The sequence below is a fragment of the Ranitomeya variabilis genome, chromosome 2 (assembly GCF_051348905.1).
Source record: "Ranitomeya variabilis isolate aRanVar5 chromosome 2, aRanVar5.hap1, whole genome shotgun sequence".
Lineage (NCBI taxonomy): Eukaryota > Metazoa > Chordata > Amphibia > Anura > Dendrobatidae > Ranitomeya > Ranitomeya variabilis.
The window spans coordinates 1021917481-1021989569 of record NC_135233.1 but is presented as its reverse complement, the minus strand read 5'-3'; the positions used below and the strand labels follow the sequence as shown (position 1 = coordinate 1021989569).

Below are 72089 nucleotides of genomic sequence, written 5' to 3'. Positions count from 1 at the left end.
CGCAGGGGACCATTCTACGTGAGCTTTGCAAGGTGAGCTGTACTTTTGTTTGGTACTATGTTGGCATATATATAATTTTGATTGCTTGTTACTGGCTTTTTATGGAGAGAGGAGTGGTGGCTGAAAAAAATGCAAATTTTTTTTTCATTTTTGTCTACCGTATATACTCGAGTATAAGCCGACCCGAGTATAAGCCAACCCCCCTAATTTTGCAACAAAAAACTGGGAAAACTTATTGACTCGAGTATAAGCCTAGGGTGGAAAATGCAGCAGCTACTGGTTAATGTCAAAAATAAAAATAGATACCAATAAAAGTAAAATTAATTGAGACATCAGTATGTTAAGTGTTTTTGAATTTCCATATTGAATCAGGAGCCACATATAATGCTCCATACAGTTCATTATGGCCCCATAGATGCCCCATATAATGCTCCATGCAGTTATGGCCCCATAGATGCTCCATATAATGCTCCATGCAGTTATGGCTCCATAGATGCCCCATATAATACTCCATGCAGTTCATTATGGCCCCATAGATGCCCCATATAATGCTCCATGCAGTTCATTATGGCCCTATAGATGCCCCATATAATGCTCCATGCAGTTAAGGCCCCATAGATGCCCCATATAAATGCTCCATGCAGTTCTTTATGGCCCCATAGACGCTCCATATAGCATTGTGCCACATGTAATGCTGCTGCTGCAGTAGAAAAAAAAATCACATACTCACCTCTCGTCGCTGCTCCTCAGCGTCCCGTCTCTCCGAACTGACTGATCAGGCAGAGGGCGGCGCGCACTTTAATACGTCATCGCGCCCTCTGACCTGAACAGTCACAGCAAGAGGACGCGGAAGACGAGGTGGCGGTGGAATGCAGAAAGGTGAATATGAAATACTCACCTGCTCCCGGCGCTCCTGACGCGGTCCCTGCATGTTCCACGTCTCCGGGAGCGGCAGCTTCTTCCTGTAGTGAGTGGTCACATGGTACCGCTCATTACAGTAATGAATATGCGGCTCCACCCCTGAGGGAGTGGAGTCCATATTCATTACTTTAATGAGCGGTATCACGTGACCGCTGAAGAGGGGAAGAACTTGAAGCTGCCGCGCCGAATACCGTGGGACATGCAGGGACCGCGCCAGGAGCGCCGGGAGCAGGTGAGTATTTGACAGGCGTCGCTCCCATCACCCGCCGACCCCCCCGCCTTCCATGACTCAAGTATAAGCCGAGAGGGGCACTTTCAGCCCATTTTTTGGGGCTGAAAATCTCAGCTTATACCCGAGTATAGTATATACGGTACTTTGTTTAACCCCTTAAGGACCATGTGAAATCCCGTTTTTACATTTCCATTTTTTGCTCCTCTTCTTCCCACGGCCATAATTTTTTTATTTTTCCATCAATATGGCCATGCGAGGGCTTATTTTTTGCGGGACGAGTTGTACTTTTGATTGGCACCATTGATTTTACCATATTGTGTACTGGAAAATGGGAAAAAAAATCCAAATACAGTGAAATTGCAAAAAAAGTGCAATTCCACAATTGTTTTTTGGATTTTTTTTTACCATGTTCACTAAATGCTAATGCCAATATGATTTTCCAGGTCATTACGAGTTCACAGACAGCAAACATGTATAGGTTCCTTTTTATTTAATTGGTGAAAAAAAATTCCAAAGTTTGCAAAAAATAAAAAAGTTGTCATTTTCCGAGACCGGCAGCGTCTATTTTTCTCGCTATTTCATTTACCAATTGGATTCTTTATATATATTGATAGATCGGGCGATTCTGAATGCGGTGATACCAAATATATGTATATTTGATTTTTCTGTTTATTGTTTACTTTGAATGGGGCGAATGGGGGCGATTTGAACTTTTATATATTTTTTATATATATTTTTTTTTTTAAAAAAGAATTTGTCACTTGCTTCAATAGTCCCCATGGGAGACTAGAAGCTGCTTTTACATGTTAACAGCTGTTAGGGGCACATAACAGCTGATCAGATCAGCTGTCATGTGCCGGAAAAGGTGCGGGCTCTGGCGATGAGGGGGAAACATCCAATGTCAGATATATCGGTCATTGGACGTTAAGGGGTTAATGTACAGGTTAATTATTAAGATATTTTCATAGAATGGGACTTTTTTGGATGTGACAGTGCCAATTTTTTTTTTTCTTTTATTTTTGGATGAGTAAAATTGGATGATCTGAATATTTATGTTCTTTTCATTTTTTTTTATATTTTTTTAAACTTTTTTTATTATTATTTTCACTTTTTTTTCAGTCCCCAGGAAACTTAATCCTGTGATTGTTTGATCTCTTAGACTATATACAGGTCCTTCTCAAAAAATTAGCATATAGTGTTAAATTTCATTATTTACCATAATGTAATGATTACAATTAAACTTTCATATATTATAGATTCATTATCCACCAACTGAAATTTGTCAGGTCTTTTATTGTTTTAATACTGATGATTTTGGCCTACAACTCCTGATAACCCCAAAAACCTGTCTCAATAAATTAGCATATCAAGAAAAGGTTCTCTAAACGACCTATTACCCTAATCTTCTGAATCAACTAATTAACTCTAAACACATGCAAAAGATACCTGAGGCTTTTAAAAACTCCCTGCCTGGTTCATTACTCAAAACCCCCATCATGGGTAAGACTAGCGACCTGACAGATGTCAAGAAGGCCATCATTGACACCCTCAAGTGTTATGGTTCTCAATGGCAAGAGAACATAGCCGAGCAAACATAAGAACTAGCTCTTGGAAGGATGGAAACTAAACTGACCATGAACTAAACCTGCCGCACAACTAACAGTAGCCGGGTAGCGTAGCCTGCGTTTTATCCCTAGACGCCCAGCGCCGGCCGGAGGACTAACTAATCCTGGCAGAGGAAAATATAGTCCTGGCTCACCTCTAGAGAAATTTCCCCGAAAGGCAGACAGAGGCCCCCACAAATATTGGCGGTGATTTTAGATGAAATGACAAACGTAGTATGAAAATAGGTTTAGCAAAATTGAGGTCCGCTTACTAGATAGCAGGAAGACAGAAAGGGCACTTTCATGGTCAGCTGAAAACCCTATCAAAACACCATCCTGAAATTACTTTAAGACTCTAGTATTAACTCATAACATCAGAGTGGCAATTTCAGATCACAAGAGCTTTCCAGACACAGAAACGAAACTACAGCTGTGAACTGGAACAAAATGCAAAAACAAACAAGGACTAAAGTCCAACTTAGCTGGGAGTTGTCTAGCAGCAGGAACATGCACAGAAAGGCTTCTGATTACAATGTTGACCGGCATGGAAGTGACAGAGGAGCAAGGCTAAATAGCGACTCCCACATCCTGATGGAAACAGGTGAACAGAGAGGATGATGCACACCAGTTCAATTCCACCAGTGGCCACCGGGGGAGCCCAAAATCCAATTTCACAACAGTACCCCCCCCTCAAGGAGGGGGCACCGAACCCTCACCAGAACCACCAGGGCGATCAGGATGAGCCCTATGAAAGGCACGGACCAAATCGGAGGCATGAACATCAGAGGCAGTCACCCAAGAATTATCTTCCTGACCGTATCCCTTCCATTTGACCAGATACTGGAGTTTCCGTCTGGAAACACGGGAGTCCAAGATTTTTTCCACAACGTACTCCAACTCGCCCTCAACCAACACCGGAGCAGGAGGCTCAACGGAAGGCACAACCGGTACCTCATACCTGCGCAATAATGACCGATGAAAAACATTATGAATAGAAAAAGATGCAGGGAGGTCCAAACGGAAGGACACAGGGTTAAGAATCTCCAATATCTTGTACGGGCCGATGAACCGAGGCTTAAACTTGGGAGAAGAAACCCTCATAGGGACAAAACGAGAAGACAACCACACCAAGTCCCCAACACAAAGCCGAGGACCAACCCGACGCCGGCGGTTGGCAAAAAGCTGAGTCTTCTCCTGGGACAACTTCAAATTGTCCACTACCTGCCCCCAAATCTGATGCAACCTCTCCACCACAGCATCCACTCCAGGACAATCCGAAGATTCCACCTGACCAGAAGAAAATCGAGGATGAAACCCCGAATTACAGAAAAAGGGAGACACCAAGGTGGCAGAGCTGGCCCGATTATTGAGGGCAAACTCCGCTAAAGGCAAAAAAGCAACCCAATCATCCTGATCTGCAGACACAAAACACCTCAAATATGTCTCCAAGGTCTGATTCGTCCGCTCGGTCTGGCCATTAGTCTGAGGATGGAAAGCAGACGAGAAAGACAAATCTATGCCCATCCTAGCACAGAATGCTCGCCAAAATCTAGACACGAATTGGGTACCTCTGTCAGAAACGATATTCTCCGGAATACCATGCAAACGGACCACATTTTGAAAAAACAGAGGAACCAACTCGGAAGAAGAAGGCAACTTAGGCAGGGGAACCAAATGGACCATCTTAGAGAAACGATCACACACCACCCAGATGACGGACATCTTCTGAGAAACAGGAAGATCCGAAATAAAATCCATCGAGATGTGCGTCCAGGGCCTCTTCGGGATAGGCAAGGGCAACAACAATCCACTAGCCCGAGAACAACAAGGCTTGGCCCGAGCACAAACGTCACAAGACTGCACGAAGCCTCGCACATCTCGAGACAGGGAAGGCCACCAGAAGGACCTTGCCACCAAATCCCTGGTACCAAAGATTCCAGGATGACCTGCCAACGCAGAAGAATGAACCTCAGAAATGACTTTACTGGTCCAATCATCAGGAACAAACAGTCTACCAGGTGGGCAACGATCAGGTCTATCCGCCTGAAACTCCTGCAAGGCCCGCCGCAGGTCTGGAGAAACGGCAGACAATATCACTCCATCCTTAAGGATACCTGTAGGTTCAGAATTACCAGGGGAGTCAGGCTCAAAACTCCTAGAAAGGGCATCCGCCTTAACATTCTTAGAACCCGGCAGGTAGGACACCACAAAATTAAACCGAGAGAAAAACAACGACCAGCGCGCCTGTCTAGGATTCAGGCGTCTGGCGGACTCAAGATAAATTAGATTTTTGTGGTCAGTCAATACCACCACCTGATGTCTAGCCCCCTCAAGCCAATGACGCCACTCCTCAAAAGCCCACTTCATGGCCAAAAGCTCCCGATTCCCAACATCATAATTCCGCTCGGCGGGTGAAAATTTACGCGAGAAAAAAGCACAAGGTCTCATCACGGAGCAATCGGAACTTCTCTGCGACAAAACCGCCCCAGCTCCGATTTCAGAAGCGTCGACCTCAACCTGAAAAGGAAGAGCAACATCAGGCTGACGCAACACAGGGGCGGAAGAAAAGCGGCGCTTAAGCTCCCGAAAGGCCTCCACAGCAGCAGGGGACCAATCAGCAACATCAGCACCCTTCTTAGTCAAATCAGTCAATGGTTTAACAACATCAGAAAAACCAGCAATAAATCGACGATAAAAGTTAGCAAAGCCCAAAAATTTCTGAAGACTCTTAAGAGAAGAGGGTTGCGTCCAATCACAAATAGCCTGAACCTTGACAGGATCCATCTCGATGGAAGAGGGGGAAAAAATATATCCCAAAAAGGAAATCTTTTGAACCCCAAAAACGCACTTAGAACCCTTCACACACAAGGAATTAGACCGCAAAACCTGAAAAACCCTCCTGACCTGCTGGACATGAGAGTCCCAGTCATCCGAAAAAATCAAAATATCATCCAGATACACAATCATAAATTTATCCAAATAATCACGGAAAATGTCATGCATAAAGGACTGAAAGACTGAAGGGGCATTTGAAAGACCAAAAGGCATCACCAAATACTCAAAGTGGCCCTCGGGCGTATTAAATGCGGTTTTCCACTCATCCCCCTGCTTAATTCGCACCAAATTATACGCCCCACGGAGATCTATCTTAGAGAACCACTTGGCCCCCTTTATGCGAGCAAATAAATCAGTCAGCAGTGGCAACGGATATTGATATTTAACCGTGATTTTATTCAAAAGCCGATAATCAATACACGGTCTCAAAGAGCCATCTTTCTTAGCCACAAAGAAAAAACCGGCTCCTAAGGGAGATGACGAAGGACAAATATGTCCCTTTTCCAAGGACTCCTTTATATATTCTCGCATAGCAGCATGTTCAGGCACAGACAGATTAAATAAACGACCCTTAGGGTATTTACTACCCGGAATCAAATCTATGGCACAATCGCACTCCCGGTGCGGAGGTAATGAACCAAGCTTAGGTTCTTCAAAAACGTCACGATATTCAGTCAAAAATTCAGGAATCTCAGAGGGAATAGATGATGAAATGGAAACCACAGGTACGTCCCCATGCGTCCCCTTACATCCCCAGCTTAACACAGACATAGCTTTCCAGTCAAGGACTGGGTTATGAGATTGCAGCCATGGCAATCCAAGCACCAACACATCATGTAGGTTATACAGCACAAGAAAGCGAATAATCTCCTGGTGATCCGGATTAATCCGCATAGTTACTTGTGTCCAGTATTGTGGTTTATTGCTAGCCAATGGGGTGGAGTCAATCCCCTTCAGGGGTATAGGAGTTTCAAGAGGCTCCAAATCATACCCACAGCGTTTGGCAAAGGACCAATCCATAAGACTCAAAGCGGCGCCAGAGTCGACATAGGCATCCGCGGTAATAGATGATAAAGAACAAATCAGGGTCACAGATAGAATAAACTTAGACTGTAAAGTGCCAATTGAAACAGACTTATCAAGCTTCTTAGTACGCTTAGAGCATGCTGATATAACATGAGTTGAATCCCCGCAATAGAAGCACAACCCATTTTTTCGTCTAAAATTCTGCCGTTCACTTCTGGACAGAATTCTATCACATTGCATATTCTCTGGCGTCTTCTCAGTAGACACCGCCAAATGGTGCACAGGTTTGCGCTCCCGCAGACGCCTATCGATCTGGATAGCCATTGTCATGGACTCATTCAGACCCGCAGGCACAGGGAACCCCACCATAACATCCTTAATGGCATCAGAGAGACCCTCTCTGAAATTCGCCGCCAGGGCGCACTCATTCCACTGAGTAAGCACAGCCCATTTACGGAATTTCTGGCAGTATATTTCAGCTTCGTCTTGCCCCTGAGATAGGGACATCAAGGCCTTTTCCGCCTGAAGTTCTAACTGAGGTTCCTCATAAAGCAACCCCAAGGCCAGAAAAAACGCATCCACATTGAGCAACGCAGGATCCCCTGGAGCCAATGCAAAAGCCCAATCCTGAGGGTCACCCCGGAGCAAGGAAATCACAATCCTGACCTGCTGAGCAGGATCTCCAGCAGAGCGAGATTTCAGGGACAAAAACAACTTGCAATTATTTTTGAAATTTTGAAAGCAAGATCTATTCCCCGAGAAAAATTCAGGCAAAGGAATTCTAGGTTCAGATATAGGAACATGAACAACAAAATCTTGTAAATTTTGAACTTTCGTGGTGAGATTATTCAAACCTGCAGCTAAACTCTGAATATCCATTTTAAACAGGTGAACACAGAGCCATTCCAGGATTAGAAGGAGAGAGAGAGAGAAAGGCTGCAATATAGGCAGACTTGCAAGAGATTCAATTACAAGCACACACAGAACTGAAGGAAAAAAAAAAAAAAAAAAAATCTTCAGCAGACTTCTCTTTTCTCTCCTTTCTCTGTCAATTAATTTAACCCTTTATGGCCGGTCAAACTGTTATGGTTCTCAATGGCAAGAGAACATAGCCGAGCAAACATAAGAACTAGCTCTTGGAAGGATGGAAACTAAACTGACCATGAACTAAACCTGCCGCACAACTAACAGTAGCCGGGTAGCGTAGCCTGCGTTTTATCCCTAGACGCCCAGCGCCGGCCGGAGGACTAACTAATCCTGGCAGAGGAAAATATAGTCCTGGCTCACCTCTAGAGAAATTTCCCCGAAAGGCAGACAGAGGCCCCCACAAATATTGGCGGTGATTTTAGATGAAATGACAAACGTAGTATGAAAATAGGTTTAGCAAAATTGAGGTCCGCTTACTAGATAGCAGGAAGACAGAAAGGGCACTTTCATGGTCAGCTGAAAACCCTATCAAAACACCATCCTGAAATTACTTTAAGACTCTAGTATTAACTCATAACATCAGAGTGGCAATTTCAGATCACAAGAGCTTTCCAGACACAGAAACGAAACTACAGCTGTGAACTGGAACAAAATGCAAAAACAAACAAGGACTAAAGTCCAACTTAGCTGGGAGTTGTCTAGCAGCAGGAACATGCACAGAAAGGCTTCTGATTACAATGTTGACCGGCATGGAAGTGACAGAGGAGCAAGGCTAAATAGCGACTCCCACATCCTGATGGAAACAGGTGAACAGAGAGGATGATGCACACCAGTTCAATTCCACCAGTGGCCACCGGGGGAGCCCAAAATCCAATTTCACAACACTCAAGCAAGAGGGTAAGACCCAGAAAGAAATTTCTCAACAAATAGGCTGTTCCCAGAGTGCTGTATCAAGGCACCTCAATGGTAAGTCTGTTGGAAGGAAACAATGTGGCAGAAAACGCTGTACAACGAGAAGAGGTGACCGGACCCTGAGGAAGAAGTGGAGAAGGACCGATTCCAGACCTTGGGGAACCTGAGGAAGCAGTGGACTGAGTCTGGTGTGGAAACATCCAGAGCCACCGTGCACAGGCGTGTGCAGGAAATGGGCTACAGGTGCCGCATTCCCCAGGTAAAGCCACTTTTGAACCATAAACAGCGGCAGAAGCGCCTGACCTGGGCTACAGAGAAGCAGCACTGGACTGTTGCTAAGTGGTCCCAAGTACTTTTTTCTGATGAAAGCAAATTTTGCATGTCATTCGGAAATCAAGGTGCCAGAGTCTGGAGGAAGACTGGGGAGAAGGAAATGCCAAAATGCCTGAAGTCCAGTGTCAAGTACCCACAGTCAGTGATGGTGTGGGGTGCCATGTCAGCTGCTGGTGTTGGTCCACTGTGTTTCATCAAGGGCAGGGTCAATGCAGCTAGCTATCAGGAGATTTTGGAGCACTTCATGCTTCCATCGGCTGAAATGCTTTATGGAGATGAAGATTTCATTTTTCAGCACGACGTGGCACCTGCTCACAGTGCCAAAACCACTGGTAAATGGTTTACTGACCATGGTATTACTGTGCTCAATTGGCCTGCCAACTCTCCTGACCTGAACCCCATAGAGAATCTGTGGGATATTGTGAAGAGAAAGTTGAGAGACGCAAGACCCAACACTCTGGATGAGCTTAAGGCCGCTATTGAAGCATCCTGGGCCTCCATAACATCTCAGCAGTGTCACAGGCTGATTGCCTCCATGCCACGCCGCATTGAAGCAGTCATTTCTGCAAAAGGATTCCCGACCAAGTATTGAGTGCATAACTGAACATTATTATTTGATGGTTTTTTTGTTTGTTATTAAAAAACACTTTTATTTGATTGGCCGGGTGAAATATGCTAATTTATTGAGACAGGTTTTTTTGGGTTATCAGGAGTTGTAGGCCAAAATCATCAGTATTAAAACAATAAAAGACCTGACAAATTTCAGTTGGTGGATAATGAATCTATAATATATGAAAGTGTAATTGTAATCATTACATTATGGTAAATAATGAAATTTAACACTATATGCTAATTTTTTGAGAAGGACCTGTATTGCAGTAATTGTTCAGAATAACTCGGCACTCAAATGTTTGTGAAAACGAAAGATTCAATTTATTTTGCGTCCGCAGTGCCATTACACTCCAGATAATTTTGAACTGTTCTGAGGAAGGTCTATGTTTGACCGAAAACGTTTAACTGGTTCTATGTCTGGACGCAAAATAAATTGAATCTTTCGTTTTCACAAACATTTGAGTGCCGAGTTATTCTGAACAATTGCCATTAAGGGTGGGATACCCTACTCGAGCACCAATAACCACTTCTCCACAGAGTGCCGTGTTGCATCTATTTAATATATTGCAGTAAAGCTGCCGTCACACTATCAGTATTTGGTCAGTATTTTACATCAGTATTTGTAAGCCAAAACCAGGAGTGGAACAAAGAGAGGAAAAGTATACCACCTGATGAAGACAGTTTAACTGTTGAAACGCGTTGTGGTTCAACACTAAAATCATTGTTTTGGTCTCATTTCCAGCGCTCCCAGGACCGTTATTACTATTCTTTACTTCATTTTGTATCCTCCTAGAAGGTTAACGGCTGGAGCTGCGGTGCACCGTTTGCTTTTAATTTTAACTGTGACCCTCACAGCGCTCCCCAGTGACCGCTTTCTTTTCCCTTGTATTTCAATACATAAGGACAGGCAGTCCTCGGGCTAAGAAATAGAAAGGCTCTGTAGATTTGTTCCTAGGTTGAATTTGTATGTACCGTATTTTCTGGTGTATAAGACGACTGGGGGTATGAAACGACCCCCAACTTTTCCATATAAAATATGGAGTTTGGGATATACTCGCCGTATAAGACGGGGTCATCTTATACGCCCAGTCATCTTATACGGCGTGTGCGGTGCGAATGGCTCCCAGGACCTTCGCGTGACCGTGACGTCATCGAAGGTCCTTTGCTCAATGCATCCTTAGGAACGGAGGCCGCCCCTTGCACCGCTGAAAGCCGCGGGCCGTCGGAGGGTAAGTATATCCCATATTTTTTATTTTTATTCTTTGTTTTACATGAATATGGATCCCAGGGCCTGAAGGAGAGTCTCCTCTCCTCTCCTCCAGATCCTGGGAACCATACAGGACCGCTCCCTGCACAGGCCGTACCCGGCGTATAAGACGACCCCCGACTTTTGAGATGATTTTCAGGGGTTAAAAAGTCGTCTTATACGCCGAAAAATACGGTAAGTTGGAACTGGTACAAAGCTGGCAAATAGTGAATAAAAAAAAAAAAAAACTAAGACCGGCGTCACACTGGCGAGTTTTACGGACGTATGAGCGCAGAAAATACACCCGTAAAATACGCATAACACATGGCCCAATGATTCGCTATGGCCCAGCTCCAATCAGCCGTATTTTACGGATCCGTATTATATGGTCTTCTACGGCCGTACAAAATCGCAGCATGCTGCGTTTGTCACCGTATTGCGCAAAAAAATCACCAATGAAAGTCTATGGGGGAGAGAAAAATACGGATGACACACGGACCAGCAGTGTGACTTGCGGGAAATGCGCAGCAGTGTTCTATAGAAAAGCCGGTAATTCAATTGCCGGCTTTTTCTTTCTCCTTCACAAACCCGACATGATATGAGACATGGTTTACATACAGTAAACCATCTCATATCCCTTTTTTTTTTGCATATTCCACACTACTAATGTTAGTAGTGTGTATGTGCAAAATATGGGCACTCTAGCTTGTAAAATAAAGGGTTAAATCGCAGAAAAAATTGGCGTTGGCTCCCGCGCAATTTTCTCTGCCAGAGTGGTAAAGCCAGTGACTGAGGGCAGATATTAATAGCCTAGAGAGGGTCCATGGTTATTGGCCCCCCTGGCTACAAACATCTGCCCCCAGCCACCCCAGAAAAGGCACATCTGGAAGATGCGCCTATTCTGGCACTTGGCCACTCTCTTCCCACTCCCGTGTAGTGGTGGGATATGGGGTAATGAAGGGTTAATGTCACCTTGCTATTGTAAGGTGACATTAAGCCAGATTAATAATGGAGAGGCGTCAATTATGACACCTATCCATTATTAATCCAATAGTACGACATGGTTAATAAAACACACACACATTATTACAAAGTCCTTTAATTAAATAAAGACAAAGGGTGTTGTAATATTTTATTATTCTCTTAATCCAGCTGAAGACCCTCGTTCTGGAACAAAGTAAAAATAAAAAATCAAGAATACCTCATACTTTCCGATGATCAGTGACGTCCCATGAAGTAAATCCATCTGAAGGGGTTAAATCATTTTACAGCCAGGAGCTGTGCTAAAGCAGTGCTCGTGCCTGTAAACCCCCCAGGGAATTAATGGAAAGCGGGGTGACCTGTAGTTACCTTGAGTCGCGGTGATGCGCCCTCTGCTGGATGTCCTCATGAACTGGAGCCTTGGAAAAGTTCCCACGCTCGAGTTCATATGAGGACATCCAGCAGAGGGTGCCTCACCGCAATTCAAGGTAACTACAGGTCACCCCGCTTTCCATTCATTCCCCGGGGGTTTTACAGGCACGAGCACTGCTTTAGCACAGCTCCTTGCTGTAAAATGATTTAACCCCTTCAGATGGATTTACTTCGTGGAAGGTGACTGATCATCGGAAGGTATGAGATATTGTTGATTTTTTATTTTTACTATGCTCCAGAACGAGGGTCTTCAGCTGGATTAAGAGAATAATAAAATATTACAACACCCTGTGTCTTTATTTGATTAAAGGACTTTGTAATAATGTGTGTGTGTTTTATTAACCATTTACTTACAATAGCAAGGTGACATTAACCCTTCATTACCCCATATCCCACCGCTACATGGAAGTGGGAAGAGAGTGGCCAAGTGCCAGAATAGGCACATCTTCCAGATGTGCCTTTTCTGGGGTGGCTGGGGGCAGATGTTTGTAGCCAGGGGGGCCAATAACCATGGACCCTCTCTAGGCTATTAATATCTGCCCTCAGTCATTGGCTTTACCACTCTGGCGGAGAAAATTGCGCGGGAGCCTGTTATGGACCTGGTGGTTAGGAGCACCCGGAATGACCTGATGAGTAAACTAGGAAATGGAACAAGCTCTGGGAAAGTGGGAACTCTGCTGACTGCAAACTCTACTCCTATCACACACACTAGAAATAGCCGTGGAGCGTACCTAACTCTCCCTAGACGCCTCTTCACAGCCTAAGAGCTAACTACCCCTAAAGATAGAAATAGAAGCCTAACCTTGCCTCAGAGAAATTCCCCAAAGGTAAAGGCAGCCCCCCACATATATTGACTGTGAGTTAAGAGGAAAGTCACAAACACAGGAATGAAACAGGTTTTAGCAAAGGAGGCCAGACTTCACTAAATAGAGGATAGAAAAGGGAACTATGCGGTCAGCACAAAAAACTACAAAAACCACGCAGAGTAAGCAAAAAGACTCCCCACACCGACTCACGGTGTGGAGGTGCCACTCTGCACCCCAGAGCTTCCAGCTAGCAAGGGAATATCATGATAGCAAGCTGGACTAGAAATTAGCAGTACTAAGAAATATATTCAGGAAGCAGTAACAACAAATGAACTAGCAAAGACTTAGCTTCTGCTGGAGTAGACAGGTCCTCAGAGAAGTCCAAGAGAGATCTGAACCAATACTGGAACATTGACAGCTGGCATGAAGTAACAATCTGAGTGGAGTTAAATAGGGAAGCCAGCATAGCAATAAACGAGAGCAGCTGACAAAACCAACCTCAGTGACCAGCAGTTCCGCTCAAAGCCACCAGAGGGAGTCCAAGAGCAGAACTAACCAAAGTACCATTCATGACCACAGGAGGGAGTCTGAGAACGGAATTCACAACAGTACCCCCCCCTTGAGGAGGGGTCACCGAACCCTCACCAGGGCCCCCAGGCCGATCAGGACGAGCCAAATGAAAAGCACAAACTAAATCGGCAGTGTGGACATCGGAGGCAACAACCCAGGAATTATCCTCCTGACCATAGCCCTTCCACTTAACCAGGTACTGAAGCTTCCGTCTCGAAATACGAGAATCCAAAATTTTTTCCACCACATACTCCAACTCCCCCTCAACCAACACCGGGGCAGGAGGATCAACGGAGGGAACCATAGGCACCACGTACCTCCGCAACAACGACCTATGGAACACATTATGGATGGCAAAAGAAGCTGGAAGGACCAAACGAAATGAGACAGGGTTGAGAATTTCAGAAATCTTATAAGGACCAATGAAACGAGGCTTAAACTTAGGAGAAGAAACCTTCATAGGAACATAACGAGAAGACAACCAAACCAAATCCCCAACACGAAGTCGGGGACCAACACAACGACGGCGGTTAGCGAAACGTTGAGCCTTCTCCTGGGACAATGTCAGATTGTCCACTACGTGAGTCCAAATTTGCTGCAACCTGTCCACCACAGAATCCACACCAGGACAGTCAGAAGGCTCAACCTGCTCCGAAGAAAAACGAGGATGAAAACCAGAATTGCAAAAAAAAGGCGAAACCAAAGTAGCCGAACTAGCCCGATTATTATGGGCGAACTCAGCCAATGGCAAGAAGGTCACCCAATCATCCTGATCAGCAGAAACAAAGCATCTCAGATAGGTTTCCAAAGTCTAATTGGTTCGTTCGGTTTGGCCATTTGTTTGAGGATGGAAAGCCGAAGAAAAAGACAAATCAATGCCCATCTTAGCACAAAAGGACCGCCAAAACCTAGAGACAAACTGGGAACCTCTGTCCGACACAATGTTCTCCGGAATGCCATGCAAATGAACCACATGTTGAAAAAATAATGGCACCAAATCAGAGGAGGAAGGTAATTTAGGCAAGGGTACCAAATGGACCATCTTAGAAAAGCGATCACAAACCACCCAGATGACAGACATCCTTTGAGAGACAGGAAGATCTGAAATAAAATCCATGGAAACATGCGTCCAAGGCCTTTTCGGGACTGGCAAGGGCAAAAGCAACCCACTGGCACGAGAACAGCAGGGCCTAGCCCGAGCACAAGTCCCACAGGACTGCACAAAAGAACGCACATCCCGAGACAAGGAAGGCCACCAAAAGGACCTAGCCACCAAATCCCTGGTCCCAAAAATCCCAGGATGACCAGCCAACACTGAGCAATGAATCTCAGAAATAACTCTGCTAGTCCATCTATCAGGGACAAATAGTTTCTCCGCTGGACAACGGTCAGGTCTATCAGCCTGAAACTCCTGCAGCACCCGCCGCAAATCAGGGGAGATGGCAGACAGAATTACCCCCTCTTTGAGAATACCAGCCGGCTCAGGGACTCCCGGAGAATCAGGCACAAAACTCCTAGAAAGGGCATCCGCCTTCACATTCTTAGAACCTGGAAGGTATGAGACCACAAAATCGAAACGGGAGAAAAACAGCGAACATCGAGCCTGTCTAGGACTCAACCGCTTGGCAGACTCGAGATAAGTCAGATTTTTGTGATCCGTCAAGACCACCACGCGGTGCTTGGCTCCCTCAAGCCAATGTCGCCACTCCTCGAATGCCCACTTCATAGCTAGCAGCTCCCGATTGCCAACATCATAATTACGCTCAGCAAGCGAAAACTTTCTAGAAAAGAAGGCACATGGCTTCATCACAGAGCCATCAGAACTTCTTTGAGACAAAACAGCCCCTGCTCCAATCTCAGAAGCATCAACCTCGATCTGAAAAGGGAGCGAAACATCTGGCTGACGCAACACAGCGGCCGAAGAAAAACGACGTTTCAGCTCCTGAAAAGCCTTAACGGCCGCAGAGGACCAATTCACCACATCAGCACCTTTCTTTGTCAAATCAGTCAAAGGTTTAACCACACTAGAAAAATTAGCGATGAAGCGACGGTAAAAATTAGCAAAGCCCAGGAATTTCTGGAGGCTCTTCACAGATGTAGGTTGAGTCCAATCATAAATGGCCTGAACTTTAACAGGGTCCATCTCGATAGTAGAAGGGGAAAAAATGAAGCCCAAAAAGGAAACCTTCTGAACTCCGAAGAGACATTTAGACCCCTTCACAAACAAGGAATTAGCACGAAGGACCTGGAATACCATTCTGACCTGTTTCACATGAGACTCCCAATCATCCGAAAAGACCAAAATATCATCCAAATATACAATCATGAATCTATCCAGATACTTTCGGAAGATGTCATGCATAAAGGACTGAAACACAGATGGAGCATTTGAAAGCCCGAATGGCATTACCAGGTACTCAAAATGGCCCTCGGGCGTATTAAATGCTGTTTTCCATTCATCGCCCTGTTTAATACGCACAAGGTTATACGCCCCTCGAAGATGTATCTTGGTGAACCAACTAGCCCCCTTAATCCGAGCAAACAAATCAGACAGCAGAGGCAAAGGGTACTGAAATTTGACCGTGATCTTATTGAGAAGGCGGTAATCTATACAGGGTCTCAGAGAACCATCCTTCTTGGCCACAAAAAAGAACCCTGCTCCCAACGGTGATGAAGACGGGCGAATATGCCCTTTCTCCAAGGAATCCTTTATATAACTCCGCATAGCGGCATGCTCTGGCACAGATAAATTGAAAAGTCGGCCCTTAGGAAACTTACTACCAGGAATCAAATTTATAGCACAATCACAATCCCTATGAGGGGGTAGGACACTGGATTTGGGCTCATCAAATACATCCTGGTAATCCGACAGAAACTCAGGGACTTCAGAAGGAGTGGAAGCAGAAATTGACACCAACGGAACATCGCCATATACCCCTTGACAACCCCAACTAGACACAGACATTGATTTCCAATCCCATACTGGATTATGAACCTGTAGCCAAGGCAAACCCAACACGACCACATCATGCAAATTATGCAACACCAAAAAGCGAATATCTTCCTGATGTGCAGGAGCCATGCACATGGTCAACTGAGTCCAGTACTGAGGTTTATTCTTGGCCAACGGCGTGGCATCAATTCCCCTTAATGGAATAGGATACTGCAAAGGCTCCAAGAAAAAACCACAGCGCCTGGCAAACTCCAAGTCCATCAAATTCAGGGCAGCGCCTGAATCCACAAATGCCATAACCGAGTAGGATGACAAAGAGCAAATCAGAGTAACAGACAAAAGAAATTTAGGCTGTACAGTACCAATGGTGACAGACCTAGCGAACCGCTTAGTGCATTTAGGACAATCAGAGATAGCATGAGTGGGGTCAACACAGTAAAAACACAGCCTATTCTGACGTCTGTGTTCTTGCCGTTCAGTTCTGGACAAAGTTCTATCACATTGCATAAGCTCAGGCTTCTGCTCAGAGGACACCGCCAAATGGTGCACAATTTTGCGCTCACGCAAACGCTGATCAATTTGGATGGCCAAGGACATTGATTCATTCAGACCAGCAGGCGTGGGGAATCCCACCATAACATCCTTAAGGGCTTCAGAAAGACCCTTTCTAAAAATTGCTGCCAGGGCACACTCATTCCACTGAGTAAGCACAGACCACTTTCTAAACTTCTGACAATATATCTCTGCTTCATCCTGACCCTGACACAAAGCTAGCAAGATTTTCTCTGCCTGATCCACTGAATTCGGTTCGTCATAAAGCAATCCAAGCGCCAGAAAAAACGCATCTACATTAAGCAATGCAGGATCTCCTGGCTCAAGGGAGAATGCCCAGTCTTGAGGGTCGCCACGCAACAAAGAAATAATAATTTTTACTTGCTGAATGGGGTCACCAGAGGAGCGAGGTTTCAAAGCAAGAAACAGTTTACAATTATTTTTGAAATTCAGAAACTTAGATCTATCCCCAGAAAACAAATCAGGAATTGGAATTCTAGGCTCTAACATCGGATTCTGAACTACATAATCTTGAATGCTTTGTACTCTTGCAGTGAGATGATCCACACAAGAGGACAGACCTTGAATATCCATATCTACACCTGAGTCCTGAACCACCCAGAGATTAAGGGGAAAAGAGAGACAAAACACACTGCAAAGAAAAAAAAATGGGTTCAGAACTTCTCTTATCCCTCTTTTGAGATGCATTAACACTTTGTTGGCCAGCTGTACTGTTATGGACCTGGTGCTTAGGAGCACCCGGAATGACCTGATGAGTAAGCTAGTAAACGGAACAAGATCTGGGAAAGTGGGAACTCTGCTGACCGCAAACTCTACTCCTATCACACACACTAGAAATAGCCGTGGAGCATACCTAACTCTCCCTAGACGCCTCTTCACAGCCTAAGAGCTAACTACCCCTAAAGATAGAAATAGAAGCCTAACCTTGCCTCAGAGAAATTCCCCAAAGGTAAAGGCAGCCCCCCACATATATTGACTGTGAGTTAAGAGGAAAGTCACAAACACAGGAATGAAACAGGTTTTAGCAAAGGAGGCCAGACTTCACTAAATAGTCAGAGGATACAAAAGGGAACTATGCGGTCAGCACAAAAAACTACAAAAACCACGCAGAGTAAGCAAAAAGACTCCCCACACCGACTCACGGTGTGGAGGTGCCACTCTGCACCCCAGAGCTTCCAGCTAGCAAGGGAATATCATGATAGCAAGCTGGACTAGAAATTAGCAGTACTAAGAAATATATTCAGGAAGCAGTAACAACAAATGAACTAGCAAAGACTTAGCTTCTGCTGGAGTAGACAGGTCCTCAGAGAAGTCCAAGAGAGATCTGAACCAATACTGGAACATTGACAGCTGACATGAAGTAACGATCTGAGTGGAGTTAAATAGGGAAGCCAGCATAGCAATAAACGAGAGCAGCTGACAAAACCAACCTCAGTGACCAGCAGTTCCGCTCAAAGCCACCAGAGGGAGTCCAAGAGCAGAACTAACCAAAGTACCATTCATGACCACAGGAGGGAGTCCGAGAACGGAATTCACAACAGGAGCCCACGCCAATTTTTTCCGCGATTTAACCCTTTATTTTACAAGCTACAGCGCCCAAATTTTGCACATACACACTACTAACATTAGTAGTGTGGAATATGCAAAAAAAAAGGGATATGAGATGGTTTACTGTATGTAAACCATGTCTCATATCATGTCAGGTTTGTGAAGGAGAAATGAAAAGCCGGCAATTGAATTACCGGCTTTTCACATATCTCGCGCTGAATTAAATATAAATACAGTGCGAAACCGGCTAAATAAGATTAAAATAGATAAATCTCCGGGTCCGGATGGCATACACCCACGAGTACTAAGAGAACTAAGTAATGTAATAGATAAACCATTATTTCTTATTTTTAGGGACTCTATAGCGACGGGGTCTGTTCCGCAGGACTGGCGCATAGCAAATGTGGTGCCAATATTCAAAAAGGGCTCTAAAAGTGAACCTGGAAATTATAGGCCAGTAAGTCTAACCTCTACTGTTGGTAAAATATTTGAAGGGTTTCTGAAGGATGTTATTCTGGATTATCTCAATGAGAATAACTGTTTAACTCCATATCAGCATGGGTTTATGAGAAATCGCTCATGTCAAACCAATCTAATCAGTTTTTATGAAGAGGTAAGCTATAGGCTGGACCACGGTGAGTCATTGGACGTGGTATATCTCGATTTTTCCAAAGCATTTGATACTGTGCCGCACAAGAGGTTGGTACACAAAATGAGAATGCTTGGTCTGGGGGAAAATGTGTGTAAATGGGTTAGTAACTGGCTTAGTGATAGAAAGCAGAGGGTGGTTATAAATGGTATAGTCTCTAACTGGGTCACTGTGACCAGTGGGGTACCGCAGGGGTCGGTATTGGGACCTGTTCTCTTCAACATATTCATTAATGATCTGGTAGAAGGTTTACACAGTAAAATATTGATATTTGCAGATGATACAAAACTATGTAAAGCAGTTAATACAAGAGAAGATAGTATTCTGCTACAGATGGATCTGGATAAGTTGGAAACTTGGGCTGAAAGGTGGCAGATGAGGTTTAACAATGATAAATGTAAGGTTATACACATGGGAAGAAGGAATCAATATCACCATTACACACTGAACGGGAAACCACTGGGTAAATCTGACAAGGAGAAGGACTTGGGGATCCTAGTTAATGATAAACTTACCTGGAGCAGCCAGTGCCAGGCAGCAGCTGCCAAGGCAAACAGGATCATGGGGTGCATTAAAAGAGGTCTGGATATACATGATGAGAGCATTATACTGCCTCTGTACAAATCCCTAGTTAGACCGCACATGGAGTACTGTGTCCAGTTTTGGGCACCGGTGCTCAGGAAGGATATAATGGAACTAGAGAGAGTACAAAGGAGGGCAACAAAGTTAATAAAGGGGATGGGAGAACTACAATACCCAGATAGATTAGCGAAATTAGGATTATTTAGTCTAGAAAAAAGACGACTGAGGGGCGATCTAATAACCATGTATAAATATATAAGGGGACAATACAAATATCTCGCTGAGGATCTGTTTATACCAAGGAAGGTGACGGGCACAAGGGGGCATTCTTTGCGTCTGGAGGAGAGAAGGTTTTTCCACCAACATAGAAGAGGATTCTTTACTGTTAGGGCAGTGAGAATCTGGAATTGCTTGCCTGAGGAGGTGGTGATGGCGAACTCAGTCGAGGGGTTCAAGAGAGGCCTGGATGTCTTCCTGGAGCAGAACAATATTGTATCATACAATTATAAGGTTCTGTAGAAGGATGTAGATCTGGGGATTTATTATGATGGAATATAGGAATATAGGCTGAACTGGATGGACAAATGTCTTTTTTCGGCCTTACTAACTATGTTACTATGTTACTATGTTACAGTATATATATATGTGTGTCTCAATGACATATATGTATATACTGTATAAATGTTTTTACGAACATTTGAGCACATAAATCCATTAGATGTCGGTTTTGCAAGCCTGCGAGAAAATATCGCAGTACGGATGCCATACGGATTACATACGGAGGATGCCATGCGCAAAATACGCTGCCACACCCTGCCTACGGATGACATATGGATCACTATTTTGGGAACATTTCTGCGTATTACGGCCGTAAAAAACGGACCGTATTTACATACGCTGAGTGTGACGCCGGCCTAATTCCTCATCGCTCACTTACACAGCCAACCCGCTGCTCATCGGCCAGTCCTCTTCTTTCCACTGTCTCTTGCTGCATCTCCAGTCTCTTCACTTCCAGAGCTTCCGGCTGTATCCAGGCCTAGGAGGTCCTTGTGCGTGGTAAAGTCGCACTGCTTGTCTTGATGTCACAGTGTCTCGACCTTACAATATGCAATGACCTCTGAGGCCTGAACTTTTTGTAAAAAAAAATATTTAAAAAAGGGATTTTCTTATTCAAAAGGAGTAAACCATAAAAATTCTAAATTGTTTAACACTGTAATTTTAGATATATTGGGGGGGGGGTTGTGCCTACATCAAAAAATGTATAAAAGTGATCAAAAAGTCATATTTACACAAAATATCAGTGAAACATAAGCTTGTCCCACAAAAAAACAAGCCCTCTAACAACTTCACCTGCTGAAAAATAAAACAGTTATTGGTATCACAATATAGTGCAGCGCCCCAGAGTCCTGGTCGTTGCAGTACTGATGCTCCGCCACTAAGGGGAATGATGGTACGTCTGATGGCACTTAAGGAGTTCACCTGACCAGGTATCACAGTCACACTTTACACTTCACACTCTGGCCTCCAGGGGGAGTAAAGGGTTCTATGTATTAGGCCACTCCTCACAATCTGGTAAAACTGGGGGTTGGATAGGAAGTTAGGAAGAAAGCTGACTGGGTTTTGCCCAGGCAACACCTAGTGAGAGAAGGGGTTGCTTGGGAGGATACAGGGGGGTCCCTGTCAGGGGTGGGATCCTGACAGAGGCCTAGCGAAAAGGATAGATCGTTACGGAACCGCGCCTGCATCTGATTGCGGCGGTATCTTAAGAAAGGATAAGAAGCGAGGTTTATTGTGGAGAAGTGAGAAACGAGATCGCAGCACAAAGGAGAATAGAACCAGTAGGAGTCGTGCCTTAAGATCGTGGCAACATCCTACTGAGGCGTGTAGCCGGTGGCCGGAACGCCGAGGAAGTATTGGGCTCCAAGTATTACTTCAAACAGCGGCAGGGCAGTTGACTTTAGGTTGGCGGTCTCACCTAAATCACCTAAGCAGACATAGGAGGCAATTGTGGGAGAGGGGCGACTCTAGGGTCCCAGAAGAACTCCAGGCCTACCCGTCATACGGGTGCGTCCTAGCCAAATCATCTGGGGGACGGAGAAGAACATCAGAACAGAAACGAGAGTTGTGAGAAAGAACATCAGAAACAGACACAACAGTTGTGAGGACTATCCCGTGGTGCTCAGCAGGGAGGTACTACAACACACAGGCGCTAGAAGGTAGGCACTGATTTCCACCTGCAAAGGGAACTCTGGATGTGCCTTCGGACCGGCCGGTCTCAGCCAGCCCTGTTAGCAGTGCTCTGGATTGCGGATCCTGAAGCCTTCAGTAAAGAGGTAAAGAGACTGCAACCCTGTGTCCTCGTTATTCATCAGTTGTGAATTCCGTTCTCGAACTCCCTCCTGTGGTCATGAATGGTACTTCGGTGAGTTCTGTCCGTGGACTTCCTCTGGTGGCTGTGAGTGGAGCTGCTGGTTCTGAGATTCCTTCCCCACCTGCCCTCGTTTAGGGCTAGGCTGGATTCCCTATTTATCTCCACTCAGATCATTACTCCATGCCAGCTGTCAATGTTCTAGTACTGGTTCAGATCTCTCCTGGATCTTTCTGAGGACCTGTCTACTCCAGCGAAGCTAAGTTCCTGCTTGTTCATTTGTTACATATGGTTTTTCTTGCTAAGTCTAGTCCAGCTTGCTATCATGAAACTGCCTGGCTAGCTGGAAGCTCTGGGGGTGCAGAGTGGCACCACCGCACCGTGAGTCGGTGTGGGGGTATTTTTTTTGCACACTCTGCGTGGTTTTGTAGTTTTTTGTGTTGACCGCAAAGATCCCTTTTCTATCCTCAATCTGTTTAGTTAGACTGGCCTCCCTTTGCTAAAGCCTATTTCATCTTGTGTTTGTGATTTCCTCTTAACTCACAGTCAATACTTGTGGGGGGCTGCTTTTACCTTGGGGAAATTTCTCTGAGGCAAGTGAGGCTTTGTTTCCTTTCTTTAGGGGTAGTTGGCTCTTAGGCTGTGAGGAGGCGTCTAGGCAGAGTCAGGCACGCTCCACGGCTATTTCTAGTTGTGTTGATAGGAGTAGGGTTTGCGGTCAGCAGAGTTCCCATTTCCCCAGAGCTCGTCCCGATTCCGTGTTTAACTATCAGGTCATTCCTGGTGCACCTAACCACCAGGTCCATAACATTCATCGCACCTTGCACCACGCACCATCATCACACCTTTCATTGGACGCCCCTTAGCAGGGTCACAAACCGGGTCTAGCCACCGTGACAACCCCAGGACCGAGACAGAGAGGCCCGGCACCGAGTACCCCGCGGCCCTGCGTCTGGGGGAGCTCCAACTTGGCGTCATGAACAGGATTTGCTTAAGCCTGAACAATCAGGTCATGTGTGCCTTGGAACTGTGTCTGAATTGTGCTTGAACTGTTATTTATTGCAAAGACTGTGTATTGCCGATTCCTGCCAAAACTGCCGCCATTACAGCGCTAAGAGGAGCGCAGGAGAAGAAGGAGGGCGTGAAGTGGGAGTAAACAAGCGGAAGAACGCGAAGAACGATGGCCGCCCAGTCTAAGTATTGCTGTATCCTGAGGACGTGTCCGTCAGCAGCCGAGGTCCGCCTCCTCATTCTCTATAGAGGGTGGAGACCATGGAGACGGGGCCGCCCCCAAAAGAGAGTGCGGGAAGAAGAACCAGAGGAGGGGACAAAGATGGCGACTTCCAGGACACCGCATGGGGACGACCTGGCGCTGCGCAGGGCTGCATCACCCGCAGCAGTCCCGGATTCACCGCTGCTGCAGGGACTGGCCGCCGCAGAGCTGCCGATGGAGAGGCCCAGCAGACAGTCGCCTGATGACTGGGTAGCCGCAGCCGAAGCCCGGCAGCTGGTGCGCTGCCGAGAGGCCCACGCTCGTGTGAGTTCCCGGTTGGGTCATCCGACGGAGATCCGCCTGTCCCCTACGTCCCCCACTCTGTCCGATCCGACCGCGGCAGACCCGCAAACTCTGCCGGAGGGTCGTGAGCCGCGGGAGCCAGACCTGAGGATCTTGCCAGTGACGGAACACCAACGACACCTGGTGGCGGCGTGGAAGAAGCAGCCCCGACACGCGGCCCCGATCGACCTAACGGGTAATGTGGAAGTCCCACCGTCGAAGTGGGGTGTGGTGGTAATCTTTAACTCCCAGGAGGGAAGGGGAGCCACTAAAGGTCCACGTTACCAGGAGCGAGGTGGAGCCTTGCTATGGGGAGGTCGATGTGGATCGCGACCTGGAACCCGGGGATGCCGTGACCTACACCCGGTGGCAAAGAGGGACCGATTGGACGGCCCGGGGCATCCAGCGGTGTGTAACCCTTCAGGCCGCCACTGAGACTCAGGGGACCGTACCCGTTGCGGGAAAGATGACAGAAGCCCCTGCTACGGACCATCAGGCTGCCCAGGCCCATCGTGTGACTGTGGGTCCCACCCGTTCTCGGCTGAGAAGGGTGGTCGGTGAGGTGAAGCCACTGTCGCCAGAACCAGAGTAAGCCCCGATCCTCTGAAACTGTAAATAGTTAACTGTTTGTCTTCCTGATGTGTAGCTGCCTTAAACCCGACCAGGGTTGTCCTTTAGTGGGTTCAGCCTATACGCCCTTAAAGGAAAAGTTAAATTATTGTTCCAGAATTTGCACTTAGTAGATAGGATACCCGGCTGAGTAAAGATGGTTGTTTATAGTCAGTCATTTAATAAGTGTTATTTAAAAACTTTAAACATGTTTCTGTTTGTAACGTTCAAGTGTCCTCACCTCCCATAAAGGGAAGCACTGTTAAAATGTACTTGTTCATTGCAATTCAAAATTTTGTATGTCTTTTACTAACATGTACTGTTGTTCTTCTTCCCAGTCCGGGAGTACTGGATTTAACCGGGGGGAGTGCAGCGCTCCAGAGTATTGGTCGTTGCAGTACCGACGCTCCGCCACTAAGGGGAGTGATGGTACGTCTGATGGCACTTAAGGAGTTCACCTGACCAGGTATCACAGTCACACATTACACTTCACACTCTGGCCTCCAGGGGGAGCAAAGGGTTCTATGTATTAGGCCACTCCTCACAATCTGGTAAAACTTGGGGTTGGATAGGAAGTTAGGAAGAAAGCTGACTGGGTTTTGCCCAGGCAACACCTAGTGAGAGAAGGGGTTGCTTGGGAGGATTCAGGGGGGTCCCTGTCAAGGGTGGGATCCTGACAGAGGCCTAGTGAAAAGGACAGATCGTTACGGAACCGCGCCTGCACCTGATTGCGGCGGTATCTTAAGAAAGGATAAGAAGCGAGGTTTATTGTGGAGAAGTGAGAAACGAGATCGCAGCACAAAGGAGAATAGAACCAGTAGGAGTCGTGCCTTAAGATCGTGGCAACATCCTACTGAGGCGTGTAGCCGGTGGTCGGAACGCCGAGGAAGTATTGGGCTCCAAGCATTACTTCAAACAGCGGCAGGGCAGTTGACTTTAGGTTGACTGTCTCACCTAAATCACCTAAGCAGACATAGGAGGCAATTGTGGGAGAGGGGCGACTCTAGGGTCCCAGAAGAACTCCAGGCCTACCCGTCATACGGGTGCGTCCTAGCCAAATCATCTGGGGGACGGAGAAGAACATCAGAACAGAAACGAGAGTTGTGAGAAAGAACATCAGAAACAGACACAACAGTTGTGAGGACTATCCCGTGGTGCTCAGCAGGGAGGTACTACAACACACAGGCGCTAGAAGGTAGGCACTGATTTCCACCTGCAAAGGGAACTCTGGATGTGCCTTCGGACCGGCCGGTCTCAGCCAGCCCTGTTAGCAGTGCTCTGGATTGCGGATCCTGAAGCCTTCAGTAAAGAGGTAAAGAGACTGCAACCCTGTGTCCTCGTTATTCATCGCACCTTGCACCACGCACCATCATCACACCTTTCATTGAACGCCCCTTAGCAGGGTCACGGACCGGGTCTAGCCACCGTGACAACCCCAGGACCGAGACAGAGAGGCCCGGTACCGAGTACCCCGCGGCCCTGCGTCTGGGGGCGCTCCAATAGCATGCCAACATCTTCTTTTTTTTAATTCATTTTTTTGCATAAAGAGCAACCAAAAAAAAAGTGTTTGGGACTGTTGTGATGGTATTGCATCAGCAGAATAAAGAGAACATGAAAATTATAAATAACTGCAAGTGGAGTTTTAAAATAAATAATAAGAAAATAAAGTTTGTGACCTATACACTTCAAGTTGCTCTAAAATCACAACCAAGTTTGGAAGTGAAAATTTAATTTAAACAATCTAGTATTTTTTGACCTCTGGAGAATGTCGTAAAGGGGTTAAACAATGCGGTACATGGAGCAGATCCATTTTTTCCCCCTATTTTTCAGTGCATTTTATGGTAAAGTGAAAGTCACCCTACAAAGCAAGCAACATACAGCGATGCAGTCAGAAAAATAAAAAATAAAATGCTTAGAAGGGAGAGAAAAAATGCACAAAACCCAATATTGGCTTCAATGGGAAAGGGTGTAAAGCAAGCTCTCTACGTGGACATGAACCTACATGCCGCCTGTTAATAGTATCACTATGGAGGTGGAGGTGACAATATGATCAGGACAATTTACACTATCATACATTTCCCTTTTTACACTTCTGGTACACATTACAAGGGCACACTGTCAGAAGGCACAGACGGCTACAATTATAGCTGCAGAATACGCCTTCAATCACTAGGAAATTTACATTTCAAAGTAACACAACCACTTCTAAGAGTAACCTCATCCTCAACATTATGGACTATTTGCATTATAACTCTAGCACTGGATTTACTGTGAAAGAAGTAACAATCAAAGCTGGCATTCTTTTCTCTGTGACAGGGCAAATTCACACAAACGTATTTTCGTATTAAAGAAAACGGACCGCACATAGCACTCGGACCGCACATGATCAACACTCGGACCGCACATGGTCAGCACTCGGACCGCACATGGTTAGCACTCGGACCGCACATGGTCAGCACTCGGACCGCACATGGTCAGCACTCGGACCGCACATGGTCAGCACTCGGAACGCACATGGTCAGCACTCGGACCACACATGGTCAGTACTCGGACCACACATGGTCAACACTCGGACCGCGCATGCTCAGCACTCGGAACGCACATGGTCAGCACTCGGACCACACATGGTTAGCACTCAGACCGCACATGGTCAGCACTCGGAACGCACATGGTCAGCACTCGGACCACACATGGTTAGCACTCGGAACGCACATGGTCAGCACTCGGACCGCACATGGTCAGCACTCGGACCACACATGGTTAGCACTCGGACCGCACATGGTCAGCACTCGGACCACACATGGTCAGCACTCGGACCACACATGGTCAGCACTCGGACCACACATGGTTAGCACTCAGACTGCACATGGTCAGCGCTCGGAACGCACATGGTCAGCACTCGGAACGCACATGGTCAGCACTCGGAACGCACATGGTCAGCACTCGGACCGCACATGGTTAGCACTCACACCGCACATGGTCAGCACTTGGACCAATGGGGCAATGCAGATGAGCTGTTTTTATCACAGACCAAAAAAAATCGTAGCATGCACTAGTTTCTACCATGTGTTGGATGAGACTCACCCGCTCAAATCTATGGATATGTAAAAAAAAATGGATTTCACATGGAGCCCCCATATAATATCCATTCAAATACATCATAATTCTTTTACATAAGAATCTATTTGGTCTTCCTAATTTTCAATAACTGCTAATGTATAAAAACAGATTACAGATGGATGGCAAATAAGTTAAAAAAAATCGTCCGAGTTTTCTGGGTGAAATTTAGACGATTTGTTATATGGTCGTGTGTACTTACAGTGGCATGTAAAAGTTTGGGCACACCTGGTCAAAATTACTGTTATTGTTGAAGATGAAATGATCTCTAAAAAGCGTAAAGTTAATGCTTAACAGTTGGCCAGATGTTCTTTTCCTGAAATTATATGCACTTTTTTCTCCACAGGTACCTTTGATCATTGTGGCCAAAGAGCTCTATTTTAACCTCATCGGTCCACAGGACTTGTTTCCAAAATGCATCAGGCTTGTTTAGATGTTCTTTTGCATACTTCTGATGCTGAATTTTATGATGGTGAGGGCACAGGTGAGTTTTTTTTTATGACTCTTCCATGAAGGCCATAGGTCACATAGTGACAAGGGACTGGGGCACCTACCCAATCCAACAAACTAGAGGTACCATAGTCTAAAGGTACCGTCACACTAAGCGACTTTGCAGCGAGAACGACGACGATCCGTGACGTTGCAGCGTCCTGGATAGCGATCTCGTTGTGTTTGACACGCAGCAGCGATCTGGATCCCGCTGTGATATCGCTGGTCGGAGCTAGAAGTCCAGAACTTTATTTCGTCGCTGATCACCCGCTGTCATCGCTGGATCGGTGTGTGTGACACCGATCCAGCGATGTGTTCACTTGTAACCAGGGTAAATATCGGGTTACTAAGCGCAGGGCCACACTTAGTAACCCGATATTTACCCTGGTTACCATTGTAAAAGTAAAAAAAAAACAGTACATACTCACCTTCTGATGTCTGTCACGTCCCCCGCCGGCGGCTAACCTGCACTGAATGTGTCAGCGCCGGCCAGTCGTAAAGCAGAGCACAGCGGTGACGTCACCGCTGCTGCCGGCACTGACACATTCAGTCAGTGCAGGAAGCTCTGAGCAGCAGCGCGTAACCCTGTGGACGGCGGGGGACGTGACAGACATCAGAAGGTGAGTATGTAGTGTTTTTTTTTTACTTTTACAATGGTAACCAGGGTAAATATCGGGTTACTAAGCGCGGCCCTGCACTTAGTAACCCGATGTTTACCCTGGTTACCCGGGTGCTGCAGGGGGACTTCGGGATCGTTGAAGACAGTTTCAACGATGCCGAAGTCGTTCCCCTGATCGTTGGTCGCTGGAGAGAGCTGTCTGTGTGACAGCTCCCCAGCGACCACACAACGACTTACCAACGATCGCATCACTGGTCGTGATCGTTGGTAAGTCGTTTAGTGTAACGGTACCTTAACCCTGTCCTTCCGATTGTGGAGACGCCGGGATCTCGTACCTACGGTAGCTATGGTTCTACCCTAACCCTTATCTGATCCCTCCCAGGGAGGTGAGGGGATGAAGTGTATAGGAAAACATTTACCAGACAAGGGTAAACAGACAGGGATAAAAGAAAACTACTATCATACAAATACACTCACAATACAACAGAGGTATAGGAAGGAGGAACCAAATGTGAGAGGAAAAGGATAAACATGCATACAAACTCCAGAGAAACTCTCCAACCAGCTATTCCAAACATTGAACTTTCTCCTTCACCACCAACCCAGGAAGTAGAACTATTATTGGCAACTCCCATATACCAGTGAGGAGTATATATACCAGAAGGGAGTGGCTAACACAGAACAGCTGAGACAATTCAGGACGGAGAGATTCTAGAGATCAACTGAACTGCTTAACCCTTGCCATGACAGAGCAAGGAAAACCTGCACAGTTTATTAGTATGGTGAAGCAGTTCTAATAAGTGCAGGACTTTGTGTGACCAGTCGCTGCAATCTTCTGCCCCCTCTCTGTTGACCCGTGACACCAGTAGATTCATAGACTATACACATAAAATCACTGTTTATTAGTATCAATTAAAATACAAAAATAAATGAATAAAAAAACAAAAAAAAGAAGAAAATGCCCAGTCAAAGATACTATATCCAAAGCTATAACAAGGCTATTGATACAGGTGGAAGGGCAGTAAACCTGTAGTATACCCTAAGCTGGTCCTTACCTGTCAGCAGAGCTTGGCACCCTCTTGAACGCAAATGGCGCCCCTGCTCCACGACGGCTCTCTCTGAGGGTCCCTGTAAGGCCCTACTGGTGTGACATAATAATTATAAAGGTAAGAGAGCCAACCTAAACACCTCTGAGTGGATATTCAAGCCTTGTCCACTGGACAATAGTTCAAACTGAAAACTTGTCAGCACAGATATGATCAAGTAATATATATTTAATATAGAGATGACCTCAAAAATGCAAAGAACTGAAAAAAAATCAAAAATCATATGAAGTAAATGTGATTCCTCATGCGGAGAGTATCTATAAATGCCTGATCAAACCATGATCATCCTAAGGTGATGAATGACAACTAAGTAATGAAACAGGAAATAACAGGTAATATCATAAAATTGAAATATGCACCTACTATTGCCCCTGAGGGTGTAAGATCCATAGATTCATATATATCAGAATGATGTGCAAAGAAATAATTAGAAATTGCAGAGTATGCATCACTCGGCAAGTATTCCTGTGACACCATATTTGTGCTGGTGTCTCTAAACAGTACAGCAATGTACCACAACTCCAGAGTCTGCTAAATCTTTCTGAAGGTCTTTTCCAGTCAAGCGGAGGTTCTGATTTGTCTCTCTAGCAATCCTACGAGCAGGTGTCACTGAAAGTTTGCTTGGTCTTCCAGACCTTATCATGACCTCCGCTGTTCCTGGTAACTGCCATTTCTTAATTTCATTCCAAACTGAGAAAAAGACAACTTGAAGCCACTTTGTTATCCTCTTATAACAACATCTCCTGCTTTGTGGGCCTCCACCATTTTCAGAGTGCTAGGTAGCTGCTTAAAAAAAACCATGGATGCTGTTTTTGGCACAAGGTTAGAGGAGGCTGGATGTTTATAAAGCTGTGAAATTTTCATCACCTGGGACCCGGCCTTTCCTAACGATGATAGTGAACAATCCATAACCCTAACAGGCTAATTAAATTCTGAAACCTTGGTCAAAGTTATCTGAGCACACACATATCCGAGGGTGCCCAAACTTATGCATCGGCCCAGTTTCCTTTTTCTAATTTTTAAAATGTAAAAGATGAAACAATATATTTTTTTGTTGCCTTAAATATAAAGTAAATGTGTAATCTTTAACTTTAGGCCCTTTAGAGATCATTTCATCTTCAACTTGCTTAACTGTTCCCAATAACAGTAATTTTGACCAGGGGTGCCCAAACTTTTACATGTCACTGTAGCCATACTACGAGTGCTCCAATTGATCTTATTTTTTTTTTTACCAGAGACCCATATGAGGCTTTTCAAAGTCTGATTTTTTTGTGTAGACAAAATTTGGAGATATTGTCCGATTTTGTGACATCTGTGTAATGCCCATATTTTTATGGACTGGTAAGCTGAACTAATAGGTGTTGTAAAAGATGCACCAAATGATCGAACAGCATTAACCACTTTGATAAATTTGGTGCATTTTAATACTGTCTAGTCTTGTGGGGCTGCACAAATATTAAGGTTTGTTAGTGCTATTATTAATTATATTGCAGCATTTACCATTGTTGTCAGGACTGCGGAATACCATATACAGATGAAACGTATGTCGACATAACACCATTTTAGTATATATAACCTTTAAAGATTATGGGCATGCACGACATATATAAATGTCAAAGGTGGACTACAAATAAAATCCTGGAAAAAGAAAAACACATGGGCAAGGACATAACACAGCACAAAGCATGCTTGGATAATACGTTATCCGAGCACATTCGCTCATCACTAGCCACCAGTCGTCGTTCAACTCATTCGCCATTGTCATTCAACTCGTTCAGCAGATGAATGGATTGTTTATTTATTACATTTTTGAGTGCAATATGATTTTTGAACCATTTTGTTTTGTAGAGACGCTCATGGGAACCTCTCCCACCTAGATTTTCAAAATTGCTTCTTCTCGAAAAAACACAAATTTACAATGACAGACTGGTACAGAGGGGAGAGGACCCTGTCCTTCCGGATTTACATTTTACGAGATAATGGGGAGGAGGCAGAAGGTCGGGGGGTGCAGCAGCTCTGGTGGTGGTGAGGCGGCAGAATGGTTATTGCAGGCTGTAAGCTTTCCTGAAGAGATGGGTTTTCAGGTTCCGTCTGAAGGATCTGAAGGTGGATGATAGTCGGACGTGTTGAGGCGTGGAATTCCAGAGGATGGGGGGTACTCGGGAGAAATCTTGGAGGCGGTGGTTGTGTGAGGAACAAATAAGTGTGGAGGAGAGTAGGAGGTCTTGGGAGGATCGAAGATTGCGTGAGGGAAGATATTGAGAGATTAGTTCAGAGATATAGGGTGGGGACAGGTTGTAGATGGCTTTGTAGGTCAGTACTAGTAGTTTGAACTGGATTCGTGGGGAATTGGGAGCCAGTGGAGGGATTTGCAGAGGGGAGAAACAGGGGAGTAGCGAGGAGAGAGGTGGGCTAGCTGAGCAGCAGAGTTGAGGACAGACTGGAGAGGTGCAAAAGAGTTAGCGGGGAGGCCACAGAGGAAGGTTTTAGTAGATTGAGGGCTGAGGAAGGGACGGATTCTGGCAATATTTTTGAGTTGCAAGGAGTTTGCATGTTCTCCCCGTGTTTGCATGGGTTTCCTCCGGGTACTCCGGTTTCCTCCCACATTCCAAAGACATACTGATAGGGAATTTAGATTGTGAGCCCCATCGGGGACAGCGATGATAATGTGTGCAAACTGTAGAGTGCTGCGGAATATGTTAGCGCTATATAAAAATAAAGATTATTATTATTTAAAGTTGGAGGCTACAGGAGGTGGCGATAGTTTGGACGTGTGGTTTGAAGGACAGGGCAGAGTCGAGAGTTACTCCAAGGCAGCGGGTTTCAGGTACGGGAGAGAGCGTGATGCCGTTTACCATAATAGATAGGTCGGGTAGGGGAGATACACGAGATGGAGGAAAGATGAGTTCGGTTTTGTCTACACTGAGTTTTAGGAAGCGAGAGGTGAAGAAGGAGGATATGGCTGATAGACACTCCGGTATTCTGGACAGCAGAGAGGTGACGTCTGGGCCAGAGAGGTAGATCTCAGTGTTGTCATGGGACTTTATGAGTTGTCGTAGGTCAAGGGTATAGATGGAAAAAAAGTAGGGGCCCCAGAACAGAGCCTTGAGGTACCCCAACAGAGAGAGGGTGGGATGAGGAGGTAGGGTGGGATGAGGAGGTAGTGTGGGAGTGGGAAACACTAAATGTGCGGTCGGAAAGGTATGAGGCAAACCAGGACAGGGCTAGGTCTTTGATGGAAGAAAGGGAAGAAAGAATCTGTAGCAGTAGGCAGTGGTCAACTGTGTCAAAGGCAGCGGACAGGTCGAGAAGGAGGAGGATGGAGAACTGTCTGTTAGCTTTGGCTGTGAGTAAGTCATTAGTAATTTTGGTCAGGGCAGTTTCGGTGGAGTGGTGGGGGCGGAAGCCAGATTGGAGGTTGTCAAGGAGAGAGTTAGATGAGAGGCGGAAGGAAAGTTGAGCATGGACATGCTGCTCAAGGAGTTTGGAAGCAAATGGGAGCAGTGATATGGGGCGATAGCTGGGTATAGCAGTTGGGTCAAGGTTAGCTTTTTTGAGGATGGGTGTGATGGTGGCATGTTTGAAGGCAGAGGGGAAGGTACCAGAAGATAGCGATAGGTTGAAGAGATGAGTTAGGGCTGGAATGAGCATGTTAGTGAGGTTGGGGAGAAGGTGAGAAGGGATGGGGTCAAGTGCACAGGTGGTGAGGTGTGATTTGGAAAGGAGGTGAGTAAGCTCTCCTTCAGTGATGTTGGAGAGGGAAGTTTAAAAAAAAAATATGTACAAAGCCTTCAATGCAGATCATTACCGAATTGCTGTGAATTCCACCTCGTGCTTTGCAAAGCATAAAATCTGCAATCTAAATTCGCAGTAAAAATTACCATTACGCCGCTGGTCAATTTAGAAAATGTCCTAAAAGTGTAGATGAGACTTATGATTGAATGACCGACTAAGCTGATTCTGACTTAGTGTAGGTTCACACGAGCGGATAAAACGTTGTTCAGCGTTTCATCCAGAAAAGTGGGAAGATTTTTTTCTCACTTGTCATATATATGCAATGTTTTTTTTTTTGTTTTTTTTTACGGCTATTAATCATTTAGTTTCCTATGTTACAGAACTGCAATGTCAAAATCGGACGCTGTGCTGTGACTCTATATGGCAGGTTTTTCTCACACCCATAGACTTAAATGATCTGATTTCCAGGGGAAAATCCTGAAAGAATGAGTTCATCTGCACGGTCCCATTGAATAACATTGGTCCGAGTGCGAGATTTTTTAATGGGATAATAAAAGTACGATCGTGTGCACAAGCCCTTAGGCTTCATTCACATCATCAGTATTTGGTCAGTAGGTTACCTCAGTATTTGTATGGCAAAACCACAAGTGGAACAGTCAGAGGGAAAGTATAATAGAAACATGTCACCACTTCTGTATTTATCACCCACTTGGCTTACAAAAACTGAGGTAAAAAACTGACCAAATACTGAGTGTGTGAACGTGGCCATATACTGTGTATTTCTCGCACACAAATCCTCAGCTCATGGTACGTGCATATGACACCCAGATGAATTACACCTGAAAAAAACATTAAAAAAACCTGTGAACATAGGGGCAGGATGTCACAATGACTCGCTGCGCATGTTTCGTCTTTCGTTGCTTCTTTTAACTGCTTTAGACTTCATAGATTATGTTTCTTCTCTTCCTATAAGGCCTCATTCAGACGTCCATTTTTTTTACAAAAAAAAAAGTCCAGATTTTCCTCAGTGTGCAAAGAATTTTTAGTATGGAAACAAAAATGACCAAAACTTGTCCCATCCATCATAGTGTTATTCACGGACAACACATGGATGGCAGCGTCTGTGATTTCATGGGTCCATAGACTTTAGTGGGTCATTTTGACCCTGATTCGGATTAAAAACATGTTTCCGTGATTTTGGGGGGGCACACGGTCTGCAAAATAAAACAGGGACATGTGAACAGCCCCCATAGACTATAATGGGTGCGTGCTTTAGCCGTAAAATCACAGAAAACGTATGTGGAAACCGGAACTCCTGACGCAGGTGTGAACAGCCTCATAATACCCTCACAGACGCAGCTAACTCCCCATTGTCACAGTGGTACCCCCACAAGTGTCAGTCTAAGGGCGGGCACCATTGGTGGCAGAGGGGCCACCACCACGTCCAGAGAAGGCGCATTTGGGCAGTGTGAGGGCCCATATAGTGCTCAGCACAGGGACCCCTTCTCTGTGCGTCCCCCTGTGGTCGTGCAGGGAAGCTCAGTAAGTGACAGGTGTGAGTGTCGTGGAATAAGGCTACTTTCACATTAGCGTCGTGCACTGCACGTCGCAATGCGACTTTGCGACGCACCGACGCATAATGTGGAAGCGCCGCACAACGGGGGCAGCGGATGCTGTTTTTCAACGCATCCGCTGCCCCATTGTGAGGTGCGGGGAGTCGGGGCAGAGTTCCGTCCGCGCATGCGCGGTCGGAAATACTGCAGACGACGCACCAAAAAACGTTAGGCTACTTTCACACTAGCGTCATGCACTGCACGTCGCTATGCGTCGTTTTGGAGAAAAAACGCATCCTGCAAATGTTTTTGTGTTTTTTCTCCATTGACTTGCATTAGCGACGCAGTGCGACGCATTGCCACACGTCGCAACCGTCGTGCAACGTCGTTGCGTCGGACCATCGCCACCAAAAAAAGTTGCTTGTAATGTTTTTTGGTGTGTCGTTCCCGTCTTTTCCGACCGCGCATGCGCGGCCGGAACTCCGCCCCCTCCTCCCCGCACCTCACAATGCCGCACAACGGGGTCAGCGGATACTGTTTTTCAACGCATCCGTGCAGTGCACGATGCTAATGTGAAAGTAGCCTTACATGTAATGTTTTTTGGTGGCGACGGTCCGACGCAACACGACGCAACCATCGCACGACGGTTGCGACGTGTGGCAATGAGTCACACTGCATCACTAAGGCTACTTTCACACTAGCGTCGTGCACTGCACATTGCTATGCGACGTTGCGGCGCACCGACGCTAGCTGTGAATGTGCCGCACAACGGGGGCAGCGGATGCAGTTTTCCAACGCATCCGCTGCCCCATTGTGAGGTGCGGGGAGGCGGGGGCAGAGTTCCAGCCGCGCATGCGCGGTCGGAAATGCTGCAAACGACGCACCAAAAAACGTTACAAGCAACGTTTTTTGGAGGCGACGGTCCGACGCAACCGTCGCACGACGGTTGCGACGTGTGGCAATGCGTCGCTAATTAATAAAAGTCTATGGAGAAAAAACGCATCCTGCAAGCACTTTTGCAGGATGCGTTTTTTCTGCAAAACGACGCATAGCGACGCTAGTGTGAAAGAGGCCCACGGCCATACTGCTGGGACTAATGGTCCCACTCGGGTTTGCACACTTCTGACATCCTGAAAAAAAACACGCGGGCGGGGACGCAACACAGCGTTGTGATCACTGCAGGGATGATGAACGCGTGCCGGCCACGCCCCCTCCTAACGGCGCGCGCTGATTGGTGGAGGCGGGAGCAGTAATCTGCCTGTTCCAGGGGAGTGCAGCGGCAGAGAGACACGGCAGACTAGCCCGGGCGGCGTGTGGTCACCGGCAGCGCTCTCACCTGTGCACTGCGAGCAGCGAGACTATGCCTACTGAGGTGATGAGCGCGGTGAGGATGCAGCCCATGGCGCAGCTGCAGCACCACAGCCCGGTGCTGCCCATACGGCTGCTCACCCGGGGCCCCGAGTACCTGCGCCGGCAGATAGAGACCGGCACCCCAGCCCGGGGCACCCTGAGCGCGGTGGAGAGGCTGGCGGCAGATAAGGCCAAGTACGTGAAGAGCCAGAAGGTGACGGGCAGCTCGGCGTCAGAGAGCAGCAGCGCCAGCAGCTCTAGGGGCAGCAGCAAGAGCCAGCAGGAGGCGGACAGCACCCCCGGCTCCCACCCCGGGGCCCCGGTCAGGAGAGGCAGCAGCAAGAGGCTGTTACGGCCGGACTCCCTGGTCATCTACCGGCAGAAGAACCGCGGAGAGGCGGAGGAGGCGCGGAGCGGGCTGGTCAGGAGGCTCTTCCTGGGCGGCGCCAAGGAGAAAGCCCTGGTCACTCTGGCGCCCTCTAGTGCGGAGTGTCGAAACGAGCCGCGCCCCAGGACTGGGCTGCACCGATCCCAGTCCGACATCAGCTCCCGATACTCCCGCTCTTTCTCCGATTTTGACACGTTTTTCAAGTACTGCGGCCTGGAGCCCGAGGTGGTGGAGGAGCTGGGCAAGGAGCGCTTCATCGCGGCCCCGGAGGACGTGCTGGACCCCACGGGTGGGCACCGGCTGCGCAGTGCCAGTGTGGCCACCTCGGACAGCGGCTTCAGCAGGAGGAGCGGGGGCAGCACCGGGGCTCTGCAGGAGGACGAGCCGCTCAGCGGGCACCTCCCGGGCGGCAACAGCAACACGTCCGTCATCGAGCGCAATGCCCGCATCATCAAGTGGCTGTACAGCTGCAAGAAGGCCAAGGAGACCCGGGGGGCATCGCCCGACTTACCCTGAGCCCCCCATGGCTGCAGCCGCCTACACTCGTTACTGGCACTTGTAGTGCCACACCATCCAGCGGCCTGTGTGCCAAGGAACAGGGGCAGTGATGGCAGGAGCTGCTGGACAGCGACCGGCCGCCATGGGAGGTGGGATCCGAACACTGGGGGGCTTATACCAGGGTCCTGCACCAAGATTGCTGCTGCGGGATTGTTGCCTGCACCCACTCGTGTTGTAGATGTGTGTGGATGCTCCATGATCCTGGATGGGGTTAATGTGGCCATCTCTGTTTATGTTACAATGTATCAGATTGTTTATGTTCTGATCCCAGATGTAGCAGAGTATTCATCCTGCCACCGGGGCAGTGCACTGAGCTGACCTGCAGTCCTATGTAAATGGCATCCTCCGCTCTGCTACATCTGTATTACTACAGACATGGAGGATCAGAGTGACCTGTGTGTCATCCCGCCAATCTCTACTAAATGGTTCACTCACCAAACAGCATAATAATATTGTGTCAGTAACAGAAATGCTTCCTATACAAGCGATGGTAATCCAATAATATCCTGGAGGGGTAGAGACCCCCACTGCTGGCCTAAAAATGTATCAAGCCTTTGGTTATGGTAGTTAGACCTGTCCTAAAAGCATCAGTCACATTACTCCAGGTTCTGTTATATTCCTCTATGGGCAGTAACAATGCTGTGTTATGGGATTGTTATTTAAGCAGTTTTCTAAGATAATCATATAGCATCCTCCCCAGGACACCGGATAACCCTGCGTGTCTGCTGAGGTTGTGTTATCATTTATTTATTCTATTGATCGATATAAACACGGACCAATAACATTTCTCTCTGTCAGACTCCATTTCCTTCCCTGGGATATTAGCAACTGCGTCGCTCTCTTTTCCCATGAATGCAGCCGGTGATTGTATAGAAATGGTGGTGGTGATCTCAGGAGGCAGCAGACTGATGGGAGATTACAGATTAGGAGACAGTAGGATTGCTCTTGTTTAACTAGAAATTATTTACCTGTGTGTAAATAGAATGTGTGTGTGTATGTATATATATATATGTATGTATATATATATATATATATATATATATATATATATATGATAACAGAATCAGGCAACATAATATATAACAGTGGGGGGAAAACAGAAAGAGCGACAGGCACTGAATAGTGCACTATAACCCCCCACCAAAAGAAAAAACCAACTCCATGCAAATCATTGGAACAAGGAGAGACACAGGAGCATAAGGGTGTTTAAATGGTAAAAAAATGCTTTATTAAATAACATACAAATTACAAGCTAAGTAGCCAAAATACAAAAAAGCACCGAAACATACAGAAATGTGCATTTATAAGGATGATTTAAAAGGAAAGTGGGTAACCCCCGGTGTGCGCTCCCAAAGAAACCATCATGCATGGCTCCATAAGGTAAGGCCAGCTGCTGCACAGACCTATATCGCTATAGTAGCGATAGACAAATAGTATAATAGATCATGAAGATCTATATATGTATGTATGTATATATATGTATGTGTATATATATATATATATATATATATATATATATATATATATATATATATATATATATATATATATATATATAATTTTTTTTTCTTTTTTTTTTTTCTGATAATCCAGAATGTCTCCTAATCTGGCACCTAACAAAATGATAGGATTTTACTGTACCTTGTTGGTAAAGGGCTGTACAGGAGATATATTCCTACATAACTCGCCATGTTTTCTGGCAGCTGACGTTTCTGGTTTCACCGATCTACTGTTGAGAACTCTGATTGGGCTATGTTCACACATTGTGTTTTTGGTAGCTTTTTTTTTTTTTTTTACAGTACCAGCAAAAGCTATGAGATTTCAGAAACTTGATTTTTTTTACTGGAAAACTGCAGTGTTTTATAAATCTGCAGCATGACAATTCTTTCAGCATTTTTTCACCCATAAATGCAATGAGTTTATAAAAAAAAAAAAAAAAAAAGCATTTTTCACAGCATTTTGTTTTTTTTTTTTTAGGAAATAAGACTCATGTACCGTACTTTAGAAAAAGCAGACATGTAATCCACACCTGAAAAACGGTAAAAAAATGGGCTTTGTAAATGACTCGTTTGGATGCAGAAAAAAAAACTGCAGCCAAAACCCAATATAGCTGTGCTGTATAAGGTATCAGTGTTTAACAGACGTCATGTAAAATAGCCAAAATATTAAACAGTTGCCGATAGAAAACCAATCAGATCACAGCTTTCATATTACTGAAGAAAGTTGGAAGATGAAGAAAGCTTTCTGGTTCGTGGCTATGGGGTGCTGTGCCACCAGTTTTTGCATATGAGGTCTTTTTATATTTTTTGGTTCATGCTTGCATGTGACAGACAGGATAGGAGTGTAGATTAGGGATTTAGTGAAGTCACCATATTTATAATCCGCCCTTTCTGACTTTTTTGCATGGAATGCGGATTTTAGCTGACAAGTTGCCTGCAGCTCTACCATTTGGCTCCCAGGCGGGGGCTTTGTGGAGTGAATCAACCTAAATAAACAGAAGAAGAAGAAGGTACAGCTCACATGTCACCTGCTTCTGGATCAGCCGGAGACATTCTGGGCTCAAGACGCAGCTCAATTATCCCAGGGCTTTTTTCAGTAGAGAAAAAAAAAAGGTATTAGTTTTGAGCAATTTTCACTACCCCATCCTTCAGGCAAGGGTTAAATTGGTTGTCCAAGTTTATGAAGAACGCTCTGCTGTTTTGTTTTTTTTTTGGTTGTTTTTTTCCTGGCTATATAGCCGCATTTGTCCATGCGATATGTCTGGTATTACAGATGAGGCATATTCACTTTATATGCTGCAATACCATAGACGGCCAAAGGTCAAGTGTGACGCAGTTTCTGGGAAAAAAAAGCAATTTTTTTTTTTTAATCCTGGTCAACCAGAAGTCGGTAAAATGACAGCTGTACCCAAACACAATGTGAATGTTTCCCTCGGTAAATAATCCCAGTATTGTAGCAATTTTAACATGACCAAAAGTCACCATATAGCCTCAGGCTGTGCTCACATTCCCAGTAATCCTCCATTAGAATGGATCCAGGCACAATCCGTTGACAAAAAATTTGTGCAGATACAACTTTCTTGACCAGCTAAAAAAAAAAAATGGATTTCAGCTGGATCAGTTTTTTAACATTGAGGTCTAAATAGTCATCAGTTTTTCTTTCATTTGAAGGATCCGTTTATTTCTCATTGGATTGTTTTTAAATGGAAGAAAACGTCTGGCTATGTAACAGATCCTTTTTCTGTAGACTTCAATGTTAAAAAAAAAAAAAACAACAAAAAAAAAAAAAACTGATCCGGTTGAAATCCATTCTTAGTTGGCAAAAAAGTTCTCTGCACAATTTTCCTGTTGCCGGATTGCTGCTGGATCCGATGTAACGGAAGGTTACTGGACATGTGAACGTAGGCTGGGGCCATATGACAAAGACCACTGTAGATCAGGCCAGCCGCAATGTTCCCCATTCACCTGCACTATCCTACAATGTGGCAGCGGCTTACAGCGATCTTTGGCCACGTGACCTGTGTCACAGCCCAAGTTGCCTTGAAGCCGCAGTCTTATCAATCAAACCTAACTTTTTTTCCTTAAGTCATGTGAAGCCATGCAAATATTTCTCCTGATGTTTTTACTGTTTCCTGACCCTTCACCACTGGCATTACTTTAACACTCAGGCTGTACCCCATTTGTGTAGATACCCCAAATTCATAACTGTGGCCTGTTTCTACATGTTAGATGGAAGGCTTTGTCACGTTGGACTGCTGCTTATCTGTGAAGAGGTGTACCACGTGTGTGATGCATAAGTGTGGCCATTTACGCTGGTGACCCTATTAGTGCTGGATGTGACCCTATAATTACAGAAGTTAAGACAAAGTGTTTTATTCATGGGGTCCAATATGTAAATGGACTATATGTAGCACCATTGGTGGATAACACTTTCCCATTATCAGCAGATTCAGCATCTAATCTTGCTTTATTAATATGCAGCTAAATGTAAGGAGAACCAGGACTAGATCTCATGTACTACAGCTGGTGTACTGGTTTCTACTGGTCTATGAAGACCCACAAACTATGCATTGGGATGTCCCATTGAACTATTCTTTGCTACATATCACATATGCATTGTGGCTCAGTGGTTAGCACTGTATTGATGCTCAGTGATTAGCACTGTATGGATGCTCAGTGGTTAGCACTGTTGCTTTGTAGCGCTGTGGTCCTGGATCCAAATCCTACCGAGGACATTTGCAAACAGTTTGTATGTTCTCCCCGTGTTTGCGTGGGTTTTCTTTGGGTTCTCCAGTTTCCTCCCGCACTCCAAAGACCTAATGATAGGAAGTTTAGATTGGGCACCTATGGGGACAGTGCTGATAATGTCTGTAAATCGCTGTGGGATCAATGGCGCTATGCAAGAGATTAAAATAACTAAACTGTTACATAGGAGTATAGATTAGAATCCTGAAATTAGCTCGGTAATCTGCATGTGCAGAGCACGTCCATTTATAAAGACCAATGAGCCCCATGGAGAAAGGATAAAAGTCGGCTAATTGATGTGGTCTTTAAATGCTAATGTCTCCTGCCTTCTGTGACCCGGGGCTACTGTCTCTGGTTCTCATCGCCCAAAGTGCTGTAAATTAATCTGCAGATTGCTGAGACTTGTCTTAAGGAGCAGAGAGCTGTTTATACAGAACTGGAGGAAAAGGAGTTGTTGTTTTACAATTTATTACACATTCCCACTTGTGGGGGAAAACTATGCAGAAAACTGCTCTGCGCACCTTGTCGCAGGCTGAGCCTTGTTTCCAGCTAGACGTCACCGTGCAGGAAGGACGGCCATTATTTGGCGCCCACTTGGCGAGTCGGTGGCATTTGTGTTTTGTACCTGCTGTTATGGGAAGAGACTCTACCTGTTTTGGAGAGGAAGGTCATTGAATACAAGGACTGTAGGGTATTGGAAAAACATGGATGCTTTCTCCTGGAAACTACACCACAACTCGGCCACATTTATGTGGAATAGGGCGAGTTGCACACACTGGACATTTTTCAGCTTTATTTTTTGGAAGCAAAACCCGATCTCTTGGCATTAAAAAAAGCTGCAGATGAAAGCATGTATTCCTTGTTTTTTCCTTCTGCGGTTTTGGCATGCTGATTTGTCTCTTGTGTATGCTGATAAAGTTTAGTGTTGAATAAAAAAGTCCTATTCCGTAGAATCAGGTTTGCCACAAAAACGCAGCAGAATCTGATACCTGCTTTTTTTTTTTTTTCTTTCATTCAGCATTTTATTCACCACACATTCAAGTCAATGAGTGAAAAACAAAAGAAGTCCCATGCTCTGTCCAAAAAACCATGTAAAGCACAAGATGCTGATGACAAAAAAAAAATCAGTGTGTGCATGAGATCTGAAATTTCGTAGGTTTTGATGGTACTGTAAAACGCAGCGGAAAATTGGCATAAAAACACCCAGTGTGAACTTGGCCTTAAGGGTTGCACTTTCTATAATTTAAGTAGCCATCATTTTCTTATACAGCCTCTTTAATGCAACACGTGTGGGTCGACCAAGTGATCCTGATAGTATTGGAGACTGTTTCCCCTCTCATACATGGGACCCCTGCTGTGGATCACTGAGGGGTGATCTAAGGATCTCGTTCCCTATTAATCCCATAAACCCAAGTCACCTTAAATGTGTGTACAAGATACATAGCACTACAGTTACCTATGATATATCCTATCAAAATGCAGCATTCCAAACAATAGATCCCATCCATACTGTTATTGATAAAAGGATTTATAAAAAATATATAGATCTATTTCATAAAAACGTGTTAAACCTCATTGTATGGGTGAGACGACTGTTAATTTTGAATATTTGACTAATATTGCACCTAGTGACCCCGGCTAATGAGATATGCACGCTATGTCTGTTCTTTATATGCAAACGGTGGATTTAATATTTGCATTTCATGGCTTTTTTCACAGCTGATGTGACTTGTTTGATGCAATATTGTTGCGCTGCAATCATGGCTGTAGACACTAATAGCGACACGGCTGCCACATTTTGCAGTTTTTCAAGCTGCGCATTTGTAGTTGTAGCAGAGTTCAATTTGTCAACTTTTGGGGGTTTCATAATTAGTGTATTGTGATTACTTAATTGGTTTACCAGCAGTCCTATGCAGTCACATGTAAATGATATGTTAAGAGGAGGACATGTGCCAAATCAGCCCTGCTCAGCTCCGCTACAGCTACACAATACATTATGGGGCCATTTTCTTTTTTGCTTGCATATATGTGAATACCTTGTACGTGTAAGTAGTGACACTGGAAAGTGGAATTTAAGCTATGTATATAAATGTCAATTTCTGGAACATTCCTTTGCTGCTTTCAAATAATCCTTACTCCAGGGCTGTTATATGTTATCCTGACATTATTGCGAGCAGTCTGAATCGACCAAAGTAACTCTGTGGCTTCAGTTGTGGACAATGTAAAGTTCAATGTTCAGACTTTTATTGTATATCATGCACAGAGGCCAAGGTACCTTTTTTTGTATATTTAAGAAAAGCTTTGTGCAATATGTTTTGTACAGTTTATCTTTTTCTGGTCATGTAAATATGAGTGTATATAAGGATTGCATTTCTATGTTATTATATATCTGTGTGCAGGTTGCTCAATGTCTAAAGGATATATATATCTATAATAAAATTGTTACAATGTTACAGTATTTATAAACTTTGGCTTCTTTCATATTTTCCTTTTTTTTTTTTTATTTTAACTGGCTACACATCAACAATGTTTCAATATGCCCCATGGCCTCATTCAGACGTCCTTGTTCATGTACCAAAAAATAAAATGATACGACTATCGCCAGTGTCTTTGGTGCCAGCCTCGCCAGTGTCTTGGGTCCCTCGCCAGTGTCTTGGGTGCCAGCGTCTTGGGTGCCAGTCTCGCCAGTGTGGCAAATGCTAAGAAAAGCGATCACTGTATAATAGAACATTATTCTCCTTTCCTAATGGACTGTTTTCAATTCTTCATAATTTTCCAGCTCTTGTAGTCTTTGCATAGAAATAATTCGTTGTACATATCCACAGGCAGGCAACATGTTCAGACCTAGTTCTGCTCGCATGCCCTGCGTCCGTATGAGCAGGACATGCCTGGGTCAGTTTCTGGATGTAAATGGGAATGTTTATATTGACAGCATGCCTAGTTATTGATATGAAAAAATGTTGCAGAACTGTGAATAAGCTTTAATTGAAATGGTTATCCAGTGAAAAGTTGTTACTTATGCACACAATAACTTACTGATTTTCTGGGGTCCGACTGCTGGCACCCGAACCAATTGGCAGAAAGGGTCGCACTTCACTTTCAGAATGGATTAGCCGTGCGCATGCATTTGGCTTTTACCAGCATCCCTATAAGGAATGATTGGAGCAGCAGTCAAACATCGGAACTGCCCCTCCACGGGAATAAAGGTGCCCCGTCAGGGATGAACATCTCCGCTCTGCCAATTAGTGTAGGTCCTAGCAGTCGGATCCCCAATGATCAGTTACTTATCTATACAGTGTATATGTGACCGTGTTTCATCTAAGAACCCCTTTAATGTATACTCAGGAGTATTTTTTTTTTCCTTATTAGTGGTAAAAGGGTATTGAACTGATTCCCTAGTGCTATACCATAGTGTCCCCTCATAGAGCTGGGACAAACCCTGTAAATGGAATGTCAGTAGCATCAACCCTTCTAAGCCGTCTACAGGTCCTTCTCAAAAAATTAGCATATAGTGTTAAATTTCATTATTTACCATAATGTAATGATTACAATTAAACTTTCATATACTATAGATTCATTATCCACCAACTGAAATTTGTCAGGTCTTTTATTGTTTTAATACTGATGATTTTGGCATACAACTCCTGATAACCCAAAAAACCTGTCTCAATAAATTAGCATATTTCACCCGACCAATCAAATAAAAGTGTTTTTTAATACCAAACAAAAAAACCATCAAATAATAATGTTCAGTTATGCACTCAATACTTGGTCGGGAATCCTTTGGCAGAAATGACTGCTTCAATGCGGCGTGGCATGGAGGCAATCAGCCTGTGACACTGCTGAGATGTTATGGAGGCCCAGGATGCTTCAATAGCGGCCTTAAGCTCATCCAGAGTGTTGGGTCTTGCGTCTCTCAACTTTCTCTTCACAATATCCCACAGATTCTCTATGGGGTTCAGGTCAGGAGAGTTGGCAGGCCAATTGAGCACAGTAATACCATGGTCAGTAAACCATTTACCAGTGGTTTTGGCACTGTGAGCAGGTGCCAGGTCGTGCTGAAAAATGAAATCTTCATCTCCATAAAGCATTTCAGCCGATGGAAGCATGAAGTGCTCCAAAATCTCCTGATAGCTAGCTGCATTGACCCTGCCCTTGATGAAACACAGTGGACCAACACCAGCAGCTGACATGGCACCCCACACCATCACTGATTGTGGGTACTTGACACTGGACTTCAGGCATTTTGGCATTTCCTTCTCCCCAGTCTTCCTCCAGACTCTGGCACCTTGATTTCCGAATGACATGCAAAATTTGCTTTCATCAGAAAAAAGTACTTGGGACCACTTAGCAACAGTCCAGTGCTGCTTCTCTGTAGCCCAGGTCAGGCGCTTCTGCCGCTGTTTATGGTTCAAAAGTGGCTTTACCTGGGGAATGCGGCACCTGTAGCCCATTTCCTGCACACGCCTGTGCACGGTGGCTCTGGATGTTTCCACACCAGACTCAGTCCACTGCTTCCTCAGGTTCCCCAAGGTCTGGAATCTGTCCTTCTCCACAATCTTCCTCAGGGTCCGGTCACCTCTTCTCGTTGTACAGCGTTTTCTGCCACATTGTTTCCTTCCAACAGACTTGCCATTGAGGTGCCTTGATACAGCACTCTGGGAACAGCCTATTTGTTGAGAAATTTCTTTCTGGGTCTTACCCTCTTGCTTGAGGGTGTCAATGATGGCCTTCTTGACATCTGTCAGGTCGCTAGTCTTACCCATGATGGGGGTTTTGAGTAATGAACCAGGCAGGGAGTTTTTAAAAGCCTCAGGTATCTTTTGCATGTGTTTAGAGTTAATTAGTTGATTCAGAAGATTAGGGTAATAGGTCATTTAGAGAACCTTTTCTTGATATGCTAATTTATTGAGACAGGTTTTTTGGGTTATCAGGAGTTGTATGCCAAAATCATCAGTATTAAAACAATAAAAGACCTGACAAATTTCAGTTGGTGGATAATGAATCTATAGTATATGAAAGTTTAATTGTAATCATTACATTATGGTAAATAATGAAATTTAACACTATATGCTAATTTTTTGAGAAGGACCTGTATATGGTCACACAGATCATAGGAGGCTGAATGAAATGATACCTTGATAGCTGTGATCTGATGCCTTATTTCAGAGAAACCCACATTTTTCTCAGTATGTAAATGATCTGTTAAGATCTATGGGTGGCTAGAGATCTCCTTGAGAATCTGCCTCCAGAGCTTATTTAATGGGTGGTTATAGATCTCCCTGAGAATCTGCCTCCAGAGCTTCTTTCATTGGTGGTTATAGATCTCCCTGAGAATCTGCCTCCAGAGCTTATTTTAATCTGAAGATGGTGTTACCAGTGTGAGACATGTAATGGCTGACAGTCTCACGCACTGGTGACTCCCCTCTTTCATATAACGGGGGACATTGGATCACAGATAACAAGGTATCATTTTATTCATCTTCCTATGATTTATGTGCTTATATAGACGGCTTAGGAGGGTTGATCCTTCTGACAAGATTCCCTCTAAGCTATGGTCACTCGACCGTATTTTCTCTCATAGGAAAGAATCGGGCCGATTGTGCTAATCACATTCTGATCAGGGCGTGATCCAATTTTCTCAGATGTGGAGAAGATGGAAAAAAAAATCTCCATCTTCTCTATTCTGTCCATCTGTGAAAATGAGACTGCACTCAGCTGTCATCCAAGTGCAGTCCAATGTATTTATTTTAATTTTTTTTAGACCAATTGACTTACATAGCCGAGTGCGATCTGATTTATGGGTGCAAATCATGCACGCTGCGAATTATTCCTCAGAATCGGTCCAAGCAAAAAGGTGTACATGTGCACCACGGCCCCATAGAATAATATTGGTCCAAGTGTGATATGATTTTTTTTTTTTCTCGGATCGCAATTGGACTGCAAATCCTGAGGTCTGCACCTGCCCTTTAAACTGGTAAAATAAAGCTTGTAGGCTTGGCTTCAGATGGTTGTACGGTCCTTATACATATGGTAGAGCCCAGACTGCGAGTCTCCCGCCTAGATCTCACAACCTACATATACCAATGAGGCTGAAATTTCAGGATTTGAGACCCACGATCAGTCTGGAAATTGTGGTCCCACTACGGTCTGAGAAACACAGCTCTCTGAACACGGCCTTACAGGGAATAAGAGGTTAAACCAGGACATTTGATTTGCACTTTGGACTCAACCCCCAGTTATAAACATGCACCTGTCTATTATATTTTATCTACTAACTGGCAGTCACTAATCTAGGGGGGTGTTGATAAGAACATTGAAAGTGAGCGCTGGTCCGCACAGGCCTCATTTATCGCTACTGTCAAAATGAAAAACTTTGTAACCCATGGCAACCAATCACAGCTCGGCTTATATAGCTTAAACTGCACTGACAAAGTGAAAGCTGAGCCGTGATTGGTTGCTATGGAGACCTAAGACAGTTTTAACAAATCTGCCCATAAACCCCATAAGAATGCAGACTATTTTTGTTTTTTTTCCTCCCCTTCTTCCTAGAACCATAACTTTTTCCTTTGACATAGCTATTAGGGCTTGGTAATTGCAGAGCGAACTGTAGTTTTGAATAGCACCATTCCCTTTACCATATAATGTACTGAAAGATTAGAAAAAATACTTCCAATTGAGGAGAAATGGTGAAAAGTGACACAATCCCGCTACTGGTTTGTAATTTTTGGTTCCACTTTGGGGTTATATAGAAGGTTTTGATTGCTTTTTATTACACTTTTTTTTTTTTTTTTATTGGGAGGTCTGGCAACCCTAAAATAGCAATCTTGGCATATTAATTCTTCTTCTTTACAATGTTTATATGCTTATTTTTTCAGTTTGTTTTTGGGATGGGGAAATGTGAGTTATTTCAATTTGTATGTAGTAATAATAATGATAATCTTTATACAGCGCTAACATATTCCGCAGCGCTTTACAGGTTGCACACATTATCATCGCTGTCCCCGATGGGGCTCACAATCTACCGTACATTCCCCATCAGTATGTCTGGAATGTGGGAGGAAACTGGAGAATCCGGAAGAAACCCACGGGAGAACATACAAACTTCTTACAGATGTTGTCCTTGGTGGGATTTGAACCCAGGAATCCAGCACTGCAAGGTTGCAGTGCTAACCACTGAGCCACTGTAAGATAACTGTCCCCGTACAATGTATAGGATGCGGTGATTCCGCACGGTTCAGTGAACACATGCGGAATCACCTGCATTCAAAAGCCAGCAGCACTTTGGATGGAGCGGACATGTGCTGCGTCCAAAGCGCTCCCGCTTCCTGACCGTGGGAACATACACTAAGCCTGCTGCATACACCCGCACCTGATAGTACGTCATTTAGAGGATGGGTTTAATGTCTGTTGCTTTTTTTGTCAGAATATCCAGTAAAAAAATGAAATCCCATTAAAAGTCAGATAACAGATTATAATGGATTTGTTACATCTGCCATGGATCCAGCAAAAACATAAGATATGTCATCACTGAGAATAGAGCAGTCACCCATTCCTATACACAGAAGCATTGTCCTTAATCCATCCTAAAACCCATACACCCTAAATAAAAAACAGGACATGAGCAGTTTATTGGATGCAAGATGGATATATGGCATGGATATGGGCAGCACAGTGGCTCAGTGGTTAGCACTGCAGCGCTGGAGCCCTGGGTTCAAATCCCACCAAGGACAACATCTGCAAGGAGTTTGTATGTTCTCTCCGTGTTTGTGTGGGTTTCCTCCGGGTTCTCCGGTTTCCTCCCACATTCCAAAGACATACTGATAGGGAATGTAGATTGTGAGCCCTATCGGGGACAGTGATGATAATGTGTGCAACCTGTAAAGCGCTGCAGAATATGTTAGCGCTATATAAAAATAAAGATTATTATATCGCTACTAGTGATGAGCAAACGTGCTCGGATAAGGTGTTATCATGCTCGAGTGCTAACTGAATATCTTCGGTGTGCTCGAAAAATATGTTCGAGCCCCCGTGGCTGCATGTCTCGCGGCCTGCTTGTTAAGCGATCCCTGCAGGTGTCGTCGCTGTTGAACTGCTGTGAGACATGCAGCCGCAGGGACACCAACATAGTATTCTTTGCCTGCCGAGGACACTCACCACTTTATCATGGCATCATTAAAACTTGCTCTGCCCTACATGATTCCCACAGGATAGGGGACAACTACCAGATAGGGAGGGTCTTCGGAGACCCCCATTGATCACCATAAGGGGAGACTTCAGTCACTCAGTTGAATGGAGCAATAGGTAAGTAAATCTGCCAGATAGTTAGCACCCATGTTTCCATCTGGCATATGTTGAAATACTTTGGCCTGAAGTCTAGATCTAACTTTTTTTTCAGAGCCCTAGAGAGATTTTTTTTTTCCTAACAGAATCCATGTCATAATTCTCTGAAACAGCTTTCCTGCACAATTTGCCCATATTGCCTCCCATTTGTGACACTTTTGTCATTAACACAAAACCCGGGCATTCTTTGTACTTCAAAGTAAGCTGAGGAATTTACAGGGACAACTGAGGAGTGAGGTCTGGACATACTTACATTTGTGACACCCACCACATGTTCTGTTTCTCTTCTAGAACCCAAAAGATTTATAGGGGTCAAATGTCACGATTGTGATGGATACGTTACACTACTCATATTGGAAGGAAGCAGCGGCCGTAACTTGACGCTCATGGGTCCCAATGCGCAAACTCAAACAGGGCCCCCAATTATTGTAAGTCTCTCATAGTATTGGTCTTTTCATATAGTCCAAAGAAACTTTTTGGGTCTCTTTTGTTCCAGGGTCCATGTGTGATTGCAACCCCTGCAACAATTGTGGTTATGCCCTTGCATGGAAGGAATAATTTCTTACATGGACCGAGGAACTATTAGAGCAGGGTGGGGAGTCTTTTTTCTGCCATGGGCCAAATGAATATTTATATCATCCTTCGAGGGCCATACAAATTGCAATCTAATTCCGCCGAAAAAATACATCCTGACGCTGGCACTGGTATCAGGATGTAATCTTTCATTACACGTGCCTCAGCGTTCAGTATTGAATTCTCACAGCGTAAGAAGAAAATAATTGTCAGGCGGACGACAAATACAGCTGCCAGCCCAAGCACTGTGTTCCTGGGAATCTGCCCGGGTCTGGATAAAAAGGTCAGATAAAAGAACCATACACTGCTGACATGGGTACCATTTTTTTCACGTATGTGTGTAAATATGGATGTGTGAATGAGGCCTTAGGGGTAGAGCAACTATTGGGTCCTTTCAAGCACCACATACTGGGTGTGATGGCAGTCTCTGAACAACTTATTACTTACCTTCTCTACTACTCCTATCTTCTAGAAGAAGGATGATCTTACATTTTGAAATCGTTATCTAGTTTGGTAAATTAATTTCTGTTTATTGGTGAGTTAATAACCAGTGTGCAGTCTACTACTGAATTCCGGTCCTATCACCTATAAATATTATGTGGTTCACTATATGTAGGTTGCGATGTTCCGCTGCATCATCTCATCCAATGATTGCAATGGGGCCATGCAGCAACCTACTACCGTCGCCGGTTTGTTACACTGCTTGCACGCCTCAACTGCCTCCGTATGCTTCTACAATGAAGAAGATGGATTTTACTATCTCGTGAGTGTCTTCTATCTTTCCTTTACAAAGACATACATGAGTGTGGCGTGTGATTAGTGTAAAAAAATATATAAAACTGTTGGATTTTTGGTCACACTTCTCAAGCAGTACACTGCATACACCTGGACAGCATGGTGGCTCAGTGGTTAGCAATGCTGCTGCTTTACAGCACTGGGGTCATGCTGCTACTTTACAGCACTCGGGTCCTGGGTTCAAATAAATCCCACCAAGGACAACATTTATGTGGGTTTCCTTGCAGACTGCAAAAATATACTGATGGGGAATTTAAATTGTGAATCCCCATGGTGACGGTGATGATGTCTGGAAAGCGCCACGGAATATGAGGGCGCTATATAAGTAAAAAAAACTATTCCTTGCATATGTCAGGTCTGTGATTTGGCCGTTTTTTTATGTTATTTATTTTCTTTACGGCCAAATCACAGATTTAATATAGTCATGTGGCATCAAGATGCAAACAAGTTCCACGAATATTCTATGGTCATGCGACGTGTCGCCATGTAGGATAATTAATATCAGGGCTCCTACTCACTTACGCGAGACTCGGATGAGTCTCGCATGTTAATACCCGGCGCTGCTGCCGGCACTCAGATCGGAGCGTGGGGCCTCATAAGAATACATGCAGCTGCACGCTCCGCTCCTGAGTGCGGGGTGCAGTGTCGAGTATTGCCGTGCAAGATTCATCCGAGTCTCGCGCAAGTGAGTAGGAGCCCTTAGATGTGGATCTGCAAAGACCACAAGTAAGTTCCTGTCTGTCAAAACATATATTATGCAGTCTTTCTGATCTTCGTCTCATAAACTAGGTCATATGTGGTCATTAACCCTTAATTACGTGGCACAATTAAAATCTTCCATGCTGATTTCCTGGGGAGATCTACCAACCACCATTTTGTTCTTTGCCCTGTGTTGTTTTCCAGAAAATAGTAATAAGGAAGAGTAAAGAGAATAATTACAGAAAGTCTCCATAAAGACATCTCTGTGGTGGGGTTCTGTTCTCCTGTAAGGAGGTGGGCAAGAAAGAACACGAGTATAGTTGATGCCACCTGCATGTGAACACCACCATCTACTTGTCAAAGACTATAGAGAAAGTGAAAGCAAACAGGATTATACTGTAGTTGTAGGAACCCCAAGAACACCTGTTCCCGGGGAAGAGATTAAAGACGACTCCAGGTCAGGTGACAGTTGTGTCGCAGTTACAAAATATAAAAGGCCGAGAAGGGAGCAGTTGGCGCCAGGACCCGTACCTCGCAGGTCATGTGACAGCAAAGTGGGTCTACAGCCACCATCACCACAGAAGGGTCCAAGGGTAGTCAGATGCTGAAGAAGGCCTTAGTTGAGAGGAAGATCCATACCTCACGCCAGTAGGGGAAATGTGCCAGTAGAAGTCCTTAAGCAGTGCCAGTAGAAGTCTGTGACCACAGCCGAACCAGACTCGAGAGACGATCCAGCTCCTCCGAGGACCATTCCTGTGGGCCATTACATCCAGCATAGACGTATGGTATAGAGTAGTGATGAGCGAACGTGCTTGCCACTACTCGTTACTCGCCCAAGTATCAGTGTACTCGGTGTACTCGCCGAGCACCGAGCATTTCCAGGATTATTCGGCGGTAACTGCAGTCTCCACCCCGCATTTTTGGCGGACTTTAGAGACCCAATCATGCTGCAGGGATTGTCTGCCAGGCCATGAAATGCCGCGGCCATCTTTGTTATAGTCGTGCAATGATTGGCTTGGCCGCACAGCATCATCACGAGTATAAGAGACCTGGTGCCGCCCTTCTCGCCGCATTCTGCTCCGGATTCAGCGAGAGTAGGGAGAGCTGCTGCCGAGATAGGGTCAGAATCATGCTTTTAATGGTTAGTGTAGGTCTGCAACTGTTAATTCCACAACTCCTGAGAAACCAACAGTCCTTTTTAGGGCTAATTCGTGGGTCCCAAGACTGCAGCGCTAGGCAGGCAGGGCACGACATATCCACATCAGTGCAAGGCCTGCAGGCACTGTATGTGCATCCATTGCTCCCACTGCATCCTTCCCAAAGCTCCATAACTGGCAGCTGCTGCTTATTTACTATACACTGTGTTCCAAATTATTATGCACAAAGAGTTTAGGAGTGATAAGGTTAGAATTTTTTGTTTGTCATTTAAACTCATTGATGGTGATGTGTGTCACGGCTCTTTATATCACTGAAAGCAATTGCAGATACCTGTGCACATTAGTTTGGCAGGTGTGTCCAAATAAAGGCAAGACTACTTAAGAAGGCTGTTCCACATTATTAAGCAGCCTACATTTTTTGCCAAAATGGGAAAGAAAAAGGATGTGTCGGCTGCTGAGAAGCAACAAATTGTGGAGTATTTAGGTCAAGGCATGACTACAATCAACATTGCCAAGACACTTCATCGTGATCATCGCACAATCAAGACGTATGTAGCTGATTCCCAGCACACACGTGTGCGTGCTGATAAGGAAAAATTGAGGACTCTTTCCAACAGGCAATTGCGTAAGGTTAAAAGAGCAGCTGCAAAAATGCCTTGTCATAGCAGCAGACAAGTTTTTGAAGCTGCTGGTGCCTCCAACGTCCCCAGAACAACAAGATGCAGGGTCCTTCAGAGGTTTGCAGCTGTGCGTAAGCCATCCTATCGACCACCTCTATCCACTGCACACAAGCAGAAACGGCTCCAGTGGGCCAAAGGATACATGAAGACTGACTTCCAAACTGTTTTGTTCACCGATGAGTGCTGTGCAACGCTCGATGGTCCAGATGGATGGAGTGGAGGATGGCTGGCTGATGGATACACTATGAAAACACGGCTAAGGCGCCAACAAGGAGGGCATGGAGTAATGTTTTGGGCTGGAATCATGGGGAGAGAGATTGTCGGCCCCTTTATGATCCCTGAAGGGGTAAAGATGAACTCCATAATCTATGTGGAGTTTCTAAAATAACACTTCCTGCCATGGTTCAAGATGAAGAACCGTGCTTTCCGCAGCAAGATCATTTTCATGCATGATAATGCACCGTCTCATGCTGCAAAAAACACATCTGCATCTCTGGCTGCTATGGGCATAAAAGAGGACAAACTTATGGTGTGGCCACCATCTTCCCCTGACCTCAACCCCACTGAGAACCTCTGGAGCATCATCAAAAGGAGTGTCTATGATGGCGGGAGGCAGTTCACATCTAAGCAACAGCTCTGGGAGGGTATTCTGTCCACATGCAAAACAATTGGAGCAAAAACCATCAAAAAAACTGACAAATTCAATGGATGAGAGAGTTCAGAAGCTTCTTTCGAACAAGGGGTCCTATGTGCAAATGTAACATCACCTAGAATAAAGTTTTCACTTGATTTCATTTTGTAATAAGCTAATGCTTACAACTTCACAATTGACCATTTTTTTGTTCAAAATAAAAAAAAAGGTTGAAAACTCTGCTGTGCATAACAGTTTGGAACATGCATTTTGAGTGTTTATTTTTTTTTAAAAAGATACTGTTTTCATAGGCAGTGTGTTACAAAACATTGCAATTATACTAGAATAGTAGATGACTGGAAAATAACAATGACTGCAATTCAGATAGGTAATTTGGAGAAAATATGAGGAAATATTATTTGCATACTAATTTGGAACACAGTGTATACCTAGTTGCAGTTTTAATTTTTTTTTTCTTTTTTCCAAAATTCCACCCCCCCCCAAAAAAAAAAAAATATATATATATATATATATACAGTCTGTTATGTCAGACTGAGTCCTGGTGCATCTGTAGAAAAATCATAATTTGTCAGGCATACGTAACGCAGTTGTGTGTGCTAGCCTTGTTCTACTATTTATTTATTTTTTTTATAAATTCACCCATGAGCCAAAAAAAAAAAAATTAATACAGTCTGTTATGTCAGGCTGGGTCCTGTTTTGTTTTTTTTTAAAAAAATCGTATTTCTGCAGTAGCATAGTTCTGTGTGGTAGTCTTGTGCACTCTTTTTTTTTCGTTTAAAAGGAAACCTATCAACCCCAAAATCGAATGTGAGCTAAGCCCACCAGCATCAGGGGCTTATCTACAGCATTCTGGAATTCTGTAGATAAGCCCCCGATGTATCATAAAAGATGAGAAAAAAAGGATAGATTATACTCACCCAGGGGCGGTCCCTATCCCAGTCCTGGTCCGGTCCGATAGGTGTCGCGGTGCGGTCCGGCGCCTCCTATCTTCATCAGATGACGTCCTCTTCTTGTCTTCATGCTGCGGCTCCGGCGCAGGCGTACTGATTTGCCCTGTTGAGGGCAGAGCAAAGTACTGCAGTGCACAGGCGCCGAGCCTCTCTGACCGCCAGAGCAGCAGCGTGAAGACAAGAAGAGGACGTCATCGTAAGAAGATGGGAGGCCCCGGACCGGACCGCGACGCCCATCATACCGGGACCGCCCCTGGGTGAGTATAATCTAACTTCTTTTTCTCATCTTTTAGGATACATCGGATCGGGGGCTTATCTACAGCATTACAGAATGCTGTAGATAAGCCTCTGATGCTGGTGGGCTTAGCTCACCTTCAATTTTGGGGGTGACAGGTTCCCTTTAACTTCACCAAAAAACAAAAAAGGCCTCATATATCGTCGTGCTTAAAGTTTGGGCATTTTAGGACGGTTTTCCACTGTTTTTGCTGTCTGTGACTCTACTTATATACAGCTCTATTTTGCAGACCACCCAAAAATACAGGCCACGTATTTGCCAGTGTGATATTTCCGTGACAGGCCTCATATATCTGCGTGCTGCAAGTTTGGGCATTGTAGGCCGGTTTCCCACTTTTTTTGCTGTCTGTTACTCTACTTATATACAGCACTAGTTTGCATTACAAAAAATACAGGCCACATATTTGGCAGTGTTGTATTTCCGTGACAGGCCTCATATATGTGCATGTTCCAAGTTTGGGCATTGTAGGCCGGTTTCCCACTTTTTTTGCTGTCTGTTACTCTACTTATATACAGCACTAGTTTGCATTAAAAAAAAAATACAGGCCACATATTTGGCAGTGTGGTATTTCCGTGACAGGCCTCGTATATCTGCGTGCTCCAAGTTTCGGCATTTTTGGCCATTTTTCCACTGTTTTTGCTGTCTCTTACTCTACTTATATACAGCACTATTTTACATAAAAAAAAAAATACAGGCCACATATTTGGCAGTGTGGTATTTCTGTGACAGGCCTCATATATCTGCGTGCTCCAAGTTTGGGCATTGTAGGTCAGTTTCCCACTTTTTTTGCTGTCTGTTACTCTACTTATATACAGCACTATTTTGCATTAAAAAAAATACAGGCCACATATTTGGCAGTGTGGTATTTCCGTGACAGACCTCATATATCTGCATGCTCCAAGTTTGGGTATTTTTGGCCGGTTTCCCACTTTTTTTGCTGTTACTCTACTTATGTACAGCACTATTTTGCATTAAAAAATACAGGCCACATATTTGGCAGTGTTGTATTTCCGTGACAGGCTTCATATATCTGCGTGCTCCAAGTTTGTGCATTTTTGGCCGATTTCCAACCTTTTTTGCTGTCTGTTACTCTACTTATATACAGCAATATTTTGCATTAAAAAAATACAGGCCACATATTTGGCAGTGTTGTATTTCCGTGACAGGCCTCATATGTCTGCGTGCTCCAAGTTTGTGCATTTTTGGCCGATTTCCAACCTTTTTTTGCTGTCTGTTACTCTACTTATATACAGCAATAATTTGCATTAAAAAAATACAGGCCACATATTTGGCAGTGTTGTATTTCCATGACAGGCCTCATATATCTGCATGCTCCAAGTTTGGGCATTTTAGGCTGTTTTTCCACTGTTTTTGCTGTCTGTTACTCTACTTATATACAGCACTATTTTGCATTTAAAAAAATTCTACAAAACCCCGCAAAAAATGTAAGACAGTCTGTTATGTCAGACTGAGGCCTGTTGTATCTGTGGTGGAAAAATCGTAGCTTGACAGGCATAAGTTTCATAGTTCTGTCTGCTAGCCTTGCTCTTTTTTTAATTATGCAAAACCCTAAAAAAAGTTAATACAGTCTGTTATGTCAGGCTGAGTTCTGTTGTATCTGGTTTAGAAAAATCGTATTTCAGAAGGCATATGTAGCATAGTTTTGTGTGCTAGCCTTGTGTCACTCTTTTTTGGGGGTTTTAAATTCACCAAAAAGCCTAAAAAATTTAATACAGTCTATTATGTCAGGCTGAGGCCTGGTGTTTGTGTTTGAAAATTCATAGCTTTGCAGGCATACTGATCAGATATCATTTAGTTTCAAATAAATCCTCCTCCTTATCCTCATCCTCATCATCCAGAACCACTAGGTGACCAGGGTGAACATGCTCTGTACTGTTATAGGCTGGTGAATTTTGGGCAAGGGGGCTGTGATGGCACTATTTATTTATTAAAAAAAGGACCCCCCATTGGGGAATTGTTTGTCAGCTAATGCCCTCCACTACAAGTCTCAGAGACCCACACTCCTACATTGGGTCTACTTCTTAACTCTGTCTCTTGCAATGTCTCTTCTTTAACTGCCACTAGATGACCAGGGTGAACGTGTTCTGTACTGTTATAGGCCGGTGAATTTTGGGCAAGGAGGCTGTGATGGCACTATTTTATTTATTAAAAAAAGGACCCCCCATTGGGGAATTGTTTGTCAGCTCATGCCCTCCATTACAAGTCTCAGAGACCCACACCCCCCTACATTGGGCCTACTTCTTAAAGGGACTCTGTCACCCCCTCCAGCCGTTAGAAACTAAAAGAGCCACCTTGTGCAGCAGTAATGCTGCATTCTGACAAGGTGGCTCTTTTAGTTATTGGTGCAGTCAAAGCAGAAATAAAGCGTTTTATAATTTCACAAAAATACCTGTCTTTAGCCCTGGAGGCAGGTCTTAACCCCCTTGTTGCACACGCCACACTGCCGTCACTCAAGGCTTCTTCGACACCGGGCGCCGCCGATTTGTTTTCAAATCAAATCTGGCACCTGCGCTGTTTTGTTCTGCCTGGGGCAGGCGCAGTGAGCGCTGCCCGTCTGACCTCAGATGCAGTCTCGCAGTCTGCGCCTGTGCGGCCACCCAGCTTGTGAATCCCAGCCCCGCAGTGTGTTATGCATTATGCACAGTGCGGGGCTGGGATTCATGGGCATGCGCACTGCGTGTGTCAGCCACTCACCCAGGTCCTCCGCCTTACAGTGTGTGCATCTTCAGCTGATCGAGACTGCATCTGAGGTCAGACGGGCAGCGCTCACTGTGCCTGCCCCAGGCAGAACAAAACAGCGCAGGCGCCGGATTTGTTTTGAAAACAGCGCGGAGGGGGCAGCGCCCGGCGCCAAAGAAGCCTTGAGTGACAGCAGTGTGGCGTGTGCAACAGGGGCGTTAAGACCTGCCTCCAGGGCTAAAGACAGGTATTTTTGCGAAATTATAAAACGCTATATTTCTGCTTTGACTGCACCAATAACTAAAAGAGCCACCTTGTCAGAATGCAGCATTACTGCTGCACAAGGTGGCTCTTTTAGTTTCTAACGGCTGGAGGGGGGTGACAGAGTCCCTTTAACTCGGTTTCCTGCAATGTCTCTTCCTTATCTCCAACTACATGACCTGGGTGAACGTGTTCTGTACTGATATAGGCCGGTAAATGTTGGGCAAGAGGGGCTGTGATGGCAAAAGTATATTTTTTAAAAAGGTACCCCCATTGAGGAATTGTTTGTCAGCTCACGCCCTCCATTACAAGTCTCAGAGACCCACGCCCCCTACATTGGGCCTACTTCTTAACTCGGTTTCCTGCAATGTCTCTTCCTTATCTCCGATGACATGACCTGGGGGAACGTGTTCTGTACTGTTATAGGCCACAGAATTTTGAGCAAGGGGGGCTGTGATGGCAATAGTATATTTTTAAAAAAGGTACCCCCCATTGGTGAAACCACATCCTTGTTGGCAAAGACTTCATAACATTTGTGTACCTTAAAGAGCTCACTTGAAAAGCTCCTTTTTGTGTTGCCTGGTTGCTCACATTGGACACAATACACTTCAAATAAATTTGATAAAGCAATGCTGTTAGTTTGGCTCAGATGTTCATTACAAATATTTCTTTGTCCACTATATTAGTTTCTCTCCTTGAGAGCCATAACTTTGGCTGCATCAGATGTACAAATGGCGAATATACAAATGGCGATTTGGAATCCAGATTAAAATACTGTATAGCGAATGCATTCAAACAATTACATAGCTGCATTTCTTGTAAAACATTTATAGATGTGACAGACAATGCTCATAGTGACACATTCTTGATAAATGTTTGTTTATTCACTTCACAAACAGTTCTAAGCCTCTATATGTTTGCTGTTTGTCATTGTAAAACATTAAGGTTTATTGAAACTCTGCCTGTGGTGGTTTGATCTGAATCCTTGTGGCTTTTATATTCTAGGGGGTTTATGGCCCCTCATCTGATGACTCCATGATATCTCAGTTCATACAACCTTGAAAGCTGGCCACTTGAAGGGCCGGGTGAAACTAGAGTTACTACATAGTATAAATCACTATATAAGACCAGAGAAACATGACTAAGACAGTTGCCAAAACTGAGGTACCTGTACAGTGCAGGTAATCTCCTAGGACTCCACTCCCATAGGGGTGGAGCCGCATATTCATTACTGTAATGAGCGGTACCACGTGACCGCTCACTACAGGAAGAAGCTGCCGCTTTCAGAGACGTGGGACATGCAGGGACCGCGTCAGGAGCGCCGGGAGCAGGTGAGTATTTCATATTCACCTCTCCGCGTTCCACCGCCGCCTCGTCTTCCGCGTCCTCTGCAGTGACTGTTCAGGTCAGAGGGCGCGATGACGTATTAGTGTGCGCACCGCCCTCTGCCTGAACAGTCAGTGCGGAGAGACGGGACGCTAAGGAGCAGCGGGCAGCGACGAGAGGTATGTCATTTTTTTTTTTTAGTGCAGCAGCAGCATTACATGTGGCACAATGCTATATGGAGCGTCTATGGGGCCATAAAGATCTGCATGGAGCATTATATGGGGTATCTGTGGGGCCATAACTGCATGGAGTATTATATGGGGCATCTATGGGGCCATAACTGCATGGAGCATTATATGGAGCATCTATGGGGACATAAAGAACTGCATGGAGCATTATATATGGGGCATCTATGGGGCCATAACTGCATGGAGTATTATATGGGGCATCTATGGGGCCATAACTGCATGGAGCATTATATGGAGCATCTATGGGGACAGAACTGCATGGAGCATTATATGGAGCATCTATGGGGACATAAAGAACTGCATGGAGCATTATATGGAGCATCTATGGGGCCATAAAGAACTGCATGGAGCATTATATGGAGCATCTATGGGGACATGAAGAACTGCATGGAGCATTATATGGGGCATCTATGGTGCCATAAAGAACTGCATGGAGCATTATATGGAGCATCTATGGGGCCATAAAGAACTGCATGGAGCATTATATGGAGCATCTATGGGGCCATAAAGAACTGAATGGAGCATTATATGGGGCATCTTATGGGGCCATAAAGAACTGCATGGAGCATATGGGGCATATTTGTATATGGAGCATCCTATGGGGCCATAATGAACTGTATGGAGCATTATATGGGGCCTATTTTGTATGGAGCATCTTATGGGGCCATAATGAACTGTATTGAGCATTATATGGGGCCTATTTTGTATGGAGCATCTTATGGGGCCATAATGAGCAGTATGGAGCATTATATGGGGCTCCTGATTCAATATGGATATTCAAAAACACTTAACCTACTGATGTCTCAATTAATTTTACTTTTATTGGTATCTATTTTTATTTTTGACATTTACCGGCAGCTGCTGCATTTTCCACCCTAGGCTTATACTCAAGTCAATAAGTTTTCCCAGTTTTTTGTTGCAAAATTAGGGGGGTCGGCTTATACTCGGGTCGGCTTATACTCGAGTATATACGGTACTTATTAACCTTTGTATGTTAATATATATACAAAAGTGTACACACTCATACTATTCAATCATACTATTCTTTGAATTTTGTACTTTGCAATAAAACTGCATTGTATTGCAAGTATTAGCCTTCTTTAAATCCGCATCTGAACCTTAGTGTTAAAAACATGGCAAATAAAATTGCCAAATTCTCCTGTAAATCTGCAAAGAGGGAACCATCATACCATTAAAAAATACAAGTGGTTTTTCATGGGCCCATCCAGTATGTGGGTTCCAAGGCGTAATGGGGTGCATATGACTGACTATGCAGCAGGGCTGGCCTTGCTGCCAATGTGTAAAACAAAGGAGTACGGGAATACAAAATGCATATTGTGAAGTGGATTTTCATGGGCCCATCAAGTATGTGGGTTGCAAGGCGTAATGGGGTGCATATGACTATGCAGCATGGCCGGCCTTCCTGCCAATGTGTAAAACAAAGGAGTATGGGAGTACAAAATGCATATTGTGAAGTGGATTTTCATGGGCCCATCCAGTATATGGGTTCCAAAAACAATTTGCCGTGTGCACTACTGGAAAGGAAGGTGCTAAGGTAGGTTCCCACACCTTCTTGAACTATATAAAAAGAACCTAGCACTCAACTTGATGCTTTGGAGTGAATTTTTATTGTAGTGGTACTCAAAAACGTTTCGGTCCTACACCTGGACCTTCGTCAGTAACTACATGTGAGATATAACCAAATGTGATAACAATACAAAAGGAACAAATCATACAGAAAAACAATTATACAAAAAAGGTATGTACATAAATGCTGGGAAAACAGGATAGCATCAATATCAAAAGCAATGGTCCAATGTACTGAGGACTTATATGCAGGAGAAAAACCCCCAAGCATCTAGGCTAATAAGTTCCACCTAAGTTTGGAAGTAGAAGGCCCCCCTTAAACAGATACGTGGAGGAGAAAGTACATACCGTACTGTAGAGTATAGAGGGAGACCAAGGGGTCAGTAGACACACAGGAGCGGCGTCTGTGAACACGCAGATAATCCCCCAAAGGGATATGTGAGATATGCGTAGCAGTAGTTGGATGTGAAAGAAGGGACATGAAAAAATGCTCATACCTTATATGATAACCAAACCGGGGCGGTACTAAAGGTGTGCAAGCAGAAAGAGCAGAGGAATGGTTACCTCCTGGCCGTGACCCAGAAAAAACAAGCTGTGCGCTAGTGTGACCGTTACCTGTAGAGACCGTGGCAGCTGTCAGCCGGTGCAGACGCGGATTCCACCGCTGGTCTGCCGGTGTGGAGTGGAACCGCCATGTTAAGGAGGTGGGGCGGGACTAACAGTGCCGAAAAACCAATCAGCGAGTGGCGCCGCTGACCGGAAGTGACGTCACGCGGTAAGGAACCGAACTGTGCGGTTACATGCAGAGATGTGCTGCGTGGTAGGCGGAAGTGACGTCCTGTTGTCAGGGTAACAGGGTCTAGTACAGTCACAGGAAATCTAGTAACAGAGCGCTATAGTAAACATGAAACATGGATGGACACACGTGCTGCACAAAACAGAATGAATGGACTTAGAGCAGGGGTGCCCGTATAGGATTTTCTGCAGAGGGTGAACGAAATCCATGGTAGTGGTGGTCATACGATCTATGGTTTAGCCATGTGCCACGGTGTGAGAATTGGACTTGGTCCAACGTGACATGCGGAAGTGACACAGATTTCAATACAGTCGATTCTAATGGCAAAAAAGAAAAGCAGAGTTAGCAAATCATAGGTACACATCATTTAGACGTATGTAAATAATAGAATGACTGAAACGCATATTAACCCGTGAGTAACATCAGAATACATGGAACAGGCAATAAATGGGGTAATGCATTATCAAATAAAAGAGGCAAGATCATAGTCTCTATTAAGTCCCAGTGGATGAAGTGTTTCCAGTGTGTGAATCCAAAAAGCCTCCCGTCTTTTGAGACGGGCTACCCGGTCACCACCTCTCCTAAAAGGGGGAATATGTTCAATAACTTGGTATTGTAGCTGGGAGACAGTGTGGCCTTGGTTATGGAAGTGGAGAGGAACGGGTAACAATAAATTCTTGCGGCGGATCGTCGATTTGTGTTTAGACACACGGTCTCGTATGGGTTGCGTAGTTTCCCCTATGTATAAGAGACCGCAAGGGCACTTAATTAGGTATATGACCCATGAAGAAGCACACGTGAAGTAGTCTGGAATGTGAAATGACTTGCCAGACCGTGGATGGTGGAAGGAGGAGCCTTTCAGAACATTGTGACATTGGGCACAATTGAGGCATGGGAAGGTCCCCTTGCGTGGAGTCTGCAAAAAACGTTGGCGAGGAGTGGATGGACCTGTTCCCAGATCCGCCCTAACGAGAGAGTCCCTAAGGTTGGGTGGGCGTCTAAAACAGGGAAGGAAAGGATTCTGGAATTCCGGTATTGTTGGGTATCCCTTTGATAATAGGTGCCAATGTTGGCGTATTGACCTGTGTAGGATGTATGAGTACGGATGATATGAGTGGACAAATGGGATCCGGTTAGCGGCTCTGTTGGTTCGTGGGGTAGAGGGTGCTGTTGCCTTTTCTAGTACCGAGGACGGATAACCACGTTGGGTAAACTTGGTGGCCATCTCTTGGAGGCGCACAGGTTTGAGTTTTGAATCGGAGACGATCCTGGAAACTCTTTGGAATTGTGACTTGGGTACTGAATTTTTAGTGGCAGGAGGATGGAAGCTTGTGAAGTGCAACAGACTGTTGCGGTCGGTGCTTTTCGTGTAGAGGTCAGTGGTTATGGAGCCATCGGGTTGAAGTATGACCAGGGTGTCCAGAAAGTTGATCTGTGTTGTACTATGGGACATGGTAAAAGAGATCCCGGGCCAGGCCGTGTTGAGCCAGTCGTATAGCACCGTTAGGGCTTCCAACGAGCCCCCCCATATGCAGAACACATCATCAATGTACCGTTTCCACATGATGACGTTGTCGCGGACAAGTGGGTGAGGGTATATCAGACTCTCTTCAAAGTCCGCCATGTAGCAGTTAGCATAGGGGGGCGCTACGTTAGAGCCCATCGCGGTGCCACGAATTTGGAGGTAAAAATCGTCCTGAAATAAAAAGTAATTCCGGGTGAGAATGATGGTGAGTAGATCGACACACAGTTGTATTTGGTCTGGTGAGAGGCCGGATTGGGTCAGGAGTTTGTGGACCGAATTGATGCCTTCCGTGTGAGGGATAGATGTATAAAGGTCCTTCACGTCCATAGTTACCAGTATGGAATGTGCTGGGATGGGACATGTATCCTTTAGGGTGTTGAGGAAAGAGCCAGTGTCCAGGATAAATGATTTAGATGACCTAATCATTGGGGTAAGGATTTTTTCCAAATAGATTGCCAATGGTGAGAGAATAGAGTCGGTGGATGCGACTATGGGCCTCCCTGGGGGTCTCTCTAGGTTCTTATGGATCTTTGGAATAGTGTAAAACACCGGAGTGATGGGATGTAATTTAGTGAGAAAATCGCGTGTTTTGGGGTCTAGGATCCCCAATTCGGTATACCTTGCCAGTGTGTCAGAGATAATTTGTCTGGTTGTGGACTGGGGATCATTTTGTAGCTTAGTGTAGACAGTGGAGTCATCAAGTTGCCGTTTTATTTCCCGGAGGTAGTCGGATCTATTCATGATGACAAGGGCTCCCCCTTTGTCTGCGGGTTTAAAGACAAGACTACTGTCACTCTGTAGGCTTTTTAAAGCTTGTCGTTCTATGGGGGAAAGGTTAGAGGGAAAAAATAGTTTCCCCTTTCTGATATCATCGCAGAGTGTTTTGAATGACTCTTTGATGAAGCCTATGAAAGATTCCATGGCATGGGAGCCTTGTGGTGGTCTAAAATGGCTTTTAGTGTACAGGCCTAGGCTGCGTGCTGATAAGGAGTCGTCTGCTGGGACCATAGAAGGCTGAATGGAGGGTGATTCAGGGGAGGTAGAGAAAAAGGCTTTCAATCTTATGGAACTAAAGAACCTCTGAAGGTCCATCTCTAAGTCAAATGTATGGCATTGGTAGGAGGGGCAAAAGGATAGGCCCTTCTGCAGAATTTTATATTCAGCTACTCCCAATAGTCTGTCGGAAATGTTGATCACCAACGGGGTGGTCGTACCTGTGATCTCGTGATCCTCCCTTGGAACGGATCTCCTCCTATGTCCGTGGCCGCGCCTCGTGGCCTTCTTCTCGGGGCGCGGTGTCGTTGGCCTAAAAAACGCGGTGGTAGAGTAGCGGAGGCCCCTGACTCCTGTTCCGAGCCAGATGTCGAATAGTCGGGGGAGGTGCGTGGACCTTGTCGAGATATGTTGCGACGACCGGAGAAGGAGTCCTGCCATTTGTATACCTGCTGGCGCTCGTAGTCCTCTGTGTCCCTGTTGAACGGGAATACAAAATGCATATTGTGAAGTGGATTTTCATGGGCCCATCAAGTATGTGGGTTGCAAGGCGTAATGGGGTGCATATGACTATGCAGCATGGCCGGCCTTCCTGCCAATGTGTAAAACAAAGGAGTATGGGAGTACAAAATGCATATTGTGAAGTGGATTTTCATGGGCCCATCCAGTATATGGGTTCCAAGGCGTAATGGGGTGCATATGACTGACTATGCAGCAAGGCTGGCCTTCCTGCCAAGTTGTAAAACAAAAGAGTACGGGCATATAAAATGAATATTGGGAAGTGGATTTTCATGGGCCCATCCAGTATGTGGGTTCCAAGCAAGGGCAGATTATAATGGGGTCAATCTGGGTGGTAGCCCTGGGCCCAGTGGTGTGGGGGGGCCCTGGGCTACTGCTCAGGTTGCCCGCCGCCATCAGGGCATTACTGCCCTGACTGGCGCATGGGCCCAGTGGGCAGAGGTGGCCCGCACCCGTCTCATCTGCTCACCGGGCCCCTACCGGAGCTGCGGCAGTTAAACTCTATTGATGTGCGGGCGCGCGCCCGGACGTCAATAGTTAACAGCCGCCAGCCAATCGGAGGCTGGCAGCTGACATCAGCCGCAGCGCGCACGTCGCCGGCGTCTGATGTCATTGTCAGTTGCCTGCGAGTGCGCGCTTCAGCTGCGAGGAGAGAGCTTCTCCGAAGGAGCGTGGACAGGTGAGGAGAACTCTTTTTTTTGTTTTTTTATTGTGAATGGCAATCCGGGGGCCCGGGCCAGTATGCTGGACACTGGGGGCAGAGATGTTGGACACACTGGGGGCAATATGCTGGACACACTGGGGGCAGGATGCTGGACACACTGGGGGCAGGATGCTGGACACACTGGGGGCAATATGCTGGACACACTGGGGGCAATATGCTGGAGACACTGGGGGCAATATGCTGGAGACACTGGGGCAGAATGCTGGACACTCTGGGGGCAATATGCTGGACACACTGGGGGCAATATGTTGGACACACTGGGGGTAGGATGCTGGACACACTGGGGGCAATATGCTGGACACACTGGGGCAGAGATGCTGGAGACACTGGGGCAGAATGCTGGACACACTGGGGGCAATATGCTGGACACACTGGGAGCAGGATGCTGGACACACTGGGGGCAGGATGCTGGACACTCTGGGGGCAATATGCAGGACACGCTGGGGCAATATGCTGGAGACACTGGGGCACTATGCTGGAGACACGGGCAGAATGCTGGACACACTGGGGGCAATATGCTGGACACACTGGGGGCAGGATGTTGGACACACTGGGGGCAATATGCTGGACACACTGGGGGCAATATGCTGGACACACTGTGGGCAATATGCTGGACAAACTGGGGGCAATATGCTGGACACACTGGGGGCAATATGCTGGACAAACTGGTGGCAATATGCTGGACACACTGTGGGCAATATGCTGGACAAACGGGGCAATATGCTGGACACACTGGGGGCAATATGCTGGACAAACTGGGGGCAATATGCTGGACACACTGGGGGCAATATGCTGGAGACACTGGGGCAGAATGCTGCTGGGGGCAATATGCTGGACACACTGGGGGCAATATGCTGGACACACTGGGGGCAATATGCTGGAGACACTGGGGCAGATTGCTGGACACACTGGGGGCAATATGCTGGAGACACTGGGGCAGAATGCTGGACAAACGGAGCAATATGCTGGACACACTGGGGGCAATATGCTGGACACACTGGGGGCAGGACTGGAGGCATGGGCAGAATGTAGATACGGGGCATGATTGGAGACACGGGGCAGAATGAAAGACATGGAGCAGGATTGGAGACAGATCATGCAGGATCATGGGGCAGGATGGATACGATGGAGACTGATGGGGCAGGATGGGGAGATCATATGGGGCAGGATGGATACTCATGAGGGCAGGATGGGAGAACATATGGCTGGAGCCAGGAATGAGACACACGGGGCCAGGATGGGGGATATTATTATTACCATAGGGGCTAATTAAGGGATATTATTACTGCAGTGATGTATTTATTTTATTTTTTGAGGACACTGTTTTAAATGGGGGGGCATCCTGTTACTGTGTAGAGTGACACTATGATGCCTCTTTTTCTTCATGTGGTGTAATGTAGAAGTTGGGAGAAATTAAGTAATGTGTTCTGCAAGCGGAGCTCGAGATAACTGTGTTATTTCCTGCAGAGACGAGTTCTGGCTGAATGAAGTGATGGCGGTCTGTGCTGGATGAAAGATGAAGGACTTCACATAGAGACGTCACTGATGAGTCAGTGTTACCTATACACTGTATACTATACACTGTATACTATATACTGAACTGAAGGGTAAATTGACTAGATCAATGGATGTTTGACAGGTTATAGTTCCACACAGCAACTATTTTTCTGGAATAATCTGGTTCAGGTACATGATGACCCCGTCGCATGACCCCGTCACATGACCCCATCACATGACCCCGTCACATGACCGGGGGGCCCACAGTGTCTGAACAGCCCGGGGCCCTGGCTACCCTTAATCCACCCCTTGTTCCAAGGCGTAATGGGGTACACATGACTGACTATGCAGCAGGGCTGGCCTTCTTGCCAATGTGTAAAACAAAGGAGTACGGGCGTACAAAATAAATATTGTGAAGTGGATTTTCCTGGGCCCATCCAGTATGTGGGTTCCAAGGTGTAATGGGGTGCATATGACTGACTATGCAGCATATGACTGACTATGCAGCATATGACTGACTATACTGCCAATGTGTAAAACAAAGGTGTATGGGCGTACAAAATGCATAATGTGAAGTGAATTTGTATGGGCCCATCCAGTATGTGGGTTCAAGGGTTCAAAGGCGTAAGGGGGGGCATATGAGTTGGTAGCAGAGCAGGCCTTGCATTCAATGCAACACTTTTTTAGGAGTCCCCCCTGGACATCTTATGACAGGGGTATTGTGGTGCGTTGTAATTCTTGGCAGCCCATCTACTCACAACATAGGCTACAACAGCTTAGGAGACCCACTGTTTCATAATGGCCCTTTAAGAAGATTAATGCCGCCTGATGCAACAGTAAAAATAGGCTCTGTGACTTTAAGAGTCCCTCCTTCGTAAATGAAACAAGATGGGTCTGCTTATGTGTTACACACCACATGGCCAGCTAGGGGTGTTAAATGTTACAATGACATTTCCCAGTGAATGCATTTGTAGTGGTTGAAAGCAATGTTAAAGTTGAAAAACGCTTCAAAAACGCAGCGTCTGAACTAAGCCCAAGTGGTGGAGGAAATTTTGGGTTAAATATTTGGCCTTACAGGCAAGTTATTATTAACCTTTCACAGACCAGCATGTTCTTTGTTATCCATGCTGCTAGAAAAAAACATACATTGGAAAAGTTGGGCTTGTTTAGCTTAGAAAAAAGACGTCTCAGAGGAGATCTCATTTATATGTATAAATACATGTGTGGTAAATACAAAGGACTAGTATCACAATGCCGCCACTCGCTGTGTCCCAGGAATGTTGTAAGTGACAGCTCAGCCACCCAATGGATAGCAGGGGCATGTCAGGCTGTCACTGTAAAGTCTGGGTTTCTTACAGGTGTTTTACTTTCCGGATAATTGCCAGGCTATTTAACTGGCTGGCAATGTTAGGTCATTGCCAATTGTAGCTTTGCTCAAGAGGTGTGCATTTGCTCTGTGCTCCTAGTCTTATTTTGTGATCTTTGCTACTGGACCTTGGATTTGTCTTGACCATCTGTTTGCCTAGTCCTTTTATTGTGATCCACTACTTTCTTCTATTTGCCTAGCCCTTTTGTTGTGATCCACTACGTTCTTGGAATTCTGACCTTGAACTCTTGAACTAAGATGCCTTTTTCTCACCCCTCTGTCTACGATGTACCCTCCTGACTTTTGACCTAGGACCTCTTGAATACCCAGTCTTACGGCTTGTCTGTGAGTAGTGACTATTGTCACATTACAATCGGCCTGTAGATTTGTCTTTTTCACCAGTATGGATCCTGTTCACGTGCTCTGTGACCAGGTGGTGAATCTGATGCAGATGATTCAGGATCTGGTTAAGGAATATCAGAGTCTTGAGTCATCGCAATATCCGTTGCAGGGTGAGATAATTAGTTGGATGAAAACTCCCCATAGCTTTGCATAGCCAGCAGTAGCTGTGACGTCACTATCCTCTGATGTGCAGTTGGTTTCACCTGAACAGTATTGGCTCTTTCTGATAAATTTTCAGGGGAGAAAGACTAGTTTAGGGTGTTCAGGGAGATCTGTAGTCTATTTTTTAGCCTGCGACCGCGAGCATCAGGGAACGAGTCCCAGCAAGTGGGAATAATCATGTCCCTACTGTGAAGGGGTCCTCAGATTTTGGCATTTTCTTTGCCTTCCCCGAAGCCCCAGAGCGGTCATCTGTTGATTAGTGTTGAGCATTCCGATACTGCAAGTATCGGGTATCGGCCGATACTTGCTGTATCGGAATTTCCGATACCGAGATCCGATACTTTTGTGGTATCGGGTATCGGGTATCGCAACAACATTAATGTAATAATGTGTAAAAAAGAGAATTAAAATAAAAAATATCGCTATACTCACCTGTCCGACGCAGCCGGGACCTCAGCGAGGGAAGCGGCAGCGTTCTTTGTTTAAATTTCGCGCTTTTACTTGGTTACGTGAAGTCCCGGCTTGTGATTGGTCAGGGCGGCCATGTTGCCGGGACGCGGACCAATCACAGCAAGCCGTGACGAAATTACGTCACGGCTTGCTGTGATTGGTCCGCGTCCCGGCAACATGGCCGCCATTAACCAATCACAAGCCGTGACGTCACGGGAGGCTGGACATGCGCGTATTTTGAAAAGCGCGCGTGTCCAGCCTCCAGTGACGTCCCGGCAACATGGCCGCCATTAACCAATCACAAGCCGGGACGTCACGGGAGGCTGGACATGCGCGTATTTTGAAAAGCGCGCGTGTCCAGCCTCCCGTGACGTCACGGCTTGTGATTGGTCAGGGCGGCCATGTTGCCGGGACGCGGACCAATCACAGCAAGCCGTGACGAAATTACGTCACGGCTTGCTGTGATTGGTCCGCGTCCCGGCAACATGGCCGCCATTAACCAATCACAAGCCGTGACGTCACGGGAGGCTGGACATGCGCGTATTTTGAAAAGCGCGCGTGTCCAGCCTCCAGTGACGTCCCGGCAACATGGCCGCCATTAACCAATCACAAGCCGGGACGTCACGGGAGGCTGGACATGCGCGTATTTTGAAAAGCGCGCGTGTCCAGCCTCCCGTGACGTCACGGCTTGTGATTGGTCAGGGCGGCCATGTTGCCGGGACGCGGACCAATCACAGCAAGCCGTGACGAAATTACGTCACGGCTTGCTGTGATTGGTCCGCGTCCCGGCAACATGGCCGCCATTAACCAATCACAAGCCGTGACGTCACGGGAGGCTGGACATGCGCGTATTTTGAAAAGCGCGCGTGTCCAGCCTCCAGTGACGTCCCGGCAACATGGCCGCCATTAACCAATCACAAGCCGGGACGTCACTGGAGGCTGGACACGCGCGCTTTTCAAAATACGCGCATGTCCAGCCTCCCGTGACGTCACGGCTTGTGATTGGTTAATGGCGGCCATGTTGCCGGGACGCGGACCAATCACAGCAAGCCGTGACGTAATTTCGTCACGGCTTGCTGTGATTGGTCTGCGTCCCGGCAACATGGCCGCCCTGACCAATCACAAGCCGGGACCTCACGTAACCAAGTAAAAGCGCGAATTTTAAACAAACAACGCTGCCGGTTCCCTCGCTGAGGTTCAGGCTGCGTCGGACAGGTGAGTATAGTGATATTTTTTATTTTAATTCTTTCTTTTACACATTAATATGGTTCCCAGGGCCTGAAGGAGAGTTTCCTCTCCTTCAGACCCTGGGAACCATCAGGAATACCGTCCGATACCTGAGTCCCATTGACTTGTATTGGTATCGGGTATCGGTATCGGATTGGATCCGATACTTTGCCGGTATCGGCCGATACTTTCCGATACCGATACTTTCAAGTATCGGACGGTATCGCTCAACACTACTGTTGATGCTTTTTTTTTTACACCTTAGCGTTAATCTACGAAGAACTTGACAAAATACATGTTGCAGAGGCAAAGATCATGAATTGACCCAGGGGTCCTCACCGCTGAGAATTATAGTACCGAGCTTCGGCAATAGTCCACTGAAATTTTGGGGAATAATGCAAATCTCAGGTGTCAGTTTTGACAAGGCCTTTTGATTACACTAAAGAACGCTCTGACTGTACATACTTCACCCTGCTCCTTGGTGGATGCCTTGACTCAGGCCATTCAGTTGGATTGCAGGGTTCTGGAGAGGTTTGATGAGCGACAGTAGTGTTTGGTCATCGCATCCGAATTTGTCCATTTATCTGAGGCGGAACCAAAGGATGTTGGAGCTGTCCGTTCTTAGAGGAGACGTCGGCACTCTACTGTTCCTCTACTATGGTTGTGCTGGGCATTTTCTCAAGGACTGCTCCTTATGCCCTCAAGCAAGCAAAATGGGGAAATGCCTAT

The 72089-nt window shown here is 45.5% G+C and overlaps 1 protein-coding gene across 1 annotated transcript; it reads left to right on the top strand.

The window, feature by feature from the left end:
* The first annotated feature begins 36165 nt into the window (after positions 1-36165).
* FAM110C (family with sequence similarity 110 member C) lies at positions 36166-38174 on the top strand. Its single transcript, XM_077291333.1, has one exon. It carries the CDS (start codon positions 36254-36256, stop codon positions 37145-37147), a length of 894 nt encoding a protein of 297 aa, XP_077147448.1. The 5' UTR covers positions 36166-36253; the 3' UTR covers positions 37148-38174.
* The last annotated feature ends 33915 nt before the right edge of the window (positions 38175-72089 follow it).

Excerpts from the sequence above, each read along its gene's own strand:
- FAM110C (XM_077291333.1), top strand. The coding sequence starts at position 36,254 with ATGCCTACTGAGGTGATGAGCGCGGTGAGGATGCAGCCCATGGCGCAG.